The 71,375-nt window shown below is 40.6% G+C and overlaps 2 protein-coding genes across 3 annotated transcripts; both read left to right on the top strand.

Moving 5' to 3' along the window:
* Nucleotides 1–13,601: 13,601 nt before the first annotated feature.
* On the top strand, nucleotides 13,602–38,049 carry SMAD1 (SMAD family member 1; the record flags this gene model as incomplete). 2 transcript variants are annotated; one of them, XM_080343584.1, is made up of 6 exons in its annotated part: nucleotides 13,602–14,001; nucleotides 26,859–27,116; nucleotides 29,132–29,248; nucleotides 33,533–33,754; nucleotides 35,763–36,019; nucleotides 37,863–38,049. In XM_080343584.1, 6 exons carry the CDS (start codon nucleotides 13,602–13,604, stop codon nucleotides 38,004–38,006), a joined length of 1,398 nt encoding a protein of 465 aa, XP_080199710.1. In that variant the 3' UTR covers nucleotides 38,007–38,049. The 2 variants fall into 2 exon arrangements, with proteins under 2 accessions (XP_080199710.1, XP_080199711.1); XM_080343585.1 differs by lacking the exon at nucleotides 33,533–33,754.
* A 21,683-nt stretch (nucleotides 38,050–59,732) lies between these two features.
* Nucleotides 59,733–66,122, top strand: MMAA (metabolism of cobalamin associated A). The gene is made up of 7 exons (XM_080343436.1): nucleotides 59,733–60,010; nucleotides 60,707–61,182; nucleotides 62,253–62,375; nucleotides 62,884–63,054; nucleotides 63,384–63,469; nucleotides 64,088–64,237; nucleotides 65,759–66,122. The coding sequence occupies exons 2-7, from the start codon at nucleotides 60,762–60,764 to the stop codon at nucleotides 66,044–66,046; spliced, it is 1,239 nt and encodes a 412-aa protein (XP_080199562.1). The 5' UTR covers nucleotides 59,733–60,010; nucleotides 60,707–60,761; the 3' UTR covers nucleotides 66,047–66,122.
* The last annotated feature ends 5,253 nt before the right edge of the window (nucleotides 66,123–71,375 follow it).

A 71,375-nucleotide genomic window follows, 5' to 3' on the forward strand; every position in this document is an offset into this window, starting at 1 on the left:
CTAGTGTCAATGTTAAATGCTTCCACTTGGATGTAGTACCCAAAGGAAAAGTCTTTGTCTTTATTAACTGAAAAACTTAAGATAACGTAATTGTAGTTTCTGTAATGTGTGTGTGGTATTAGATTTCATCTGGAAAATATTTTATAAATACTACTGGCTTAAAATTCTGTAGTGTGTGGTATTTTTGGACAGATGGATATGAAATCACTCTTCTTTTTTTCCGGAGCTTGCTGTCCAGTTACCTAGAGCAGAATATGGTGGGAGTAGGAGGGAGTTTGAAGTACTTGCTGGAGCCTTTGGTTAACTCAGAACCAGCTGGGGCAGAGCTCATCGCTCTAGGGTTGAGACAAGGTTTTGCAAATCAGCTGTGCTCATGTCTAAGTATGAGCTAATCCTTCTCCTGGATGTCATTTAAAATTAGAGGGGTGGCAGCTCCCCAAAATGCAAAGAACTCTTAACAGTTTGAGTTTTTTTCAATCCCAGCTCCATTTCTTTGCATTACGCTGGCTGGGTGACTTGGGTGCTCATCCTGCTCTGAGCTGATCCAGCTGTTCTGCAGGATGTTGTTTTTGTTGTTGTTTTTGCTGGGTTAGGAAGGTGAATTGGCTGACAGACTCTAAGCAGAGGGGAAATTATGTTGGAGTACCAAAGCTGGCATGCGGGGAGTTAAGGGAAACCTTTTCTCTTTGGGTGAGAACAAGCTGTTAGAGCTGCTCATCTGCTTGTGGACCTGGGACCGTGCTGGCCCAAAGCAGCTGTTGGAGGTAGCCAGTTATAAATGAGAACTGTAGTACTCCCAGATGAAGACTTCCTTAATATGCTTACCAAGGAAAGGTCTAATTTACAGGATTTTTTTCCCAGGTACTTGTGTTGGTGATTTGCATAGTGAGGTTAGACTGCCAGCAGTTACGTCAGTGACAAAGCCCCAGTGTAGTTTTATTGGCAGCAGAATGACAATGATTAATGATACAGCGTATTTTATGGGGGGTGAGGGAGGATGGATGGGGAGGAACACTTAAACAAGCTTTTCTGGTCAAGTTCTCTTTTGCTAGTACAAGCTGCAAGCTACATTAGAAAAGATTTTCTAGCTTAATGCAGCCATATGAGCTGAGTGCATCAAGTGCATGTTCTTTGTGAGATAGGAGAAATATTTTTCTCATGGAGAACTTTAACTTCTTACTACTAGAAACTTTCTTTTCCTCTTTAGAGGATTAAATAACTTGAAAAAGCTGGCAGACCAGGTACTGTAAGCAACATTATCAAGGAACTAGAGACAAACTAAATATTAAATCCATTAAAAATCCTTCTGTAAAAGCGGGCTTGTGTTGCCAGAAACCTTTGCCACTGCACACAGTTAGAGCACCCGAAGTGATATGTGCTGTAAGCCAACAGACTGCTTGTAGCTTTCCTGCGTTCTGGAGCACTGCATAAGTCACTTTGAAATTTTTGTCTTTCAATCCACTTTTCTCAAAAGAAATTTAGAAAGCCACTCATTTTAATGGTATATGGTGTGTTTAAAAAAACCTAACTTTTTCTTGTTACTGCTAGCTATTTAACAACCTCAAACATTGTCTTTGTACTATATTTCTTAACTTCACGGCATTAGACTAAATATCTACAATTTCAAAATACAAACTTTAGGTATATTCCCTGGTGACATTGCGGGAGTGACGTTCTTTCTGAATTCCCTTGTAGCCTTTCCCCTCTAGCTCAGCTACAGGCTTCTTTGAAATTTTGTTCTACGCAGAAAGCATCACATAACATAACCGGTATAAACACTCAAGGGCTACTTCCTACAGTTTGCTGGATAACTAGTGGGGATAAGGGCAAAGGGAATAGTTATCAGCTACACCTCTTGCTCACAGTCAAACCCCGATGCACCTCCTGTGGCTTAAGAACTGGGAGCACTGGTGGCAGGCTGCTTTGGCTGAAGTCTTGTGTTTCTGAATACAGGCAGGTTTCCATCACACCTTTGACTAGTTTCTTGCCTCCCCTGACTTGAGACACAAGCACTCTCAATCTTCCAGGCCAGCTAGCAGTCAGGGTCATTTGAGCCTAAGGGCTTGTTATCTTGGAACTGAAGAACACTGATTTCAACCACAGAATTAAAGGCATCTAGATTGTCAGCTTAAGGGCAAGGAGTCTGAGATCTTTGTGTGCTCTTTTTGTGTGCTGGCTTTCAGCCTAGAAGTAAGTAGTCTTGGAAAACTGTAAGTCCTGGAAGTTTGTTCTGGCAGTCACAATTTGCAAGATGTTCAGGGCTTGGAGTCCTTCTCATTTGTACTAAGACAGCTATGACTGTTTGTTCAGTAGCAGGCAACAGTGGAAAATTTGGGAAGAATTACGCCTGTTCTAGCTCACCTGCTGCTGACTCTGGAGAGTGTGTGGTGTTTGGGAAATAGTGTGTTTTGTTGTCTTAGCTGTAAGATTGTAGTATTGCCACTTTGCAATACCTCAATTATGAAACTTTAAACTGGTCTTGGAAAATGATGGTGAAATGAATAATAAGTTGCCTTAACTCTGTATGTGGAATCATACAGGCTCTGTTACTTAAAAAAAAAAGCTCACAGATAAGGGAAAGGTACTGAGTAATTCTTTACGTGACTTGATTACTCTTCCAAACTCATAAAACGCTTACAGATAACCAAGGGATCAGATAGATAGATTACAGCCATTTTCTCCCGTTGTAAAACTTCCGTATTCCTGGTAAGCACTGTAGGAGGATATATCTCACTTCCTTTCAGGCTATGCGGTTGCCAAGTGCGGTATGAACTATCAGTTCCTATCTGTGGGTTGAAGTCTTTTTAAAAAATCCTCCAAACCCTTGATCTCGGGAAGAGGAGAAAACAGTTTGATGTGAGATTCTACAGATGTTCTGACGCAGGGCTGTACTGGCTGCTTTTGCTTCATCCCACGGTTTTTTGGATGACTCTGAATCCTGACACAACGAGTGCAGGAGCTGCTGGCCCGTGCCCAGGTCTCAGCACTGGTACCTTTGTTGCAATGGTCATTGATTCGTGCTCAGGACGATCTGCCTCTGGCCTGGTCACTTTGTGCCCTCTTCCTCCATGGCATGGGGGTGTTGCTTGGGGTAGTGGCATGTGCGCTCACGGAGCTGCCTTGGTGCCATCCTGCCAGCAAACGTCTTATACCAGTGGTCACCTCTCCAGCTTGCTTTGTCTAATACTTGCCTCTCGATCGGTAGCCTTCAAGAATTTTGTTCTCCACTTGTCTGCAGGAGAAGCTGAGGCTTGATGTGAGGAAGTGGCTTGCCTGAAGGAAATAGGAGCTGTGTGTCTGGAGCAGCAGCCCAGTGCTTTCTGTGGCAGTACTACTACTGCTGCTGACAAGGTTTTACAGGCTTAGGTATGGCAGGAACAAAATTGCACTTCCAGCAAGTTCAGTTGCAGGCGGTAGACTTTTTTCAATTAAAATGCTCCCAAAAATGGGGCTTTTAGACTTAATTGGTGAACCAACTGTCATCTGGGAGGTTGTTGGCCTCCAACCATGATAACATGCAATGTCCGTTTTGTTCCAAGAACTGTTGTCTTGATGAAAACATTGTGAAGGCAAGAGGCTATGTAAATGTCTTTGTAGTTGTACGTCAATAGCTTTATTCTTCCACAAGTATAGTTTTTAATATTAGTGAAGTTGTACCCTGCTCTGGAATTGACATGGGGGTATAGTTGAAGGCAGTTCAAGTTTTTAGCATGGGCAAGCTCAGGCTTGTACCCCACATGCCAGTAAAGGCCTTGATCAATCCAGATCTGTGTTTGCTGGCATATTTTCAATGTGAACCCAAAGTATCCTGACCTTATCTCAGGTGAATCCTTATAAATTTGTCAGTAAATCTTTAAGAGCCTCATTTTCTTCTATGTAAGCTGATAAGACATCTCCAAACACAGTGACCTTGACTCCTTACATTTATAAAGCTTTTGATATGTTTGGGTGGCTCAACAAATAGGAAGATACTGCCAGGGAGTATCTGCTGCAATGTGGGGGTGCAGCTACTGCTGCCTGTCTGGGGGACCAGGGGCAAGCTGGGTTTCATGTCATCTGAGTTCCAGTCCCGATTTTCAGAAGGCTGCTAATGGCATATCATAATTAAACTATGTTTCATTGGAAATCTGGCAAATCTGGATGTTTGTTTCTGGGTTGTATAAACTTGGCTTGGAAAGCTGTATCATCGTGAAACACTTTCTCTGTCCAGAATGGTAATTGCAAATTGCAGGACACTTCACAAAATTTAAGAGATCTTTTGCTCTGCCTCTTGGCATTTTAAAGACATGGTGAAGTTACAGTGTTTTAAGGGCCATCTAAAGGCAAAAAAACCCTCCTTAGATTTTGCAAATTAGGCAAGTAAAAAAAAAAAAAAAAGAGGAAAGCTAGAGGAGTCCTTTTAAAAAAAAGTAAAGCATGCATCTCATGAAATACGTTGAAATGCCTTCAATATTGGCCAACTGAAGAGGCTGTTCTTATTTCAATTGTATAAATGATGGGTGGGGAACTAATCTGTGGAAAGATTTATTTATTTATGTTAGTGACACTCATTTTTGGTTTAAATTTTGTCAATCTATTCTGCTTTGCTGAGGCTTGACCTAGTAATGTTTTTATTAGTGAATAAGTAATTTTTCCATCTCAGGTTTTGTTGTCTCTTGCTTTGGTGAAACATTCTGCTGGGGATTTTGAGCTGTAATTTAACGTCTTTACTTAATGTCTGATAAATGAGGTCTGGGTCACAGTCTTTAGAAGTGGTTTAATGCAGCTGATGTAACTGTATTGGTGCATGCTCTTGGTAAAATGAATAATCTGTAGGAGCAGTGCCTTGCCTAAGCTGAGCAAACTGAAGTGCATTTGGTGGGGTTTCCCTCCTTAAAAATACCCCGTTATAGCCCTATTCTAGCAGGGATTGTCAAACCCCTTTCTAAATCCATGAAGACAAAATACATCTTGAATTTTAAGAGCTCTATTCAAAAATTTTCATGCCTGAGTGTGATGGACATTTTTTTTTTCTTTCTTTTAAAGGTTTTCCTTTATGCTGCAAATGTGTGTTTTAACTATTTTTAAAAAAAAATCCCTGAAAGTGACATGTCAGTAAATTTTCCCCGTCTCACCTGTGAAGGAAGTTCCTCCCGCCCTGTGCTGATGAATTGGAGGGAAATGCTTTTTTCAGTTGATAAAAAGAAATAAAATTCCATGCCCTTCCCAAAGGAGGAGTTCAACAATTGGACAAGTGGCGTGGGACCATGTGTTGGTTTGTAAAAGGATATAGTTTGTAAAGATGTTTCCTTTGATGCCTGTGATGAATATGGATGTGTTTCCGTTAGAGAGGGTTTTGATTAAATTATGCAATTAGAGCTGACCAGACAGATCTAAATATAGGAAGAGGTTTCAGTTATCCTGCCTTTGTCTGTATTAACACACCCACGCAGATGTGTGTTTGTTATTGTTGTAAACAACACCTGCTTTATAAAGACAGTTCAAAAAGTCAGGAAAGGGCATGGTCTTTGTGGAAAAAGGGAGTTTTATGATGAAAGGGGGAAAAAAGAAACCTGTTTTCCCCAGGTTTTTGGCATTTTTGAGAAGGACTTCCAACTTAATAGCTGGCCAAGTCATGGCATCTTTGTAGATATCCCATATTTACAAAGGCATATCCAGTGCTCCAAACTGGTCTGTAGATTGTTCTGCATTTTTCAGGGCTTGGCCTGTGTCATCTAATGGTGTTGACTGAGCTCCTTGCCTGCTCCTGTGCTCCCGAGACCTCCTAGTGCCCCGTGGGACAATGTGTGGAGTTGAAATACCCCACAGCACAATTCACAGAATCACAGAATGTTAGGGATTGGAAGGGACCTCAAAAGATCATCCAGTCCAATCCCCCTGACAGAGCAGGAACACCTAGATGAGGTTACACAGGAATGTGTCCAGGTGGGTTTTGAATGTCTCCAGAGTAGGAGACTCCACACCCCCCCTGGGCAGCCTGTTCCAGTGTCTGTCACCCTTACTGAGAAGAAGTTTCGTCTCAAATTTAAGTGGAACCTCTTGTGTTCCAGCTTGATCCCATTACCCCTTGTCCTACCGTTGTCTCGGTTCTCACTGAGAAGAGCCTGGCTCCATCCTCGTGACACTCACCCTTTATATATTTGTAAACATTAATGAGGTCACCCCTCAGTCTCCTCTTCTCCAAACTAAAGAGACCCAGCTCCCTCAGCCTGCCCCAAAGATGCACAACAAAATACCCACTGTGATGGCTGATATTTCCACCTGTCTCTTGACAACTGTTTATTTGGTTAATCTTTTTTTAAAATGTTTTGTCTTTGTTTGAGGATTTCTTTAAGATGCCTTCAGCTTGGAGAGAGCGTGAAAAATGGTGAGTCTTCTCCATCATAGCATTTAGGAAAATAACCCCAAACCTCGTGGACACTATCCTGGCAAGTTCTGTGGTTCACAGCACTGTATTCGTTTTAGAAGTTATTTTAGTGTTCATAGTTCTGTAATCCCATCTGTGCCGGAGTTTTGACTGAATCATCAAATTACAGTTCCTTCCTGACTTCAGTTAAAATATTAAGTTGCAGTTGTAGAGATAATCTTTGATAACACATCTGATTTGGTCCAACTGCCTGCAGACACCAGAAGAGATTTGTCCACACTTGGGTGTACATTTTGATGAGTCCCACTTGTACCAGCTCTGGTGTGCATCAGCCTCATCCAGTTTCCTGACCAAGTAACCTGGTGAACCTGGCAAGTCAAAAGAACGTGGTGAGGAGACAAGCAGGCATTAATGGAAGAGCTGGCAGTTTGTGATGTCATGGAGTCTCATGTGCATCTGAACGCAGGAATGAGTAAAATTCAGCAATGCAAACTAGAAATTTTCCATTGTTTCTCAACTCTGGTTAAAACTGCCTGATTTGAGGATTTGATGATCATTTAAGAGGCTGTACTTGCTAGTGTTTCTTGTAAACAGGGAGGAACTGTGCTTTAATGAAGGTGTAGAAAACCATCTTGCAAGATGGGATGTTCCAGTTTGTTTTCAGGAGTACGATTTCTAATATGTCGAAACAGTTGCAAAGGAATTGGGAAGCAGTGTTGTTAATCAGAAAAAGGGCAGACTTAATTGTTGATGCATCTCTTAAAATTGGGAGAGCATCTTTCCTGTGTTCTTTAGCATTTCTCACAACTATGCATTTGCTTACAAAGACTTTTATGCCATTTTAGTTGGACTGTAACACAGGATTCAGTTTCTAATGTTTATGGAAACTGGGTATTTTCTCTAGAGAAGCACCAGCAAAGTTACGTAAGTCTTTAAAATCTAGTAACTTTGGTTTGAGAAGACAAGGTACAAATCCAGAAAACCTGTAAGAATTTGGTATTGTTTTACTCTTGTAATTGTGACAGTTGAGGATCAGTGCCTTGATGGCCAGAAGCTGGTGGGTAGAAGAGCACAGGGAAAGCTGCGGTTCAATGTAGAAACTGGCCAGACACCATGTACTTGGTTTGAACTCTGGTGAGCATTGGGAAGGAGCTGGCAAGTATTGATGGTATAAGGTTATTTCTTCATGCTCTGGAGTAACTGAGCAATGGGGGGTTTGGTTTTTTTGAGTCACTGTTGCCTGTGTCCCCTCTGGCAAAGTATACATTGGTCCTGCTGTCTCATTCTGAGCAAGTGGTGAATCTGCTCTTTGGTGCTCAGGTCATGCTCGGAACTCATCTACTTGATTTGGTTTATCAAATAAGTTGGAAGCTGTGCAAGTCCTTCTTCTGAAGGCGAATATTGTTGCCCTGTTGAGAACAGCTAGGTATTTCTTCCAAGAACCTGTGTGAGCTGCTGTTGGAGCTAGCTGGGGTGCAGTCAGCGCCTGCTCTTGCTCTCCTACCATCTGCTGCACTAATAGGTGCATGTTGGTATCTGAAAGGGTTTTCTCCATGGGCTGAACAACGATATATGGGAAGTTTTCTTGGAAGGGCAGTCCCTCTGCCAAATAGCATGAGCAGTGGTCCTAGAGGGGGTTTCTCAGGCCGGGTGCTTTGACCTGTCTCTCGGGATCCAAGGCAGAGGCTGCTGCAGAACAGGCTGGACGTGTCCTCCTTGCCCCTGTGGGGGCTAAGTAAGGGAGTCTAATGCAGCACTAGGAAAAAAGCCGGATATTCCTGTTACATATGTTGAAGTCTTTTCAGCACCAGTGTGCTCTTTTCTCAAACACTTGCCACATATATATGTATCACATATTGATAACCTATATCAAAATGATATGTAGCAGAAATTAACATGATCGCATTTTAAAGTATTTTTTAAAAATTCTTTCTACCATGCCAAGAAGGCATATAAAAGAGTTAACTATTTTTTACTTGGTTCTCCTTTTCCTTTTCGGAAATACAAGGGAAGCCAAGTCAGGTTCTGTGTAAACTCTCTAATGAGTTTTACAGTGCTTTGAAATGAAACTTGCTTTCTTTTTGCATGTGCATTGTAATGTCACTGAGGCTTCTATCAGGTTTCCATGCATGGTTCCAAGATGAGCAATATCTGACCTTCTACCATAAGAAAGTGCAAAAAAAAGAAACCCCTCTGATTAAAAACAGAGTTTTTCAGCATAAGACTCTGGACTTTTTGTTTTACAAGTCACATTGCTTGAAGAAAGAAATTGAAACTTTTTTTCTGCTTGCTCTAAGAATAGGGAGCTGGAGGAAGTTACTGCACAATCTGTTGTAACACATTCTAGCCTTACAGCTGCATGCTTTTTAGTAATACATGGAAATCATTCTTGCAGGAGTGAAGTGACAGCTCCCTGACTTCTATGCCAAAATCTGATTTTTTTTTTTTTTTTTAAGGGTCTAAATACTGTACTGACTACATGAGTTGCTGAAAAGATGTGTTTTTCAGAGAACGCAAGTTACTAAGTATTTTTAAAGAAGCAAATTAAAATCTCTCTGCTTGTTATTTCTTCATGTTGTCAATAAGTAATGGGCGCTGCAAAGAGGCATGTTGAATAAAATAAGATAAATTGAATTTTTAAAATGTAGTCAAAGAGTAGACAGTCTTCTTCATTAACAATTATGTAGATTCTCCTCTCTGTGGTTCTGCCCCTTTTTATGTCTTAACTGTGCTGAGCATGTATCAAAAACATGTAATAGGATCCTTTTTGCCTGCATCCCTGAGCCCGTAGTACAAATAATGAAATTAGTAGAAGAGTTAGAGCTGCTTCTTGTTTGCCTGAAATTTGGGCTAGTTGTTTCACTTCCCCTCTCCTAGGAGAGGATCCTCTAATTGTCCTAACCCTTTCTCCACCCACTAAAAACTGTGATTTATGCAAAGTGGGGACAGCTTCCTATGGGATCTCCTGTGGGAATTTGGAAACAGTCTCACTGAATATTTTACTCTCTGCTTAGTGTTGCTAACAGAGTAACTGTCTCTTCTCTGAAAGCTGGAAAAATAGAGCTTCACTCTGAGGCATTTTGCCTAAATACATTTGTTTAAATACAAGTCTGGCTAAACAGCTGTATATATAACACTCACCACTTTTTTTGTAGGCTTCTCACAAGCTGTGTGCAGGTTTGTACGTCAATCGGAAGGTTACACAAAATAGAGCAGCATTGAAGGGAGACAAATAAAGCAGCAGTGAGATTTTAAAGAAGTTTGTTGATTCCAACTCATCCATCAGCAGACAGAAGGCATAATAAAAAGTGCATGGGTTTTGATGTGTAAAGAGTGGCTGATAAGTGGGTAACAACTCAATTTCCTTTAAACTGATTCCAGGCTGCCTTTCTGAGGGTGCCCTGTTATTTGCCCTGTGAATAAACATACCCTTCAAGGGCTGCTGGTCACTCAGGTGTTGGAAATACGAGCTCCCCCTTTCCCAGAAGGGCACACGTATTTGGGGAAGAAAGACGTGGATTGTGTCATTTGCTGACTCATGCTTTAATCTTTATTTTTGCACTTCCAGCCGATAAGACCACTTTGTGCAAGAGTAATTCAGGAAGTGATGCACTGTGAAAGCCAAGAGTGGCAGAAAGGGAAACAGAATGTACCGGCAAGGGCTCAGCCCACAGACGCACACTCTGCTTCTTGGAAATGCAGAACTCCACCTACACTGCCTTTTATTTTTTTAAGCTTAATACTGGTGTTGGAGCTTGGTGTGAGTAGTATACAGCAACTTGTGGGTTTTCTTCCCCTTTGTCTTGTGTCTTGTTCAGGGTTTGGAGTGAGCATAGTCTTTATTCGGGCAGGCAGTGGTTCAGGAGGAGTCCCTGGGCTGGGGGCTGGTGTCCGAGCTGTGTGACTTCCAGGGATATCTACCACTACCATACCGTTCCCTGAAGGGAAGTTATAGCCAGGTGGGGATTGGTCTCTTCTCCCAGGCAGTCAGCAATAGGACAGTGGGGCTTAAACTCTGCCAGGGGAAATTTAGGCTGGATATTAGAAAGAAATTCTTTATGGAGAGAGTGATCAGGCATTGGAATGGCCTGCCCAGGGAGGTGGTGGACTCACTGTCCCTGGAGGTTTTTAAACTGAGAGTAGACATGGCACTTAGTGCCATGATCTAGTAAATGGACTGAAGTTGGACCAAGGGTTGGACTTGATGATCTCTGAGGTCTTTTCCAACCCAGTCGATTCTGTGATTCTGTAATGCTGTTCCTCCTGCTCCCAATGTATTTCTTGCCACCATTGCTACAGAGATACCAGCTGTTAAGAGAATACCTTTTATTGTGATGGTGAAATATGTGTTGGAGCATACAATTGTGGGAGTGGGGTGCATGTATGTTGCAGGATTTGACCCAAAAACTTCGGAAAAATCTGTTCCTGCAATCTGACTGCTTGGGCCTGCCTCTGAATGTCATCTTGGTCTTTGCAGAGCTTCTGTGCTAGCTCGTGTTAGGGTTGTATTTTCAGGCACTGGTATAAACATACAGTCTTAATAGATGGGACTTTGTTGTTGCTGTTTTAGTTTTTCACAGCAAGTAGGTTGGCCACTTGTTTTTCAAAGTAGCTTGGTGGAAAAGGGCCAAGCTGAGGTAAAGCTACATCTGCATCCATTATCAGTGTTGGCAGAAATTTGGACCGAGGTTTAGACTTTATACTTTCTTTTTTATTAGAACTTCAACTCAAGTCTTTTAAATATTTTTTGTTTAATTCAAATGGGTGTGGAATGGAAAGCTTGATTTGATTGCTTGATGATGTACCACTGGAAGTTGTAACTTTTGTGTGTGAACTTGTAACTTCCCTGTGTGGATCTTGTATCTTTTGTTTGAAAGATACAGAAAAAAATATTTAGAATATTGATTGAGATACAGATTATATATATGAGTTGAGAATAACTTTGTTACAAGCACATTTGAAGCACACATACTGGGGTTCTTAAATTAGGACAGCATTTTAATAGAGCACCTTACAATACATGTAAAGATAATGTACACCCAGGGTAGTGCAGTCAGTGACAATAATGGACTTTCAGTTCATGTAACAGTACAGCACATGCCCAGGGAACAAAATAAATTCCTAAATTTGCCCCAGGCTCATGCAAATCTTCCATTGCATTGACATTATTATTACAAATACAATTCTTAGCATTAAAGGAATAGAAAGTACCAGTACAAAGTGCAGGTAGACATGGTCTGTATCTTAGTCCCTAATCATTATTCCCATAAAGGTAGTTTATGCTTTGGGTCTAATAAAACTGAATCTTTGAAATTATTGTTTTGGAGACAAATTAATTTGAATCAAGTGGATGGTTTTCAGCTTAAAGTTCTCCAAGACTAGTGGTACGCTATGGAACCATGCCTAACAGTCAAGAAAGTAAGTGTGGCATAGCATTTACAGTGTGAGACCTGCAGTATTTTCTTAGTGTAACTGTGAAATTCTGTTTGATGCGAGTGTGCTGACACCTTCTATTCTGTGTGCCCATGTTGGTTGGGGTTTTTTGTGTCTTTCTGATGGCAACAAAAACATTCATATCCTTTTCCCCTTCCTCTGCAACCTGGTGGTGTCCACTCCAGGATATATTTCCTGTCTGTTCTCATGCTGTGTTTGAAAATCAGTGGCTTAGTGCTCTTTCTCTCATTTTTCCCTCCCTGCCCCTGCAGGGTCTCTCCTACTTCCCCAGCAGAGCCTTTTTCCCAGCCCAGGCAAGTATAAAACTTGCTGCTCGCAGCAGGAGCTTCTTCATATGTGGAGTTCCTCCTCCCCTTCACCCATTGCTACATCCCCGTTCCACATCTCCCAAGTTGAGGACCGCTGTGCCATCTAAAATCCTCTTATCCGGACTTCTTCCCTCTCACTCTTTCGTGTGTCCTTGAGTACATCGGGCAGGCATTGCAACAGGAAGGGTCGAATGTAATTAGTGAAGTAAGTTAATGATATTTTTTCCCTCACAGTCTCTCTATGAGCTGTGAGAGCTTCTTGACAGGGTGGGGAGATGGAGTTTTCTTTCTTGTGTGAGATGAGTGAGGGCAAGGATCTTTCTAGTTTCTTTTTTGGGTTGTTCCTCAAAGTAAGTCGGAAGTGAAGCTGAACTATTTTAGTTTCAGATTGTGGCATGCACAAGTCTAGTGCAGTGATTTTTCGAGCTGTATTGCTGGCAATTTGCAGAGGGCTGGGTAGCACAGTGCTGTTGTGGCATATTGCTTGCAGCTGCTTTAGAAAATAAAAATAAATAAAGTGCTAGTGATCTTGTATTGGTTCCTTGGGCTGTTTTGCTGGTTAAGGTTGCAATAGCTGATAGGCAGAGGGAAGCGCCTTTCACATTTAAAGGTGAATGATGTAATCTGAGGGGCTGTTTTTGGTGAGATCTAATGCAAACTAGATTTCTAATATAGAACCCTTGCCCTTTTTTGGACTGTGTGGGAATACAGCCATGACTTTTTGTGTTTTGGCTTTTTCTGTCAAGCTTCTCATGGTACTAACTGAGGCCATGCTTGGGCACCAAGCAGAAGTATTGTTTGAGGCTGGGAAATGCAGCTGATGTCCCGCTTGCTGTGTGGCATAAAAATCACTGAGGCCACACAGCAAGTTTGATGAGAGAACTGCACTGATGGGGAATTGTCCCACTACCAACCTCCTCCTCCTGCTAATCTCCCCTCCCCAAACCTCTTTTGGTTTATTCTGTGTCATTATTTTCAGGCGTGATCAGCTCAGTTGTTCAAGGCTGTTTGGGGGCAAGGGATATAGGATATATAGGATTTAGCAGCAGGTCCTTCTGCTTGAAAGTCTTGTTCAGATGTGCCTTGAGTCCAGTTCTGGAGGCTGTGAACATTTCATTGTGTTGGTGGTGGTTGGTTTTTGATCACACCACTCATGGAAGACACAGGAGATATTTTTAACTGCTGTATGTTAATTTAAAAGGTAAAATACCTTTTTTTTAATCTCCCTCTGATATTCTCCCACAGGTTCTCAGCCAGAAGGGTTTAGAATAAAGCGAAGGTCGTGTCTATTGAAGGGACATGTCAGCGCTGCCTTCCTGGGACTGGAGGACTGAAAAGGAGAAAGGACCAGAATTATTTGAGACAGGCCGCTTTTGATTACTGACACAATCTGCTGTACCCTGGTGCTGGTGGATGCACAGGACAGTCTCTGCAGCTTGATTCTGTGGTATCACCGCAGTGTCAGGGTCACCATGAATGTGACAAGTTTATTCTCCTTCACCAGCCCCGCAGTGAAGAGGCTGTTGGGATGGAAGCAGGGGGATGAAGAAGAGAAATGGGCAGAGAAAGCTGTTGATGCTTTGGTGAAAAAACTGAAGAAGAAAAAAGGTGCTATGGAGGAACTAGAAAAAGCGCTGAGCTGTCCTGGTCAGCCCAGCAACTGTGTCACGATCCCTCGTTCCTTGGACGGCAGGCTCCAGGTGTCACACCGGAAAGGGCTACCGCACGTAATTTACTGCAGAGTGTGGCGCTGGCCAGACTTGCAGAGCCATCACGAACTGAAACCGCTGGAATGCTGCGAGTTTCCCTTTGGTTCCAAACAGAAGGAGGTTTGCATCAATCCCTACCACTACAAGCGGGTAGAGAGTCCTGGTAGGTTCTTCCTTGTTTGTACCTTCACACCTTATCTGAACAATGCAAAGTATGGCAATTAATCATGTGATTCATCAGCTTAAATAAGCAAAAGTGGCTGTTTGCACATGTCAGATTCTTCCTCTGCAATTTATCTGGATGTAAGCGTTAATTAGCAGTTCTCCCTTTCACAGGGTGAATACTTCACTTGTGTAAATGTTTTATCACTGTACAGAGGCATAGTCTCAGTGTGTGCCTCAGGCTACTGGGCCTGATACCACCTGGTTTTGTTGGTGGCCACTACCCCTCACTTAATTTGTTTTTTACTCAATCGTGCAGATTGGTGAGTCTATTTGAAACATTGCAAGCTAATGTTAAAATATTACTGTGGTCTGTTCACGAAAACCATTCTAACATACTGTGGTAGTGGTATTATTTTTATTTCAAAATTATTATTTCACTTCTTATCACTTTGGTTTCTTCATCTCCCAGAAGATAATATTGTCTTTAGGATCTCCCACGATTTTGGCCTTTTCAAAAGACTGTGGTAGTAGACAGCAGAAGATAATCCCCGCAGTTTAAAGCTTTGATAGCAATGTTTTGTTGTATGTGAAGTTTTACTGTCAGCTGTTCTTTAAGTGCAGTTTGCTTACCTGTTACCTACTTTCCCACTTGTTATTTAGGGTGCAACCCATTCTCTCTGTCTCCTCTTCAAAGGCCAGACCTCTCTGTTATAAATCTCTGCTTTATTTTACTTGTGCAGGTTTATTATTGGGGGATGCTTCTAAGCACTATGATGAAATGCGCTTGAACACATCTACATTAATCTCCAGTTACTTGTGAGGTTTTACAGGGACATCTGCAGAAATGCACTGTAGGCGTGGGCGGACTTCCCTGGTTTAAATCTCAGAAGTCCATCTGTGTTAGGCATTTCATAAACTGTGAAGCTGCCTGTGCAGAGTGGCATGGGCAGCTTAAGAAACTACAGTGGAAATTAGACTGTTGCAAGGTTGTTTTTCTGTGGATGGAAATTGCGTTTGTCTTGGGTCTGCAACACATAGTACGTATCTAGATGATAAATATGTCCCTTTGGTGTGTTAGTATTAACTTGGAAGTCATGTGAATGGCAGAGGTAATACCCATAATGTGTATGTTTATGCAGCAGGGGCTTCAATAAAGGAATACTGCACTGGAAAAACAGTTCTTTAAAAATTTAAATTAAAAAAAGTTAAATTTCTTAACAATTCTATGTTAAGCTGAAGTGGGATAGTAAAATAAACAGTCATGTCCTTGTACTGCTAGGTGCCTGCATATGTCTGTGCTAGTTGCTTGCATTCAGTATTCCAAAATACTGACAAATAAGATTCCTGAAAGGCATCTGTTTTCATCAGGTTGAGCAACAGTCGAGCTCTTACTGTTATTGTAACATCAAATGACATGTTCTAACTTATTTTGCTTTAATCTTGGAAACAATTACTGAGTTTGAGAACATTCTCATTTGGACCGTTTATACCATATTAAAAAATACGTATTTGTAAATGTCATGTCACTTCAATGAGATATGCACGATAAAAATAGAATAGAACTCTTAAAAGATGTCTAACTAAAATGTGTGTTTTAGCTGAGTGCTGCTGAGTAATTTAAATAGTTCAAAAGCTGAGGTTTGGGTGTTAAGTCGTCTTATGAATTTTATATTTGGGAAAGGGAGCAAAAAGTTATTAATGGTAAACCTTGAATTCTGGATTACTATTTATTTTTTTTTTTAATGAGAGAAAAATACCTTCAGAATTTTTGCTGGGGAAAAAAAACCCAAAACAGTTAATTTAAACAAGTTGGAGATGGTAGAAATAAAATGCTACCCTTTTGTCCAGAGAATATCCTCGTGCTGAGGTGCTCTGTGAAGTCATGGTCGACATTATATACATGCCAAAGTCACCTCTCGAATTTCCAACAGCTTGCCAAGGTGTGACAGCGTAGCTGAAGCCCACTGTGGTTTTACTGAGGTCTCTGGCTGGGTATGTAAAGGAAGGTTTTATATTTAGTCGGCCACAAGCCTGCCGTTGTTTTGAGGGATATTGCGTGGAGATGAGTGGGAAAACGTGGCTTTTGGAAACAGGTGGTAGCTGAACTCCCGTTTGGCTGGGAGAGGTGTGCTTCATAACTTGTGACTTCTTTTTTCCTGTCCCTTCCTTGTTCTCACTGTCCTCCAAGCGTCATCTTTATCTCCATTTCCTGACAGTCACTCCCAAATTCTGCTAACCATTTTTTCCCATTTTTGCCAGGACATTAAACCACCATTATTGCTGCATAAGTGCTTATGTTTTAAGATTAATAGGTAGTGGGAATTCATGCATGAGTCACTGTTTCCAACTACAGATTTGAGCAGATATCAAAATTTGTCTTTCCAAGGCTATCATTGCAGCCAAAAGTGTTACAAATGTACTTACTCGTGACAAAACAAATTTGGAAACTCTGATTGTGTACTATGTGCGTTTTATGCACAAGGTAGGTTATGGAATTCTGGCTCTGCCTGCCAGCATAGTCTGTATTTAACTGCTTTGTGCAGATCCAGTTGCTGGAGAGCTGAAGCATACGGTATGTGCATGGGATTATAGATATATGTTCTGCTGGTTGTTGTGTGGTTTATTTGAGTGTTGTGTAAGTTTTGAAGAGCAGATTAGTGGTAAATCCTAAATACATGAAATCAGGTAGTGGTCCATGTTGGGAAATCAGTGTTATGGTTGTGTCTCAGTTGTCATGGTGCCAGAGGGATGCATGGATTTTCTACTTTGATACCTTATTCCATCCTTGCCGTTTAGCTTCAGAAGCTTGGAAGACGTTAGAATTGGCACGCTGTGGTGCATCTGCCAGCTACAAAGCTACACGTGCATCCAAACAACAGGTTTTTCTGTTAGTCAGGCTAGATAGGAGCCAGTTGTTAGCAGAGGAGAGGAGGCAGAAAGCCATCAGCAGTCTCAAACAGGACGGTGTGACACTTGATCAGCCTTGTATCTGCTCCCCAGGCCGTGGGACACGATCTGTGGCGAGGCCTCTGGCCAGGTCCTGCTTGCTGTGTTGTTCCAGCACAGCTGTTTGCGTGGCCTCCTGCTGAACCAGATCACAGTCCCTTTCCCCCTCCCCTGCTGTGTTATCTTCCAGGCTGATCGAAGCGGTGCCGGGGCTCGCTGTGCAGCTGTGGGAACATCTGTGCCAATGCAGCCCCACGGACGACACATGGGAAGGAGTGGAGGTGGTGGGAAGCAAAAGGAGAAAGTAGGAGCTGTTCTGTTGCTGAGGATGGGAATATGGCCTTGTACTTGACTGCGAGGAAAAAAATATCTCCTCAAGATGTGTTGCAGTAGCTCACTGCTGCTGTTTTATATGTTTGTTGTGTGCAGAATTATTTCTGACGCAGGGTAGTTAATGGCTGTTGAATTTCTCCCTTGGCAAGGCAAAGCAAAGCTTTTACTTAAGAAGGGCAGGATCTGAATTTGATGCCTTTTAAAAACTGGCATGTTCAGCTGAACTGGTGTGCTCACTTTGCCAAATCTGCTTTTTCTCCTCAGTTTTATTTTTTTAGGTTAGAGATATCTGGAAATCAAGCTTGCACCTGGTTTGAGACTATCCTTTAGTATGATCAAGACCTGAGAAATAACCAGGTGTAGAGCGTATGGAGAAGCTGTGAAGAAAAAGCAAACATGATGTTCCTCAGCTGTCTCTGAAAACGCTGCAAATGACCTCTCAGGTTTTGCTGGAGAATGTGTGAAATGACATGTGGAAGTCCCTCCTGAGATACTTCCCCCGCTTCTTTTATTCCTTTGGCTTCTGTAGAGATATAGCCTCTGTCCTCAGCTGTATAAATGGAATCAGGTGAAAGATGTTATCCAGAATTTAGGAAGAAAATAAATAAATAAACAAATATATATATTTTTTAAGCTTGGATCCTTTCTTCTCTTACGGTAAAACAAAAGGAATGGTATAGGGAGCAGGGAGGATGAGGAGGCACTTAAACTGACACTGCTATTAAAAATATAATATTAAATCACACCTTTTGTGTGTCATTAGGGGAGGAGGTTCAGTTCTTTTGCCTTAGCTAAAGGGAGGGAAGGAAGATGGAGAACCTGAGTATTTAATTTTCTTGAAGTACTAGTGAATGTGTGAAAGAGCTCTTGGTTCTACCTGATGCAGAATTGTGTTCATTTGCCTCTACTGAACATCCTTGCTGATCAACCTTCTAGGTTAAAGAGGATTTGAGTTTATAATATGTTACAAAGGAGGCAAAAGAATGAGTTAACTTTGCTTTTATGCTTTGTGTGTGTAAGTGGTTGAGAGTGTGACGTGTTTGTGTAAATGGTTACAGACACACACACCCATGCCCCCACCACAACTGAGTGCCAGTCTCCTGAGAGTGGCCAGAATCTGTTGATGCCTGCTTAGGCTTGGGAGAAACCTGCTTTTCATTGATCTGAGTGAGCTTAAACCTGCCTTGGGAAATGCAATTGTTAACTTTTCAATATTCATTTCTGGAGGTGCTTACAGATGCTCCACTGTGCTTGAAGCATGCAGTGCCAGGGGATGCTAAAACCGGTCGGTCCAGAAGCAGCCGAGCTGTCATCTGAAATATTCTGGTTGCGTGGATCAGCCCATCAGCACAACCACTTGGAGGCAGAGATAACTACACTGCTTCGGGTTTTCACAGTTACCAAGTAAAGCATAGATAAAAAGGGCTGGTTGATTTTTCCACTGTCAGGCTTCTCTTCTCTGGAGAGCTGGCTGCAGTCTGCTCTACATCAAGGGACCTTACGAAGCTGATGGTGCCCATGTCGCACCCAAACTGTGGGATGAACAGCAGTTGCTTTTTCGTGATGGGGACAAATAACCTGTTGACGGTTGAATTCAACCTAAAGATCATGACGTTTCTTTGCATTGTAACCATGAATGCAAAGTGGATGTCTGCTTCAGCAAGTTTGTCTTTGGCAAGAAGCATTTTGCCTAAGTGTACAGCTGCTTTTTGCCATAAGAATAGACAGCCCCCAGGCTCTGTGGAGAACGATAGCTGTGTTGTACTGTTTTTGCTCCCAGCATGAACTCCTTGCCTGTGAATTAACCTTATTGTTTTCATATTTGTCTTAGAGCAAACAGCAGAGGAGATCAAAGTGAATCTCTGCAAGGCTGCACACCTACTGCAGGCACCAGAGGTACAGAAAGAAACTTGAAATGATGGAAATCCTGGATAAGGCAGGTCTGGACTCATGTGGTCCTGGAAGTAAATGCTCCTTGAATGCTCCGTTGTGCAGTGCTGCAGCTCTGGTCCTCGGTGAAAGGAAAATAAAGCATGTTTGAAGGAGCTTTCTAATGCCGTTTGAAATCACACAGATGTTTGGTTATGCATATTTGTATGGTTGTGCCTGTGGTCACTCGTGCTTGTGCACTCTCTTTCTAGGTACTTTACAGAAAAATGAGTTGGTATGTTAGTCGTACTTGTCTCATCCCTCTGTACCCAACCAGACTAGAATCACTGGATGCAAGAGTAATATTCCTAAACTGTTTCTAGACAGGGTAAATTGAGAAGAGGAAAACCTGTCACTGTGTACTCCCCCTGCGCTTCCAACCTGCTGCAGCCTGTTGTGGCAGCTTGTCTGTCGAATTGCTGATGCAAGCCCTCGCTTTCGGCAAGCCACCGGGTTCACATGCACCTCCTGGGACCCTCAAATTGGCGGGTCGTCCCTGAGTCTGTCTAGATCAAATTTGGAGCCAGCAGAGAAAAGCTGGGAGTAAGCAGCCAGTCTCTTTGGGCCCATGAGCTTGCCGTGGCTGGGCTTTTTGGGGTCCTGGGGCTTGCTTGATGTCTCCTGCACCTCAGCACCTGGGAGAACTGGGATCAGTGTGGGAACCTTGGCCTCAGTTTCCGGCCAGATGGAGAAGCTTTGATGGTCCAGGCCAAGGGGAGCCCAGGGATGCAGCTGCTGGTGCGACTCCCACAGCACCAGGTCTGGGGGAAGGAAGGGGAGAGGGGCGGAGGAGCTAAGGAGAAATGGAAGCTGCTCCAGTGGACGTGACGGAGCAGAAAACTGCTGCGTCCCTTTGGGATTAACATGTAGAACCAGGTTAGAAAAATTGTTGTTGCTGCTCCATTTCCTTAACAGGCTTTCTGCACCTCTGCAGGTGGGGGGCAATGAAGCAGAGTGTCATTGCTGAGAAGTTTTGCCGTATTGCTGTGTAACGCTGCTGTGGTGTATGACTTTAAAAATAGTGTGCTGCAACAGGTGGACACAATTATAGGGTGGTTCCCCAAAATAGCCAGCATCTGTCAGTTTGCTTGGCGAGCAGTATAGGACTTTCTTCATTTCAGTTTTGTGGAATTTGGTTGTAAAATTCCCCACCAGAACCAACTAGGGGGAGAAGAATTGAAGTAGGGAGGCAGAATGGAGGGAATGGTCTCACAGCAGGGTTTTCCTTGTGTAAGCTCACTGTGTGTCAGAAAAACAAGCTGCAGTAAAGGGATATGAGTTGTCAAGAAGGATGTTTGTTTCCTTTTTTTTTTTTCCTTTAAAATTAACTAGATTCGGATGTTTCTTCTAACATAAAAGACAAGACTTCCAAGTTTTAACCTACTCAGTAGGATGGTGACTGTGGCTTTCCTACAGGTAATGTGAACTCTCTGCTCTGTGTAAATGTCTGAGCTAATATGCACTATCACACTCCAACTTCCTCCTGTGTCAGGACTGCTTCTTCGCCCAGATCTGCTTACAAGAACTCCTTTGCTAATGTGCATACAATTAATATTGTCTTATTGTAGTATTATTGGTGAATGTCAGTTTAATCAAAATGTTAGCTTATCGGAGCATCTGCAAATAAAAATCTGATGTGAGCTGAATATTTTAATGCAGGAAGCGTACTAATATTACTTGCCAAATGCATTTAGACGAGATATCTGATGTAAAAGTGAAGTCAGGAAACCAACAACTTGTTTGTCCTTTTTTTTTTTTCCTTCTTCTTTTTCTTTTTTCTCTCTTTATTGTTTGGTTTTTTTTGATACAGTCTTCATTTGTAACTATGTAAAATGGCAAGTCAAGCTGTGGGGTCTATTGAAACTGCAGGATAAAATTAAGAGTTGAGAAAACAAGACAGCTCTGAGCTTTCTCCTGGAATAGAAAGTCTGGCATGTTTGTCTGTCTGTCACCCAAAAGAGGCTGCTGAATAGCTGTTACTGAGCCTTTTCACTTGCAATTACAACAAACAGGTTTGTAGCAAAAGTCTAAAAGACTGTCATTTCTGCTTTTGAGAAAACAGGCAGCTAAAGCCATGCTACCACAGCCTGAAGCGCCGCCTTGCTCAAGCCAGGTGGTATTGGAACAACATAAAGTAGCTACATCCTCAGAGAGTTGCTTTTGCCACAACACTATTATTATTATTCTTTTTAATCATGGGGAAACTCTATCCTAAGTGTAGCCATGTAAGCGTCTTTGTATGTGGGAACTTGTCCTCTGGTCAAAGAATATTCAATTTTGCAAGGTCTTGTTTTAGTCAACGTGAGAAAACCTAATGACATTAAACCTCTTCCACTTGGTGTTTTATTGTTTACAAGCAAGATCTTGGCAGGCCCTGGCAGCCGGCACGCTTCAGCGACTCTTTAATGCTGCAGACAGCGAGCAAAGCCGAGCACGTTCAGGTCCCTGCTCTGCGCTCCATGTGGGACTGGGCTGCTCCCCAGGACACCACAGCCCACTGCAGCTGCCCCGGCCTCAGCGCCGTGAAATTCAGCCGGGAGCCTTAGGAAGGTTCAAATTTGTTAGTTTAGCACCACCGCTATGTTTGTTTGGGGTTTTCTGTTGTTGTTTTGTTTTTCTAACTTTTTATTACAACCTTGTATTTGCAGGGTTCTCTGTCTAGAGCGTAGAGTACAAGCCGCAAGTTCTTCCCCCTGCTCCAGTCTTTCTTACCTGTTTCCAGATAGCACAGACAAATGTGTGAGGATTTCCCTCCTTCACAGCCTATGGCTCTGTTCTTCCAGTAAAACATAAGTGGCTTTACATAAATTCGTATGAAAATACAGCCATATAGTGCTTGGAAATTAAAGTGCACTGGCTAATGATAGTGCTGCAGGTCTTCATTAGGGCTGAGGGCCCTGTTGTGGTATAAGCCTGTACAAACCCTTCTACAGAACATACGTCAGCCAGGTCATGATTTTTAGGAGCAGAATGGTTGAATGTGCAGCAGCAGTTGCTCATATTTTTTTTTATTTTTATTTTATAAAGCTCAGAGGAGAAGTAAAATCTACATTGGCAAGGAAAGATAATCGAAGTCTGCTTTCTTATATGTGACCCTTTGTTATATTTCATTACTTGGTCTTTCCGTTTCCAGGCATGGAAAGAGAGATACCTACTGAAATCTGTGTGTAAAATATGAAGGGGAAAAAAATGAGCCCTTGAGGGAAACTAGCTGTCATAGGGCTTGTGTAAGATAACTGAAATCTATCTGCATAGAAAATATGCTACTTTGAAAGTACAGCAGATCTTTTGGCTTGGATTAGGGTAGGGATTTTTTTAATAGAGAAACTAAAAAAAAAAAAGGTTGTAATAATAAATTGGAGACTTTCTGTGATTGCTAAAATAATTATCTCTAGAACATGAAAACAGAGCAAGGCAAAAAAATCAATAAAATATTTACTCTAGGACAGCACACCTGTTAGTTTCCTGAACAGGATGACATGCTGGAGATACAAAGAGTAGAGATCAGTAGTTTTCTTCAAAGGCCACTGTTGCATTTTCATAAAAGCATTTCTTTCTTGGTGTGGTTAGTTAAAACATTATCTGAACAGCCCAGTTGTCTTTGGTCTGTCCTCTATTTTTTTTGCATTCTTGGCTCTTAGATGAAATAGCCTTGTGGGTGAAATTGCCCTGTAGATGTAATTTCTTTAATACAGCTCCACTTGTTCAGTGCAGGCATACTCTGGGTATTATTTGCATGGTAAAAACAAGCTACCCAGTTCCCAGGCTTTCTTGACAGATAGAGGATCTTTTCTTAGCCGCAGTTCCCCAAACATACCCAGTCTGGCTTCCAGGTGGTCTGTCGTCTTCTTCAGCCATTACTAGTAGCATTACTGCTGCTAGTTGTGTATTAGCTCTAAACCCCAGGTCCACATTGACCCAAAACCCTGGAGCAAAACTTACCCATGGTTTAGCCCATAAAACCTTTTAATCTGGTCTTTTGGAAAGTACAGAAATCAAGCTGTCAGATGACTTGTGGTTCCTTTCCATTAACTGGTTTTAACCATTTAATGAGGTTCAATTCTCCAATCTGTTGCAGTAGCTTTTTAAGAAGAAAACAGTGTGTTTAATAGTACATTTTCTTTGGATATATGCATCCCCAGTGAATGAAAACAATTATAACTTTTTAATAATTTTTTTTTTTTTAATACCTTCTTCAGCAGAGGGGAATGCAAAGAGGAAGGGGGAAATTCTGTCTGCAAACTGTCAGAGCAGCATCCTGCAGAGATCCACCCAACAAAGATGTGCGTGCCTTGGTTATTTTCTAGCAACAGGTGTGCTGGCTTAGCACAGAATAACTCTCTCATGCTTTCTCCCCTTCGGTTATACCTCTTCCTGGGGCTGGCAGCTGCAACTGAGATCAGCCTCCTCCCCTGCTGTACTCAGCCTCGGTGATTTGTTATTCCATATGGCTGAGGTCTGCAATGGGAGCAGGGGCTCAGTGCTGTACGCAGGGCAAGGGGAGCAGGAGGGCTGTGTCTCCCCCTCTTCCCGTTTTGAACGCCTGGCATCCTTCCATGCTTGACAAGGGTCTGGTCGCTTCTCACATCTTCACTGCTGAGTGAGCAGCCTTCAGATTGACTCCTCTGTGACTCTGGTGGGAGCAGCTAGCCTGCAAAAAAGCCCGTGAACTGCAGAAAGATCAGGTTATGGCAGTGAGAGGATGTCTTGGAGTTGGGCTAATTGGAGCTTTGTAGACACTGTGTCACCTAATGTGGCTTTTGGGGCTTTTCCTCCTCATTGAAGGTTGTCTGTGTGAATTACAGGCAGTGCTCAAAGTAAGTTCTGCAATGATATTTGTGAGACTATTTGTGCTGTATCAGTACCCATTGTATTCTCCTTCCCCTTCCCCCCCATTGCCATGTGTATTTTGAAGAATTTGGCATTTAATTATTTGAGGTGAAGCAGTAGTTGGACAAAAAGGATAGATTTGCATGAGGAATTGGATATGGAAAAGGATATGTGTTCTTATATTGAGGCCTTCTAAACTCCACCAGTTCTGCCCAACGGGAGCAAGCATGCAGATATATATATACACATACCTTGGGAAAAATCTGGCACTACTTTATTTTAATTACAGAAAACATACAGAAGACATCCTGTTCTGCTATTTTAAAATGCTATAAATTGTGTAGCTTCCTGTGGTGTCATGTGTGTCATTGTTTAATGTGAGGTAGAGGATGGGAAAGGTAAGTGATGTACTTTCTGCACAAATTAACTTCAGAAGAGTTAATGGTTTGACCTTCGTCCGTAGGAAAGGAAGAGATAGGAAAGCTGTGTTTTTAGTACTCAGAAAAGTAAGGAAGAGTCATAAAGACAGGAAAGGGAAAATACTTTTTAACACATTATCTCATTGTTACTTTTTTCAGTGGTAATTTATTGTCCCAGCAGATGTTGACTATGACAGTTAGATATTGCTTGACCTCAAAAGAGCTGCAAGGTTTAACAGAGCAAGCTTATTTTTGCGGGATGCTAATAATCAAAGAGATTTGGTTTGACATTTTCAGTGTTGTGAGTGAGGGGATTTGTGATGTCCACCTGAATGTTGAGTAACTTTTAATGGCTTTTTCCAGTGACTTGGTAGAATAGTTGTATTAGAGGCAAGGGACAGTTTGCACAGATGAGGGAAATAAAGCTTCTCCTGGGTTGTTTTGCAACAGAGAACTTCCTCAGAATGGCAGGTGGATGTGTTTTATTTCAGAAAATGCCTTAACTAGGAAATTTGTATGTTACTTGTGAAGTTCAGTCAGTTAAAATTTTCACATCCAAACAAATCTACTTAGGAGTGACACCTGTCTCCAATATTTGAGATCTGTTGGAATCACGGTGAGGCTTCTCTAAGAAACTAAGACATCAGATTAAGTCTTTCAAACCTATTTCTTACTAAGGGGCAGCCTTAATTTCAGTAGTGAAGGGATTTTTTTTTTAGTGTGTGTTCAAAGAAGCTTTCTGGATTAAACTTTTTGTGCATTCATGTCAATAGCAGGCAAAAAATCTCATGGCTTAATTTTTATCTCTTATTCGTATACCAAAAAAGAGAGAGAGGAGACCTGCTTTCTTTTCCCACCCCACCCAGTAAATCTGTGGCTTGTTCTAGGAATAGGGAGTGAGTTTTGTGTGTGGCATCCTTTTGTATCCATTTTAAACATGGACCTAGACCTCAGGCCTGGTCTATGCGTTGAGCGGTGTCCTTGCACTCTCAGGCTCCAGGATGCCCACGTATGTATCTAAATGCTTCTGTAGAAGCCAAGTGCTGGGAGAGTGAAGGTGCCTCAGTGTCTTGGAAGAACCTGTTTGTCTTGGCAATAATATGTGGGGGTTTTTTTATTTTTTTGCAATTAGTTTGTGATTCGGCCTTTTGGTGAAGCAGCTGTGTCCAAAACACCTTTCTTAATCTGAGTGATAGAGTTAAGTCTAGATAGCATTGTCATGTGTACACACTTCTGTTTCTATCCTGTGTGCTCACCAGATTTTAGGGACAGGGCAGGAGTCTTGGGGAGAGGGGATGATAGCCTGGCTTGCTAACACCATTCTTTGTGCTTTTTGCACCCTCCCAGGGTGCAGGCTGTCTCCAGGGGGGTTCCTCCAGTCATGCTTGGCCATGGAGCTGGGAAATAGAGGTGCTGGAGGGGGCCAGATGTAGAGGGGAATCACTTTATTTCCCTTCCACTTCTTTGTGTATGGATCTCTCTCTCCCTGCTCTTGCCTCACCTCTTCACCCCATCACACAGAAATGTCGATCTATAACATAAGTAGCTTTTAATCCTTTGAGTACCTTGGATTTTAGTAAAAGATAGAAACAGAGGCCCTGGAAAAAAAACAGTTAATTCTTGTATCTTACTATGTTTACTATAACATTCATATCCCCAGTTAAAAAGAGACCTTCTTTTTCCCCCTGGTGAGGCAGCCTTGGGAGTGTAGTGAGACTGGTAGATTCTGATGTGTGTTTCTCTGATCCCATAGTAGCATATGGTTGGAGCTCAATTGCTGCTCATTTGTTTTTATTTGAACTACGTTGCACATTTTGTAAATTGGCTTGAAGAGTTAGTAACAGTTTTAATACTACCTTGTAAGAACATAGTCCAGGATAAAAATAAAATTACAGCTGTTAGGACCAGGTTGAGTTCAAGACTTGTGTAGTATTAGTACTATCTTCAGAGAAAAAAAAATAACAACTGTCCTTATTAGCAAGGTTTTGGGTTGCTTGTGATTAGCAGGATCACAAGTGTAGCAAAATGAACTGTATGTCAGCATTGTAATGCACCTACTTCCCAGCATTTCTTTGTGCAAATAAAACTAAAATGCAGAATTGTGGTTTGTTCTTGGCTCTTCTTCCCCCACCCTGTGAAAACAAGCTTCCATCTGGCAAACCAGATAGCTACCACGAGGGCTGTGAATTCAGGCTATGCAGTAAGCAGAGACAAGGAGAAGAGTTCTTGCTTAGGCATGCACTCTGAGATTTGACTGCCTTGTTTGTAAGACAGATGTGAATTTGCCCTAGAGGAGGAAGAATATGGTTTTTTTGATTTGTTTTTTCCCCTGTGTAGTCTGGTCCTTCAGAACTGAGTCTCTAACGCTGTGGCTTTTTCCCTCTTTGTCCCTTTCCAGTCCTTCCTCCGGTGCTGGTTCCCAGGCACAGCGAATACAACCCTCAGCACAGCCTGTTGGCCCAGTTCCGCAACCTGGGACAGAACGAGCCCCACATGCCGCACAACGCAACTTTCCCGGACTCTTTTCAGCAACCCAATAGTCACCCGTTCCCCCACTCCCCCAACAGCAGCTACCCAAACTCGCCTGGAAGCAGCAGCAGCACCTACCCGCATTCTCCCGCCAGCTCAGACCCGGGAAGTCCTTTCCAGATGCCAGGTAGGCTCAACTTCTGTTCGACATATCACAATTTGTTTGCTTATCAATACCAAATTATCCGCCAACACGTGTTCAGTAGCGAGCTGAGAGACGTAAGGTCATAAAGCCTGTGTAATTGCTTTGTCTAGTAACAAAATTGAGGGGTTTAATATTTTGCCGCTTTCAAACACAGTTGAAAACATTAGTGTAAAACTCTCCTGGGGTGGAGGGAGGGATTCAAAATGGTTTAGGGACTGGTTCAGCGGTTTAGCCCACAAAGCATAATGGTTGATGCGTGAGAAGTGTAATGCTACAGATCATCCTTGCTTAGGAAAGAGATCATCACAAATTCAACACAAGGCTTTACTTCTGCAGAAGGATGTTTCTCAAGGGGATCATGCTACTGCTACTTGATAAAATTTCTTCACATAATGATGTCATTTCAAGAAACAAACATATTTCAACAGAAAAATAGTTCCTTAAGGCCCTGAAAAGAAATCCTAAGGCCGTTTTGCTTCCTAAAGTCCAAGAAGTAACAGCATTTCTTTGTTGACTACTGTCTGTAGAAAATTCTGTGACGCTGTCTTGTTTGGGGTTTTTTTTTTTAGTCTGTACAGACAGGTGGATAAATATACCACAGAAACAGTCTGGCAGATTTCTTGATCTAAATGCTAGAAGGACTCCATCCAAATGCTCACTGATGTTCTGTTTGCATGTTTTCTTCAGGGGCTGAGTGGGATGGTGTGTGTAAACAGTGTGGCAGCCTTGTGAGAATGTATTTCCTGTTACATGGAATTAACATCCACAGATTGCTGCTGCTGATGGTTGTTTCTCTTGAAAATTTTTCTCTTGCAAGTGAAGACTGCTGCATTTGCAGAGGAAAGAAAGTTTGTATTGGCTTTTCTAAAAAAATGTGAGAAGTTGCCACAAAACCAGCTGCCTTTCCTTCAGTGGTGTGGCATTTTTTTAGTTGTGTTTTTGTTTGTTGGGTTGGGTTAGGTAGGTTTTTTGGTTGTTTTTTCATTTAAATATTGTCAGTGTGGTTGGGGCTGTTCCAACAGAGATAAAAGCTTCTCTGACGAGGTCTTCCTGCACACTGCCTTGTGCAAGTTCACTTGATCTTTGAGGGGTCTGTTCTGTCTGCATGCCTGTAAAGACAAGTCAGCAGCTGCAGTGAAGAAATTGAATTAGCAGAGAGGTCAGGATACTGATATCCTTGATGCTTAGCCCTGGACAGTTGTCTGTGTGTCACTAATGGGGAAGGAGGCTGACTTTTGGAAAATACAAAAAAAAAAAAAAAGGAGTAAGGCAGTTATCTGGAGATCTTGAAAACTTTCTAGATATTGGCTAATTTGTTGCCTGTGGGTTTACAATTTTGTTTTGTTATCTGTGCATCACTAACATCATGTTTGCACACAGACTAACATTTAAGGCTTAGCAAAGTATGAGACTTAACCTCCTGCGCAGGCTGTTAAGCTTTTAATGCAGTCCTCTTGTCGTCTCTGTCTTTCTCTGCTGCTCTCGCCCACAACTGAGGTATCTAAGTACGGGAATTAGCAATGTACTTCACAAGGGCAATAATAAAGTCCTGAATATATCCGGGATGTTTGTGTACTGATAGAATCATGTTGGAAACAGCAAAATTTGAACCAAAAGTTTTCGGCTCCAGCTCCTGTCCCCATTTACCATGTCCAATATTTACTTCTGGCTTGGTCCCGAGAACTCTTTGTGCCTTTAGTGTCCATATGGCACTTCAAGCCTGCAAAAAAAATGGGCTATAAGCGTCGCTGAGCGTTTTTGTGGCTTGATGGTGAGGGAAGTGCCTTGGTTTTATTGCAGTTGTGCTTAATATGCACAGTAATTCTTTGCTTTCCTGATTCGAGATCTGTGATTGCTTTCTCAGATTTCTGGTGGGTGGACGTTAGTAGCTTAGTCAGGCTGGTAGCATTTCCAGGCTAAAACTGTTTATGTTGGGTATGTATATATACTTTGAAGAGAGGAAAGGACTCGTGTATCTCTGCCTTTTCTATATTTAGCTGATACACCCCCTCCTGCATACCTGCCTCCAGAAGATCCGATGACACACGATACCTCCCAGCCGATGGATACCAACATGATGGCACCCACCATTCCCCCTGACATACACAGAGGAGGTAAAAAACACTTCCTTCTTCTGCTTCACTTCTTAAGAGTAAAGAACTTTCAGAACTGGCTTTTATTAATTGAGTTTTAATATTGGATGTATGTTGTTTATGGAGATTTTTAGCTGCAGAAAAGAAAAAAAAAAACAGCTGTGTAATTTTTTTCTGTTGTTGTAAAGGACGAAACAGTAAATCTGGAGATAAAAAAATATAAATGTAAATATTTATTTATGACAAGAAGCTGTCACATGACTCTCTTAAAATGTAAAATATATGGGGTTTTTTACTTTTTTACTCACAACCAAAGTCATTTAATGTTTTGTATCTGGAACTTCCTCTAATCACTGAACAGAGAGAATTCCTATGAAACTGCACATTGCTGCATGTGATGCTGAAATTACACGTGTGCATGGAGAGGAACTCTTTCTCATTTATGTTTACATTGATTTATTGGAACTGTGCGGTTAACGTTATATAAAGGCTACTGAATGGTGGATGACAGGCTTGGTTGGAGGACGGATGCTAATACTGTCAGTTATGTAAATGCGCAGAGACATTTTACACAGGCAGCTGGAATATCTGTATTTTTTTCCTCTGAGATGGTACATTTCATAAAACTATCTTTTGTCATTATGTTTTTTCTCCTGAATTCTAAGATTCAGCTTTTAGAGAGTATGCTCAGTTTTTGATAGTTTACTCTTCTCCTGGTGATAAGGGCATTTGGGGTTTTTTTGTATTTTGTGTTGTCCCGCCCTCTCTCCCCATGTTCATTTCATCTTTGAGTCGTGCAGCGATAGTATTTGGTTCAGAATTCAGATCTGTCTGCCAGAGCTGTGGAATTGCTACAGACTTTAAAAATCTGTATTTAAAAAAAAACCAACAACCCATTGCTTTATGTCCTGTGACAGAGACATCTTTTTACACATTGCTTTTTCAAGTCTTTGCAGCCAGCCGTGACTGCTGAGTAAAGGATTTAGTGCATTCATCACATTGTGAGAAATAGCCCCTTTAGAGAGCACATCAGCTTACACAGTTGTGGCTCTTGCCAAGAAAGAGCAGCAAGCTGGATGCTGTGCCACAGTGATTATCAAGATCACAAGCATATGAACAATTTAACCATTGTTTGGGGTTTGTACTTGTTTTGTTGCTAAGCTTAATGTCTGGTTTCAGGAAGTATATTTGCCCTCTTAGAACAATTTGGATAGCCTGTGTGCTATTTACTATCTACGTGGAATGAGTTTTGCATGCGATAAGCGCCATCTGTGGCATTTCCACTTTTCGCTGATCCAATACACTCATTGTGTGTGTATGGTCCTTACTGGCCCAAAGTACATTTATTAATGTTCATGCCTAGCTGCAGATCTTTGCCTGTTTGTCCCTCTCACAAAATACATGAGTACTGTAGAATTCTTCTGTTACGTGACAGTTGATAAAATGTCTTACATATTTTTTCTTGCTTTTTAATAGTCAATCTTTTAAAAATAAAAATTGTGTCTATTAGTATTTTTCCTTCCTAGTGGTTTAGTACAATGGATTTTCATCTCTGTCCCTTCATTTAAAAAACAAACAGTTCTGTGTGCCTTCATGTGTTTGTAATTCATATATTTATGCAGTAAGTGTACTAAAAAAAAAAATCTGCTGCAGGTTGTAAAATAAGTGTTTTTACTGTGAACTTACTGCGGCATTTTTGTGAACTTTTTAGGAGCGTGTTCTTCACGGTGATTTGTTAGTCTTAAGAGATTTGGTTTAACAAGCTGCATCCTGTCAATGAAGTTGGGTAATTTCCATTGTTGGCCCATGCTGGGAATAGAGAGACTAAACGCACCTGCTCTGCATGACTTAAAGCAAATGTAAGGAAGTTCGTATGAGATCTGTGCGAGGGAGATATGATTCATTCTGTAAGAATGGCCAGCTGGCAAGATTTCTTCCTGACTTTGAGAACTGGGGCAAAGCTGCAGCTTTGATAATTGCTGGCATCTTCATGGGAATGTAAAATGTAGTAACCTCTTAGTAATAATTAATGACTGATTTTTATTTTTATATATATATATGTGTGTGTGTATATATATATTTTTTTTTTAATTTTTTTTTTTTACAGTGACATGAAAGGATAGAACATGCTAGGGTATGAGGAAAGATCAGCTCCTTTTTACCAGTGTTTAAAGCAAGTTATCGGTCAGCAGTAGACATGTTTGGATGTTTTCCCCAGTGAAAAAGGATTTTTTTATCCTGCTTTTCATTATTTGCCACCCTTTGTATCTGCTATGTGCTGCTGGTCAGCGGGGAACTTTTCATTTTTCATTTTGCACATGTCAGAAAACTCATAGGAATATGATCTGTGAAAAAAGGTAAATATGAACACTGGTCTTAGTTGGCTGATTTCAGTAAAGATTTGGGGCTGGGAGAAGGAAACCTCTGGCCAGAGAAACAAGTTTTCCTGTAATATCAGTGTGATTTTCATTGTAGCACTTTGGCCTGTAGTTGGAGCTTAAATCTGCAAAGCTGGTATCTTAGCAGCAGGTCTAACTGTGCTAGGCTTAGCAGTGAAAGAGCCTCCTTCATTTAAAAGAAACCCCATGAAGCAACCACATCCCTTTGCTAGCCTCCTTTTATTTGCAGGCAGTTTAAAAATTTGTAGCTGTATTTGGAACTTGAAAGAATACACACGGGGTGGAGACATCTGAAGAAGCCTGTACGGTTGTTGAACACCCACTGGGAAACTCTCTTTGGTGAAGACCTCTGGCGTCATCTGGAAAAACTGTGCCCCGCGTAGAGTCACAAGTGTTACGGCAGAACTTCTGTGTGTTTCTAGAGCTTGATGGGTAGAAGTGTTCAACCAGGAATTGCCTGTTGACGTTCTGCACAATTCCCAGCTCCAGTCAGGAGCTGCTGCAGAGAAGCTGCTTGTTACCAGAGTCTGGAAAACCATGTTCTGAGAAATCTTTGCTATTACTCAACATGTAATTCTGTTAGTGATGAACAGTTTCAGATTTTGCATTTGGTAGTACTTGATAAATAAAACGCTCTCATTTAAATAATATCTTCCTCCTTATCTGCTCTTCAGTCCAGTATAATTCTTAGGGTCCTGCATGTCATCCCTTTGTTCAGCCTCCGATCCCAAGCAGTATATTCACACTGAAGATGCGCCTCATGTATGTTCTGCAGACAAGTGTCACCTTCTCTTAGTTTTTGAAGTCTCCTGCTCTTCCCCCACAAAGCCCAGGAGAAAGATCAGTGGATGCTGTGAATGCTGAAAGATTGATGTGTTGACTGTATATTTAAGTTACCTTGCTGTGCTTCTTGGTACCCAAAGTTATAAATGGTCTCTTGTGTGACTGAGTGATGTTGTTTTTCCCTGTCACTACACAACTTTGCAGTCAGCACAGAGGTGACTTGTAGTTTGGTTGCTGGGTAAAGTGAACTGAAGTAGAAGTTCATTGGTTAAATTGGAAGGAAGGCTGAGCTGTGTAACTGCAGTGTTTCCCTGCTGTCAGGGCCCATGCCATAGTGTGGTGTAGAACATGGGGCAGGGATACTGGGGTGCTGCTTGGTGTGTGCCGGGGGGCTTCCTGCACTTCTCTGTGGATATCTAGTCTTAAACTTGTGTCTCTTGTGAGTCTTGTGCAAGTGAAGTTGAGGTGAAATTATTCTGTCCTATGTCTACGGCTGTGAAAAGTTGAAAAATAACTGGAGACAGAAGAGCCATCGTTTAACTGCAGTTGCTTTTGCGGCTCATCTTCCAGTGATCTTCAGCCAAAATGTGCAGGTTTATGAATCACAGAATCATTTTGTTTGGAAGAGACTCTCAGGGTCATAAGAGTCCAACCATAACCTGACCTAACTCTAGGACTCGACCATGTCCTTAAGAACCTCATCTGTACACCTTTTAAAACACCTCCAGGGATGGTGACTCCTCTACTTCCCTGGGCAGCCTGTTCCAATGTCTGACAACTCTTTCTGTGAATATTTTTTTCCTAATATCCAATCTAAACGTCCCCTGGCACAACTTGAGGCCATTTTCTCTTGTCCTATCACTTGCTGCTTGGGAGAAGAGACCAACATCCTCCATGCTACAACCTCCTTTCAGGTAGTTGTAGACAGTGATAAGGTCTCCCCTCAGCCTCCTCTTCTCCAGGCTGAACAGTCCCAGTTCCCTCAACCGCTCCTCATCAGACTTGTGCTGCAGGCCTCTCACCAGCTTTGTCACCTCCTCTGCACTGTCTCTAGTACCTCAGTCTTTACACGCGAAGCCTCTGTTCTGGTGCCGATTGTAACGTTCCCACTGTTGCTTTACAGATGTTCAGGCAGTTGCTTATGAAGAGCCAAAGCACTGGTGCTCCATTGTCTACTACGAGCTGAACAACCGCGTCGGGGAGGCGTTCCACGCTTCTTCCACCAGCATCCTGGTGGATGGCTTCACGGATCCTTCAAACAACAAGAACAGGTTTTGCCTAGGGCTACTCTCGAACGTGAACCGGAACTCCACCATTGAGAACACCAGGCGGCATATTGGCAAAGGTGAGTTCAGGATCTTTGCATCTGTTTTTTGTGGGGGAGTTTCCCCTAGATGTGACAACCTGGGCCACTTGCCTCGAGAGCAGACTGGTCATCCCAAGTACACAGGATAAGTGCTTGTATTGGTAAATATATAATTTTCTGGCCAGGTCTTGTAAGCAAATTATTGTTTTTACCTGGTGCATAATTACAGGAAGCTTTTACCCTTAATCAGTTTTTAATTGCTGAAGGCTATCATAATCTTAATTAGAATGAGAGGTTAAGGCAATTTGTCTAATCAAATGTCTTGATTTATCCTGATTATTGATGTATATGGAAATCCAAATCATAGTCTTTGCACCTAATTTTTAGCTAGCCTTAGTTCCAACATAAATTAGCTATCCTAACATGTATTTAGAGAGGGAACATGCCAAAACACTTTTTCAAATCTATTTTTCACAGGCTGGTGATCCTTTCAGTGGGAAATTTGTGCTTCTTGTCTATGGGTGTGACAATGTCCTGCAATAGAGAAAAGCTTCTGTTTTATGTCTGACTTTTTCTGAGAACTTGCCTGTAATGCAGATGGCAGGAAAAACTGACATTGCTCCCTGCAGCGGGACATTCCTGCCAGACACATTTTTTAGGTGTTCACGTTATTAGTGAATTCTAAATTTTCTGTCACAGTTGAGGGTTCAGCATGCCCAAGCATGTGGGGTGTATGTTGTAAGTAAGTGTCAATTAATGAAGTATCTTCCTCCTCCTTAAAGGAGGAAAGAATCAAAACAGAAGAGAACTGTCAGGCCTTCAAGTTTGAGCCTTCTGGAGAGCTTTTCTCTATGTGCAGCTCTCAGCAGTACACAACACCTGTGCTGTGCCACTCAAGTCCTAATACTTCTTCCTTCTTTTCCTCCCCATCCATCTTACCAAGTATCAGGATATTTATTTAACGCCTCATTCATTTTCCTGTTAAAAGGAACCCAGCTGCAAGCAGACTTCTGCCGAAGCACTTAACTGCGTGTGTACCAAAACAGAGTGAGAGAGACAAGGATGGTCTTTAATAACTGTGTGCAGTTTGTGTTGATGTAGAACTATTAGCCGTTGAGGAAGGAGGGGTAAACCCCAAAGTTGGAGGTGTAGTCATAAATGGTTTTGCACACCATGTGGGGTATATGTGTGCCCACACAGGTACATACATAGTCAGCACCAAAATCCTACGTGACTGGGCACGGTGAAAGCTTTCTGACTGAACTTCAGTTTAGTTTTTAGATTCTGTGTGTTCACTTCTCTGGCTCATGATATTGTGGGGAAGTGTTAGTATTAAACAGAAACTAATCAATTTTTAAACACAAATGGCAAATTTTCTTGCTTTCTCAAAGCCTTTGGAATTGAATTCTACTGGTAGAAAATCTCCACAAAGGTTCACTCTTTTGGGGCTTGCTGCCATCAGTGGCAGGTGAGGGAGCAGGCAGTAGAAGGGGAAAGGACTGTAAAAATTTGTGTGTATTCTCATTTGATAGATACATCTGAGGAATATAAAGGCCATTTTCTTTTTCCAGCTCTCTGGAATTAAAGCAAACTGAAAGACTCATGCTACCCAAAATAGCATTCAGGACTTTTCCAGAGAATCCAGCTTCGGGCTGCTTTAGTATCTACAACTCATGCAGTAGGTTTCTGCTCTCTACTCTTCTGTTCCCAGTTATTGTTTTACATAAATATAATGAGAAGAAAGTTCAGATGGTCAAGCCGTCCAATGTACTGCATCTAAATTACTGCAGTGCTTGCTAGTTTATTGTTGTTGAATTTGCGACAATTACCAGTTTCCCTTCTGTATACAAACATGCACACCTTCCTTTCAAATCACCTGCTGATGAAACCAAAAAGTAAAAATCAAGTATGAAAACAGACACATGATGGTCTGGCATGCAATTAGTGTTTATCTCTTTAAGCAGAAACATCTCTCTGGAGACAGAGCATGAACAACAGATACACAGTATGAATTCATCTAATGTCTTTGTCAACCTTCTCCTCACAGGTGTTCATCTCTATTATGTTGGTGGGGAAGTGTATGCGGAATGTCTTAGCGACAGCAGTATTTTTGTGCAAAGTCGGAACTGCAACTACCATCATGGGTTCCATCCCACCACAGTCTGCAAAATACCCAGTGGCTGCAGTTTGAAGATTTTCAATAATCAAGAGTTTGCTCAGCTTTTGGCTCAGTCAGTGAACCATGGATTTGAGACAGTGTATGAGCTTACTAAGATGTGTACTCTCCGGATGAGTTTTGTAAAGGTATGTGAAAATTTGCTTGAGATTATTTTGTAAGCAATTCCTTTTTAATATGATGATTTTGAATCGTCCATTGTCTCCCTCTCTTGACCTATAAATAGCTGTTGAATTTAGGAAATAGTGTTCAGTAAGTGTAAAACAGATCTTAATGAAACAAAGTTGCCTTTGTGGAGAAAAATTCAACTGATGCACATACTTTGAAAACGTGAGGTGACTTGCAGAAGGTGTTTCTTCACATAAGTTTCTAGTCACTTGCGAAGCATTTCCGTCATGTCTATTAACGAGTCTAATTTGATTGAATTGCCTCTTGTAAATTTAGTGTTTCAGTTCAATTCTTGTATATAATCTGTGTATAGATTGTGTGTTTGTATCTATAATTATTTGCATAATTACTTGTATAATGGGCAAGATACAGTACAAGCAAGTTTTGACAAGAATTGAGTTGTGAATTACTTGACCTAAAAGTGAAAAAGCCACCAATTCATTACGTAGCATCAGCTTTTGCCCTTTTTTTTTGCCCATTGTTATGGTCCATCCCATCTCCTGCTCTGTAAGAGGCCCAGCTGAACTTCATGTTTCTGTTCCTGATGGCATTTTTGGAAAGGTGAGCTGGGGCTGCAGTGGAAGTCATTATAGTGGCTGTGAGAGTGTAGATAGCACGACCCTCTAAATCTGTCTTGACCAGCAGCTCCCAAATTAGGAACTGCGGTAATCATTTGGAATGATAGACATACCTTTCTATTTTAGGGGTGCACGCTAGGTCAAGATTTGTGACGTGGCTATGAGTATCAACATATGTACTGGTATAAAAGGGCTGGTCACATATATGAAAGCAGTCCAATGAAGATGGTAACATGCTGAAGTGCTCTTTTTTATAGAAAGATAGAAACTCCTAGATGTGTTAGGACAGGGGTTCCTAAAATGGAATAGGTTGTTTATAGCTCTGCATCCTATAGAGTTGTACAGCAGTGTTGTCTGAGGGGTTGCATGGGACCTCTTGCATATTGGATGTTGTACTACATAGTGTTTGGAGCTGCTGCCACCTGTACTGGGAGCTGGGCAATCCCTTCATTAGGGGTTAATATAGACCAGAGCAAACTGTACCTGCAGCTGCCTTAGTCTTGTCTCCAAAACCTACCCAGAAGTGGCTCATGTACAAAAGGATTTTGAATGCCATTTAAATGTCTGCTTATATCTTTGGTAGTTACTGTAACTGAATTGGGTACGGGCTCAAACAAAGGCAATCTTGTCTTAATTTGAGAAGCAGCCTGCTGGGGGATGACCGTGGCCTCTTTCTCCAAAGAGGAATGGTTCTCATTTACTGCTCGGTTTATTGTACCCGTCCTGCAAATGATGCTTTGGTTCTTGTCAGACAGATGCCTCACCCTCACTTCCATAATGTCAGTCTGTGAGCTCATTTTTTTAAATTTGCTGATCTGTTTGGCAGCATTTTGCCCAGTTTATTCTATTTTTGGTCTTGGCAGAGAAGACTTTATTATCCCCCCTTTCAGAGGCTTTACTGTGACATCATGCAGCTGATAGTGAGGTATGGGGAAATTTAGCACTTCCACAAGTTATGTCTTTGAGGATTTAAAGACTTCTGTTCCAGGAGATCTCAAAATGATGCTTCCTCCAAATTATTTTGTCTTACTTCAGATTTGTTTGTTTAAATGTGCTAATAGTTGGTGCATCAAGGGTGTCATTACCCTGCTGATAAGCACTGTTGAAAGCTGGATTATTTTGCTAAGATGATTGAAGTATGCTTCTCACTTAATTGATGTTATAAAATAAAGTGATTTTTTTTGTTGTTTTTTCTTTCTTTTCCCACTCATGATTCTGTTTCCAGGGATGGGGAGCTGAATATCATCGCCAAGATGTAACGAGCACTCCGTGCTGGATAGAGATACATCTTCATGGTCCCCTTCAGTGGCTGGATAAAGTACTTACTCAGATGGGCTCTCCTCATAATCCTATTTCTTCAGTGTCTTAAAAGGTCCCAAGCTCCTGCATTTTGGAAACAATTGAGCCTTGCATGTACTTGAAGGACGTATGAGTCAGACACACGCTTTTATTTTCCCCCCTGAACTGGCAACAGCTGAATAAGAGCCATGAAAATACTTGACTTCTGTGACCAACTGTTGGATTCAGAAAAAAACAAACCAAACCGCAAAACCCCTTTGACATACTGTTGATATCCAGAATTTTAGTTTACATTGTAATGTACTATTGTGAAGTTGATTTGCAGGGCCTGATGCAACGAGGACAACCGAGCCAAAACCACAACCTGTCAGCCCGACTTCCCGAAGGATCTTCGTGCCGCTGGCAGGAAGCTCGTTCAGCACTCACTGTTTTCCCCCGTGTCCTCTGCGGCTAAGAGCCGATGTTGGTGAAGCCTGCTTTCTTTGCAGGCTCTCTTCAGTACGTTTTAGAACCGTTTGTCTGCGTTGATGGTTGCTGTTCTCTTTAAAAGAAAAAAACCAGTCATATGGTTTAATCTCAATAACTGTGTAATAATCTTTGAAATCGTGTCCTGACCATACTGCTGTAAGAATGTTAGGTATGTTTTTTGCTAAATGTATGTACGGTGTATTTGAAAGTTTAGAAATTAGATTTAGACCATAAATGAACTAGGAATATTTGAATGGGGGGAGGTGGGAGTGGGAAGGGAAAATGACAACTGAAATGTAGAATATATTGTAAACATAGCTTGGTAGTTTAAACTGAGGTCTGAGTTTTGCTGTGCATTTCATTTTTATAGTGGCTTCATCTTGTTAATTCTGACTAGTTTTGCCTCTTCCTTTTCCCCAAAAACAATTGTGCAGCTGGTTAATTCTTTTACCTGTGAAGAGGACAAAATGATTAAGTGCTGCAGTTTGAAGGCTGCAGCTCTATGTATTTCAAGACAAAATTGTACAGAGTGCTCTTTAATGATTGAACAGTTTTATACAGTTTATGTAACAGAAGTAGGCTTTTAATTTTGTAAGAGAATCTTGTTTTGCCAAACTAGTAACTGTTGTTTCGAGGACTTCAAAATCCCTGTGTGGGTCTATTTCAAACTTTTAGAAAGAAAAATATATATTTTTATTAATTTTTTTTTTTTTACTGCTTGGTTTATTTTCCTCTCTTTGATCTTTTATATTCACGTAAGCTGTAGTGCTTTAAGTACCTTTATTCCAAAACTAGTGGGTCCTCTTTACTGGAAGATTTGAATAAAACATGTTGTTACTGCTTACATTTGATTAAAACTTTGTCTTGTTCACTTCTTAGTAGACTTGTAACAAACCAGATAAAGATACAGTCTTGGAAGAGGAGCAATTAGAAATGAAGATACGCTGAGCTTAGACATTTATGATTAGTGCAGGTTTGTAACCCTACTAAACTCAGTCTAGGAGGTACGTGAGTACTCTAGAGAGAGAGATTTCTTAACCAAGCAAGATTAGAATGGATGCAGTAATGCTGAAGTATGCCAGCCACTTAGTAAAGTTTCTGTGAGATTTCAACATCCATTAGCTGTAGGAGGAAAGAGCTGCTCTGCCGTTTACTGGAACATCCAGTGGGCTGCGGAGCTGTCTGGAGGTAAATGCCAGGTGAGCGCAATTGCAGGCGGCACCGAGTTCTGGGAGGTTTTGCTGAGAGATGTTCATGGCACGGGAGGAACTCGAATGCGATGTGGCCTCATGTGCCTGCTGCTTTCTTTCTGTTTGTAAAATAAAGAGGTGAGTCTGGACTCCTTCCGTGGAAAAGTTTAGACGTCTCTCTCAAAATGAATACCTCCCTGCCTTGTAGTATTTTTTCCATCAGAAGGGAATTGTTTGAATGTCGGTATTCCGTTAAGAGTATTTCACTGCTGATTCTGTGCATCAGCCCTTTGTGTAGTCTTTTGGCTGCTTGGCTTTGGTTGGGTTACCTGCTGGAAAGTGTTCCAGCCATTTTGCTGAGGTTGCACTGTCAGCAGGTTCTCCCTGCTCTGCACCATGGTCATGGTGAAGAGCCGCCCTGCTCCTTTCCCTGCAGCTCTGCCTTTGCTCTGGGGAGAGGTGAGCGAAGGACAGTTCCTTTGCAGCTGCCAAGTGTCTGTCAAGTGCTGGATGGTAGAGTTTGAGAGACTGGGGGCTGACTGGAGACCCAGTGCCTGTGCCTGCCTGGCTGTGATGGACCACACAGCACCAAGAGCAGCAAGAGGGCAAGCTGAGCAACAGACACAGATGTGTGTTCAGCCAGATGTCTGCATGTGTGTGTCACCACGATGGGTAATAGCCCTTTTTGGAGGATGAGTCAATCCTTTTTTTTGTTTGTTTTTTTCTTTTAGAATAAAGTTAATTCTATTGCTTAGTTCAGGATATGTTTTTAAAACTAACCCTCCTCCTCTGCTAAGGGGTAAAAAAACCCCATAATATTGAAGTCTCATGTTAAGAAGATCTTGGTTAGCAGCTTTTTTGTATTTGTAAGTTCCAAGAACATATTTTTTTTTTTTAAATCCAGTTTAACAACTATTTTTCATAAGGAAGCAGTCATAGCACAAATGTAAGTCTTAAAAATAATTAAAACTTAAAGATGATAAACAAAGAGAAAGAATGCTGTTTGCTGTTCAGCCACTGTCTGTTTTTTCCATCTTCGGCCTCTGCTACGTTAACTCCCAGCTGTTCCCAACCAGTTTCCTTCCTTCTGTTGGAATACAGCACTGAGGTAGTAACTTTTTTTAATCAGTGCTGTAACCATCAATCATGCAAGTCTTAACAGTGTTTCGATTTGGATGTTTTTATACGTGGATGATCCTGTGCAAGTTTTGGTAAACTTAGAAATAGCTTTGGAGTAAGAAAAGATTCGTCATGACTGTTTTTGAATGTTAGTCTCTTGTATGTTTTGGGTTGTAATTCTTCTCTGTTTTTCCCTAAACAGGGATTAAACTCAGAAAACACTATTTCTATAGTGTCGTAGGAACTTTGAATGGTAATACTTCTGCAGGGTCCCATTTTTTGTAAATTCCTTCCTGTTGTGCATTTTTCTATGTTGTTGATACTATTGAAGTGCGGTGTACATAGGATTTTCTTTATCTATTATCCAGCTTTTTTTGTGGTGAGGAGACATTATGTGTAAGGAAAAAGTGTACCTTCATGTGATGGCACTGAGTATCCCAGCTGCACTTATTTAGTTAAGCTGACTGGATTGGAGTAACACCTGACATTAATAGCCAGAAAAATAGGAGGTAGGACAGAGGCTAGTTGCTTGGGGGGAGGCAGCTGCTAGCCTGAGGCTCTTGTGAAGACTTTTTGGAGCATTTTGGAGAACTTTTCTTACTAATTTGCCCCATTCTGGATAGCTGGAGTCAGAATGCTGGAAATGGCGCAGGACAAGACAACAGGAAAAGAAGTTCTTGCTGATTTCTTACAAAACAGAGCTAAACTCAGAGCCTACAGTGCCAACTCTGCACCCAGGTGAGTCCCTGATGGAGTGAAAACCAAACCCTTTCTGGTTTTGTTTCCCCAGAGTTTCCTGGGTCTAATCGTCAGAACAACAGAGTTAACCTTGAAGTTGTGTCTTCTGTGTTTAAAAGCCAAGATGGGCTGTGTTAAGAGAAACCAGTAAGATATGGATAACTGTTTTAGAAAAAGAACTGAGGAAAAGCAGTAAACAGCAGAAAATGTGGAGACAAATGCTTCTGTGGAGCTGAATGTGTTTTGGCTTTTAAGTGCTGGAAAGAAAATAATTCTCAGGTGAAGATGACTTTTTGACCACTTAAAAATCTCTGATACACCTTTACAAGACTCGATGAAAGCTAAGAGAGGTAGTCATGGCTACTTGTGTGGTTTTACAAAGGGACAGAGAGTAATAATTAATGTTTTAATATATCCTGTATCAGAGACACGTGGATCTGACCTTCTAATGCTCACTAAGCTGATATTGCTGTCTTGTTAGATAAAGTAATTGCCTTACTAAATCACTTATCTTTCTACTGTAGCTGTGTTTTCACAACTAGGGTTGGCTTTTCTAGCCTAAAAGAATGCAATTCTGTAGCTATCATCATTTGAAAACAATAAATCAATGCAGAGATGTCTGAAATTTATATACCATTTCTTTGGTGTGCCTGTCGTCTTGATTTTTTTTCCTTTGCCTTGCCACACTTTAAGCCTTTGATTGACATCTTGGAAGTTAGCTGTGTTTTGATGGTCTCTTTTATTAATTGCTGCTGGTTTGTTCTGTTCAGCACACTGTAGCCTCTTATTCTGCTCTTGAGATTCATGATTCATAATCATGAACTGGCAGTCACTTTTTTTGGATGCATGCCTAAATATACACCATAACTCTACCATCACCAGTCATGGTAGAGCAATATATTTTTTTGTGCACATCATCTCACAGTTCATTTTCTTCAAATACATTTGTAATTCTGTGCAAGGGAGAAGTGAAAATGGCTCTTATTTTACTCTGTCCCCTTCTGTCCTTGACTTAAACAGTTCAATGAGGAGAGACACCCTTGTGTTATCCTTTTAGGGGGCACTCTCTCTTCTTTGTTCCCTAAGCCCCCTCCCTGACTTCTATATTTTTAATGTCTTTCCTTATTTTTTCCAACTCTTTGCAAATAGCTTTCTTTCTGATTTTTTTTTTTTTCATACCTGTTGGACAGTGTTTGTTTCAGTCAGACAAAAACCTGCTGCAGTGTGCTTGTCAAAGGCAGCTAAAAAATTATGGGTTGCTTTAGGTGCTGGAAGCAACCCGTAGAGATATACATGCTTCACAAGTACCACTTTTTCAACCCCTGCAGTCTCAAGTGCTTTTTGGAGGAGGACAGTGAAGTGAGACAGAATGATGCTATTGGATTTTACTTTCTCTTGAGATGATTGTTTCAAAGTTTTTTACAGTTGTTAAGATTGCCTTCTCTCTATGTTAGTTTAACTGTCACTTAGCTTGCATCTGACTGAAACTATAGAAATTGTGAGCCAGGGTGCTCAGGCTTTGTATTTAGTGGTTGTGTTCCCTGACTGCTGCCTTCAGCTTCACAAACAAGCCTTGTGCTTGTTCTCATAATCTCTTTCTCTCCCATAAGGCTCCAGAATAAATAAATTGTGTGTTTGTAGAGCAAAGCTCCCATACTCCCTGCTCGCCTTGGTGACTTGCTCAGAGGGGGAACCTCTGCAGGACAAATTAAGCTGCTGTGTAGGTGGGACCTGGCTCTCATTCACAGAGGCTGCTGATATGTGTGGTCTGGCTGAAGTGGTCCTTGTTCCCAAGGTCTGTTATCCTTGTGAGGTGCCATGCCTGTTCCTGTGCCACCTCAGGTCACACATCTGTGTGGTGCAGCAAAGTGCCACCGTTTTGGCCACGTGTATTCATGTGCTGTGAACTGCTGAGGCAGAGGGCTCAAATTTCCCACTTTTGTTTGGTTTGGTTGGAGTGGCTGACAAGGTGGCTCCTGTGTCATTCATCCCAGCTGTGGGAGGTGATGATCTCTACAGCTGCAGCATCTGACAGGGTGTGTGGTGAACTGGTTTTCAATAAGGAATTGCAATGGAGAGGTGGCCTCCTGGTTAAGCCTGTTACACAAAAGTAACTCCAGTAAGATTATTATGTAGGCTTGATGTGAGTACAAAGATGAGCAGGTCCATTGCAGTGAATGAACAAGATGGGTATAGTTTTCACTTGGTATGAGTTGAAAAAATCTATGTCATCTCTTTGTGATCCTGCCAGCTCATCCGAGACTTAAAATCGGTAAAGCTCAGAGGAGGCCACTGTAGGTCAGTTTTGTAGAAGTGAGCACCCTCATGTTCTTCAGATTTTAAACAGGACTTGGGGTCTCTCATAGTAGTGATAAAACCCTGCCACTTACAACTCTGTATTGTAGTAAATGTAAAATGAGCTATGATTGTATTACAGTGGGCACACTGCACATGCCAAACAAGCTTTCGTTGATCAAAGAGTTTGTTTCTTTTAGTTTAGAGTCAAACTTAGTACTACAAACAGGAGAACAAGACCTGATGTGTATAGTGCTGCAGTTAAGACTTACAAAGTTTTGTCCCAGAGCACTTGGTTCTTGGCAGGAGGGCGAGGTCTGTCTCATCTCTCAGCCCTTCACTTCTGCCTTCTATTGATGGTTTTGGAATTGGTAATTCTGAGCATTTTCAGATGCATATGTGGAGACTGGAAGGTGGCTGCTGTCCCATCAGATATTTCTTCTAGCTTGTGGACCAGTCTCCTTAAATCAAAATCACCATAGGCCATAGTGCTGGCAACAGCACTGTTTAAAAACTGGATCCAAGCTTGGCTTCATTTGGAACATGAGTCGACAATGGTTTGACTTACAAACAAGCTTTACAAACCCCTCAAACATGGCTTGATCCCTGTGTTGGATTTGGTCCATGCTGTTTGTTAAAGAAACACAGAAAGCATCTACTGTGTGCTCTGAAGACTTAAGGTTCCAGGAGTTGGATTTTTATCTTGTGCCAGGAGAGTGGCTTTGTAAATACTCTTTCATGGGGTAGCTGTTAGTTTAGGTCTGGGGTTTCTTCATGCCTCTAGTGGTAACAATTGATTTGGCATTAATTTAGAATGCATTCTGGGCATTGCAGCCAGTCTGTTTTCTGACACACTGTATTGCTCTTGGTCTTTCAGGGATCATGTAATTGTCCGAAGTGTTCCTGTGATTTCCACAAGTCACAGGAGCAAATTTGAACAAATACAGCAGTAGGACTTAATTTGAAGAGGTCGCATTGATAGAAAGCAGCTGTTTGCATTCTTATAATCAAAATATTAAAACAGGAATCTTAAAAACATTCCCTAGAGAGGCAGTGGGATGTCTCAATGTTGACGTGGGTATGTGTGGCAATTTCAGTAGTTACCTTGAGCTAGGAGCCTCATGTTTGAGGAGCCCAATTCTGCAGAGCATACCTTCAGTAAGGGGCCACCTGTTCTGGCTCATGGGATCTGTTAGCACCAAACAAGCACCAGATTAGCCCATATTGTGAGTAATCAACAGAGACAAAACAAAAAAGGTGTGCATATAGTGGTAAGGGAGGGTTCATTGAACCTGGCAAACTTTTTTTTTTTTAATTGGTGCAGGCTGGGCTGTTAGGATTAGGGCTACAAAATAGCAATTGATTTCCTGATCTTCTTTCTTTCAGAGGTAAATTTAGTGTAGTGGCCTGACATTTCCCTCCCAGAATCCCTCCTGCCCCCCTCAATTGGACATGTTGGTCAGACTTGGAACTTCGCAGCAGGACATGCATGGAGGCATCATGTTTGACTGGAGTTGGGGGAAAGGATCCCCTGACCACAGTATGAGTGATCTCATTATGTGTGGTGTTTATTTTCAATGTTGTTTCAGAGCTGTCTGGGTGCTCTTGTGCTGTTTTTCCTTCAGTAGTTAGGTGGATGAAAGCGTATGTGGAGTACGTGGCCTTCCCTTGGTTTTTCTCCGTGCTCTGGTCAGCTCTTTTGTTTCCCTTGCATTGGAAACACAATTGGCCTCACACAGGTGGTGTATACAAGAAGCCCAGTCAAACTCCATTATTTCTACAACTGTGTATGGCGTGCCTGAAAAATGTGACATGCCTGTCATGTAAATAGGAAACAGCCCTTGTAGGGAACAGAGTGTAGCTGAAGGCCTAATCCAAATAATTCTGTTAGTCATTTCCATATAGCAACCTTTCAGTGCCACACAAGTTTAGAAAACATGATTGTAACTGCCTTCCACATGCTGGATGAATGCATAGATACCACATGTTGCCTTACACATTTAAGTCTTTCTAAAACTGATCTGAGACACAAATGCATTACATAGAGCAGTTGTGGGTGAAAGCCTGCAAGTGCAAAGGTTTGTATTTACACAGGAACTGGGCTGGGCCTGCAGCACTAGAAGCAGTTTGAGGTTTCTTTGATCATCTGAAGTTTCTGATGACAATAAAGCAGCAAAAAACAGTGAGGTGGTATACTTGGGCTGTATTTGATGGTATGTTGTCATTATTAAAGACGTGGTTGTCAGGGATGGAATAGTTGTAAGTGCTGGCTAGTATGTCAGTAAAAGCTGGCTTAATTTCCTGAAAAAGAATACCGTGTAATGTAACAATAAACTGGTGATGTCCTCTTTAGACATATATAATAATTAGGCACGCTCAATTTCTGTATTTTCACATGTATTAATGTGAATTATAATTTGTGTCTGGTTTTGGTTTTTTCAGAGGTGGAACCAGAACACTCCTTGTGAAGTTCCTGCCTCTCATTCCTTGCAGCCTGTTCCCTCTTTCCAAGACCTTTTTTCTTCTGAGCTCTTACAGAGTTTTTGAAAACATAGGAGAAGGGCTGGCCGATGAATGAAACTAAGGTATGAGTTACGTCTGATAGCATGAGAAAGGTATTTAATGTATACCTGGAAAAAAACAAACACTTCAGGGTTTGGGGGGGTGGTGGTGTTTGTTTGTTTGGGTTTGGTGGTGGGTTTAGTTTGTTGTTGGGTGTTTTTCTTGTTTTTTAGTATTCCGTTTATTGTTTGTGGGTTGTTAGGGGTGTAGCTTGCAGACTGCAAGTCTGACATGGCTAACTTGACATTGCTAGTTCACTATTAAAGTATGAATTCTGCAATTGGAGTTAAATTTTTAAATCCCTGCATTTAGAGAAGCCCAATTCTGTAAGACCCTGTTTTTCAAGGCACAAGTGGGAATAGAAAACAGTGATTTACTTTGCTCAATGTGAGTTTGTCGTGTGCGGCAGTTGCACCCTTTAGTCGCTTTTCAAAGCAGCACAGGTTTGAGGATAACAGCCAAACAAATGGGTCTGCGATGTTTGTAGGAGCTGACTGTGCCTGGCACTGTGTTCTGGCACTGTGTTCTGGCAGCATCTGTTGTGAGCGGTCTGTTTTTGCTGTTTTACTGTACCTGAAAAATGGAGCTTGGTCCCATTTTTATAGTATCAATACCTAGTAAGTTAGCTACTAACTGGCCCAGCAGAGGGACAGATGTGGACAGAGGCCACATCTTCATGTGCTGGAGTTCTTTTGCTTCACAGGTGCTTATACTCTTTAGATACACCATAGCACCTCTCAAAGTGATAATGGAGTAAGTGCTGAGAAAATGAAGTTGAGAGACTGTGGTGTCTGAAAAAATGAACCATGCACAGTGTGTAGAATCATACCCAGGCTAGATTGGAAGTAATATTCATGTGGTACAACAGTTTGGAAATACACAATATTAATGACAGGACCCAGCTTGGGGTGCATCACTTTATTTTGTCTTACCAAATGTGCTTAAAAGATTGTCTCTTATGGTTTTGTTGTGTTTTTTTGGTGGCACGTGTTTTGTGTGGGTTTTTTGTGTTGTGTTGTGGGTTTGGGTTTGGTTTTGTTTTGGAAAGCTGGATGAAGAAGTGTGAAATTATAGTCCTGATTTTTGGGGAGGGGGGAAAATTTGGAGGGACTTGATCAGTGTGGTTTTCTTCTGGCTAAATCTGACCCAGCAACAGGAGGAGATCTCATAGTGGAACAGATGCTGTGTTCTTCAGAGGAAATAAGAATTTCTGCCTCTTAAAAGATCAGTGTGAAAGTCTGAGGGCTATGAGGGAAGGAAAAACACTTTAAAAACAAAAAACACCAAAAAAACCTTAAACAAAACAGCACTTCAGGTGCAAAAAGATTTGAGAGAAATTATTTTAGGAATGCTGCATCTGAAGTATATTTGAGCCCCCTGCATGTCATGCATGTGCAGAAGTGTAATAAAACCCTGTCAGGTAGCAGGCGGGCTTTCAGCTGGTATGTGGTATGGGCAGAAGGGTTCTGTGTAGGAATTAGGGAAAATTCAAGTAGAGAAGGTGTTTCGCACTCTCCCTGTGTACCCTGTTCCACTTCCTAATAATCTTTGTAGTGAAAAAGTTTCTTCTATGATTTGGTTTAGATTTGCCTTTCTACAAATTCAAGTGGTTACTTTTTAGTCTGCTTTTGATGGTGATGCAGCAAATCGTTCCCTGGCATCTTCATAATGCCTCATGCCTGTGAAGAAAGGTGTGTTCCCACTCCTTCTCCTACTTTTCCAGTTCTCGTCAAAAGCCTCATTTTTTAAAGTCTTTACTTTTCTTCACTTTTAAATGTACTTGATGAAGTGTTCCTCTCGGTTTCAGTTTGCTTACGTCTCTTTTAGTCAGGTGCCTGAAACCAAGTGCTGTGATCTGTCTAATTGGGGCCTCACCAGCACTTAGAAGCTGTTGAGTGGAATGCTGAGGAAGGTGCAATGATGAATTCATTTTGTTCCTGTAACAATTCTCTTAATGCAGCACAGAATTGCACTTTGCAACAGCATTTCCAGCCTGTGGTTTCCAAGCCCTTTTAGTAGGGTGAGCACCTAGCCATAGTCAGGTTGTGGGGTTTTTTCTTGGTTTTGTTTGTTTGTTTTTTGTAGTTATGTATGCATTTATTTATTTTATACAAAGTATTGTCTCACACTTGCATTTAGTGAACGTCACCCTGCTAGAAATACAGCAAAGTTCCATCCTGTTAAAATGGGAATCCTCATGCGTTAATCATCTTGTGATGCTTTCGTAAGGCTCTTGTGAGAATGAGCAACAAGAGGAGGAAAAACTGGGCCTAATTCCAGGGCCCTTACACTCATAATTGATCCAAAATATTAAATTTGTATTCCCTGGAAATTGGTTGTGGGGAATGTCCAAATTAGTCTTCAGGAAAGATTAATTAAGCTAATCGGTAAAGATTATTCCCTTGGATGAAACTTTTTTGTGCTTGCTTTTTTGACTCACTTTCTCTGATAACTTTTTAAACTAAAACTGTTTAGAAATGGGGGGGACACACAAGTATTTTCTGTTCTTTTTAAAATAAGTGTTGAAATACTTATCCAACAAACATCTGAGAGTCACTTTTTGGTTTTTAAAGGGGAGGGGAGCCCTTCAACTGTTGCATTAAAGTGAAGAAGGCAGGCAAAATTTCTCTTCCCCCAGCCCTCCCCTTTTTCAACAGAAAAATGAATGTGCTGTCAACTTTTCAATCACTAGAAACAAAAGGACTTTTCTCTTACAGGTCAGACTTTGATATGTGGTCTTCACTATTTAGAATGTAAGAATTAAGAAAGAATGGGATTAGATAACTAGCATTATGTTTGTACTTGTAGTCTTCTTCCAGAAAGGCCAACCATAAGCTTTTCAGTAATAACCTCCACTAAAATACTTGCTGCCCTGTTGTCTGGGCTTCTGAGATGCTGCAGTCATCATTAAGTCATCTAGGAGTGTTTGTGCGCATGGTGGGAGAATCAATTGAGGAAAGTGCCTATCAGAGTTCACTATGCTCACTGTGTTACTAAAATTATTTGTGAAAAGTTTTGTTCTAAAATATAATGGTAAATAAATATGATTTAAAATTAACTGAAAAGGTCAGAGGAATGAATTTGTGACATGTAAAAGAAGTTTGATGGGCTCTGGTTTTGGTTCTATGTCCTCCTCCTCCCCCCTCCAGATACAGTTCTGCCCTGCTTGTTAAACAATATCAGATCAGGGCTGTACTTACTTAGTTGGAAGTGTTTGAAGGTTCTGGTCAGTGGCCTCTGTCTCTGCTCTTAACTGAAGAGATCGGGGATTTTGTATTTTATGGTTAAGGACTTTATTCCACCACTTGTCTTGGCATGTAATGCTATGTTAACAAAACCAAACCAGATTTAACTGTTTAAACGTTCCGTTATCTTTTTGGTCTGCCCTGTTAATTTTATATAGACTGCTGGAATGTCCTTGTCCTGTGAAATAAGAGCTTTTGCTAGTGAACTTTTGCAGTTTCTGTGATCTGAAGATGATAAAATACACGCCACACAGATTTATTGGAAAAAAAATCTGGACAATTTCTAATGTTAAAAGCAAGTAGAAATTTGGGGAAAGGGAGAAGGGAGAATAGCTTGGTGGATTTTTTGGGGGTTGGTTGGTTGGTTTGGGGTTGGTTTTGGTTTTTTTTTGGTGTGGGTTTTTTTTGTGAGGGGCGTTATTTTGTTGTTGTTGGGGGTTTTTATTTGTAGCAAAGACCAGAAAAGTGAGAAATAAAGGAGGCCAGCTTTCATTTTGTTTGCATTGGGTAACAATAGGGACAAATGTGATATCCTATACTGCAAAGAGAATAAACAACTGTGTGAATTATAGGGACTAGATGGGAAATAGCATGCCTAGTGGTTCTAGTTGGCCTATATGTCTTGTACTCACATTTTTGCGATAAACCTGGAGGTCTTGAAACATGCATAGAAAGCTACTCTGAGGAGGAAGAGTTCAATCCCTTTTCACTGCTTCATGAAGGACAGGACAAGAAATAGCAGGCTTAAATTGCAGAGAATAAAATGTAGTTTAATAGCGAGGGTGAAGGGCAGAACCTGTGAGTAAAGGTAGTAAAATACTGTAACAAGTTACCTGGAAAGGCTTTGGAGACTTAGTCATTGGAGATTGTCAATGACAGGTTAGAAAAATGCATGTTGGGAATAGCACAGGTGTTCTTGATGCTTTCTTGGATGCTTTCCTGCTCTGTGCTACGACTGAGTGTTTAGGGCCTTGTCTAAACATTTCAGAACTGAATTCTGTCAGAGACGCTGATGTTGAGGATTCCTTTGTCACTTGACTATATTTTCCTGCCTATCAAGACATACATATTTAATATAAACCAGGCAAGAATATTTTTCCCCTCTTCTCTTTGTTCCATATGCCTATGTAGTTGAAGTGAAGTTGAGTTACAGCTAAAAAAAATAGCCATTTGCACAGGTATCCTAGTGACAAACCTCACCTTCTCCTGGAGAGGGTGTTCTGCTAACAGCATTTAACCTTCATGGAGAATGGCAGGAGTACAAATGCCTAATGTGAGAACATCTGGAAAAGAGCTTTTCTTGAGGCTTATCAATATTCCGAAGAAGAATCTACCCAGAGTCTTCACTCAGGGCAGCAAGGCTGGAGAAGTGGTGACAGCTACAATGGCAGAGCACTAATGACTTGGAGAAATGTTACTGTTGTAATCGGAAATGATACAAACGGTGTCATTGAAACAGATTGTTGATGCCACTTTTATTCTTGTCAGAGGCTCAGTTATAAGTATGGGTTCACTCTAAGGAGATGACATCAGAATTTTTGTGCTTTCCACAATTAGATGGACAGATCATGAGCCTTTAACTCATTAAATGCTGTTTTTCTGGAATATCACCTAAAATAAATAAGGATTTGAATGACTGCTTGCTTTTCATTCAGTTGAAGAGTACCACAGGAAAGCTGAAATGTGAATGATGTGTCATTCTGAAATTTGGCTTAAGAGCTGAGAGCTCTAATTTGAACTCTGATTTTCTTTCTTCTCTTTCTTCTTTTTTTGTTGAAGATGTTGCAGTTCAACAAAAAGATCTCTATAGCCCGCCCAGCATTTGGTATAGAATGATAGAAGCTTGTTTAAAGACAAAATCAAGATCCTTTCCCCTCAAGAAACTTCTCATTCCCCAAGTAACTCTGCTGTTCTAATCCTTTGAGTCTCCACTCATTCCCTCTTCTTTTAGGATAAGTAGGTACAAAAAGTGAACAGCAGAAAGGGATGGTGGTGGGGAAGAGACACTTAACAAAGGAGGCCTTCTTGAATACTTTTAATGCAGTACTATCAATTTTTGCTTATCTCATAATTTTAGGTAATTTTTGAGATGTAAGGCCTTCTGTCAGATCTCCACTATTAGAGACCAAAATCCTCACTGCAGGACTTGGCATCTGCTTATCAGGTTCTCTTATCAGTCTTGTTACATGAGAAGGACATAGCACTAGGGATATATTATCCTGGAACAAGCAGCAAACAAAGACAAGGAATGTTCTATATATATATGTATGTAACACAACCTTTTATTTGAGTGTTCCTCTCTTCATTTTTGCGTGTTTCATCCACTGAAGATTTTAATTGCCTTCTTCCACTGAGCAGAGAGTTGAAAACTGGAGCACTCTTAGAAGCTGGTATGGCTGCTAGCCTTTCTAAAATGGGCAGAAAGTCTGAGTTTAGGCCAGATTAGGGACACGTAAACAGATACAAGACTAGAAAGTTTGGAAAGAACTAGATACAGCTTTTGCACTCTGACTGTTGGTGTTTCTTCTCACAGCACTGTGAGAAAGGCTATCTAACGGGGCTGATCGATTAGCTTTAATCAGATAAACAGCCAGTTGTTTAATGCTAAGGAGCAGAAATAGATCAGAAGATCAGTTGATCAGAAAGAAAATTCTTGGTTATTCAGTCTGTCTCCTTCTATACTAAAACTGCAAAACATCAAATAAGCACAGCTGAATCTGGTCTGAAAAAGGATGAAGGGTGCTGATGACTGTGAGTTGTCTGAGGTGAATACTGCAGATCTCTCCTCCTCATTCTCAACAATAAAATATAATGCCCTTCAACATTGATTTATGCTACAAGGCAACTCTTCATACCTTTCATATGAAGTTTTTGGTTTGTTCCCCACACTGATACTCTGAATAGGTGTCTTAACATGGAAATAGAACTACTGGTTAAAATTTATGCTCTGTATTTTGTTTCTGGTTTATATGGAAAACATGATGTTCCTACATAACCTCAATGTTAAATGGAGATTGTTGACTTATTGCAGTAACTGTAGAGAGCGCAACAGCAAAATTCTGCTGGAGAGTCAGAAACTCACTGTAAAAGGACCATAAGCTCACTGTAAAGAACTCCTAAAGAGGGTTACAGCCACTTGCTGCTGCTCTTCTGTAACTCTCCAAAACAAAACTGAGATGGAATTCATGCTAGCAGAGGTGTGACTTTTATATTTTACATTCTGAAGCCTGTTAAATGGACTTTGAATAAACGTGTTTAAGTTCCTCAGGTCATTAAAAGTCTGGTGTGGATGAACAGGGTAGATTTATGATTGTGATGATGAAGTAATACTGAATTCCTTTGTGTTCAGAGTACATCCAAGCTGCATGGCAAAAATGCATAGTACTAGCTTCCCCTTCTGGCCAAAAGAAGTAAATGATCCTGAAGGTGAGAGTCACACCAATTCTTTCTCAATTTTATTTCTATGTGCTAAACACTAGTTTTCAGAGAACAAATTAATGCTTAACTGCCACTGAGCAGGGGGGAAGAAATGCTTCTTGCAACGTAATATAATGGTGTATTGAGATGGGGTTACTGTTGGAACATAACATTATTTTCTAACCATGGACCTCATTTGGAAAGCAATTAGATAAAAATACAAACTTCTGGACAGAAAGATTCCTAATGTCCTTTCTAGACACTTATTAGGTGGTGCTAGAAACCAATATTGTTCTGCTTTCCGTATTCTGTATGCCAGTTTTCCCCATGCAGCTGCATCATTTATGATTGTAACTTTGTTTGTTTATTTGGAGTTTAAGGGGGTTTTTTGCTTGCTTTTTGTCTAATTTTAAAGATTCCTCTTTCACTTTAATTCTATAGCACAATATTTTGTAGCATTAGCACAAGCTTTGTAAGTGTAGGGTATACTAGCATAAAGGTGTTTATTTTGTGGCAGAAAGCAACAAAACACAGTGTGATCTAACATGCTTTTTAACAAGCTCTTTCTAACTTAGTTTCAGCCTTTTACAACATTGTATTACTACCCTTCTGGATGGATTGATCACATAGCATTTGAATCTCAGCAGAATCTTTCAGTTTTCACTCCTATCTGCTACAGCTGCTTGGTAAAACGGGACATTTAAATCACTAAACAATTTTGCATTATAAGAAGACCAAAGTCTTGCTTTTGTGGGCACGTTGGCAACTAAGTATGTGAACACAGCATGTGTGCACATATGTACATACTAGAGAAACGGCAACTTCCTGCATGATACAATAAGTGATAGCCTCATGTTGAAGATGCTTAGGTAAACTGCAGGCAACAGGCTTCCCTGTTCATAGCACAGGTTTGGTCCAAATTGGAAACACTTAGGTTTTCCTATATCTCAGTCTTAAATCTGATTATCAGATTTATCATGGGCTTGGTCTTCCTTTTCATCTTGGCTGCAAGTGTCATCCTGGAACCAAAAACGTGTCTCTTGTGTTTTGCTGCAATGTTATGTTCCTATGGACAATTCTACCCACTATCTCGCTTCCGCCAATTGTGCTTTTCACCTGCTTGTGAAGCACTCAGCACATGGATGTTGAGCCAAAGACCTCGGAGCACTGATGCTGTTTGGGATGCAGGGAAAAACACTTGATTGCATGAAGGATTATGTCTTTACCCTTAATGCTGAAGTTATGGTAAACTGAGTTATGCATTCATCATTCAGCCCTTGCCCTGATGTATGCTTTACCTTGTTAACTAAAGTATTCACTTTTTAGTGTATAAGATTGTGCTAATTTCATATCAACCTAATAAATTTTTAGCATGCTGAGGTGGGAAGGAGGGAGGATTGTATTTAATCATTTGGAAGTGCTAGTCCTTTGCTCTTGTCTTTGTTGACTCCTACAGGACTCAGAAAAGGCAATGAAGCCTTTACTTAAGCAACAAGTACCTGGGAATGAGGGCGCCTTGTCAAAGTCCAGAGTCAGGCTGTAGTATACTTCTTGTGTTTACTAATATACTTGCTATGGTTTCATTGCTGTTCTGGAAATAATCAGGAGGAGGCAACTAATGATTTCCTTTTCAGCTGTGTGTTAATGAACTACAGGAAAAAATATTTTGATATCATGAGTCATTGGTGGCCATGGAGAAAAAAACATTCTCTTCAAGCCAAGCTTTTACATACTTTTTTTAATTGGAAGAAAAAAATTAGTATTTTACTGGCAAGTGACTTGCCTTTCCAGGTTTATAATTTTAACAATGAATCAGTATTGGAGAATATTGTTTAACTTTCTTTTACAACCAGTAGGTTATATGAATAATGTTTGGGAACTTTTGCCTATATAGTAAATTTAGTTTTGTTTTCTAAGAAATGTGAACATTTACAGAAAATCTAATAGCTTGTACAAGAAAATTTTTATCTGTCCCCTTTATACGTTAATTTACATCAGGCAGGTCATAATGAACAATTAAAAACTTGTGCATAAGCAGTAGAAAACTTTCCTGTGATGGCTGATGTCATTTCTCACTAGTCTACAATCACAGCTCAGTTCATATCAACAAGAAAATGTTGAAGTCATTGCTATAAAGTTTTGTGAAGAAACTTCAGCTCCCTTGTTTATAAAAATGTTACACAAACATAAACAGTAATTGTTCAATATGATTTTTTTTCCTCTTCTTTCTTCAGATACTCTCTTGTACATATCAGCCAAACCTCAAAGAACATATTTCTTTTTCCAGGTTCCTCGGGCAGGTCTAACAGCTCTGACAATGTTACGGCTCCTCACCAGCACAAGTACAGTGAATCTGCTCAGCTGTTGGACTCGTCCCTTCTTTGCAGGTTGCTGAACCTGGAAGGCTGTGGTAAGGCTTTTATCTCCAGACCTAATCAGGGAACTGATGTGCTGCTCTGTCCTGGCTGTTACAGTAAAACCTTGGAGTGCCCCAATGCAGCAAACACTTGTTTGTGTAGCTGGTAGCGAGCCTTTGGGGAGATCTGCTGTGTTTATGCTCTTTCCTTGTCTGAATCGTGAATGCAAAACCTGAAGCTCATGATACATTTAAACAGGCAAACTTTCAGCTGCAAATACGCTTCTATTGTTTTTATTTCAGGTGTCCAGTTATCTTTAAGACAAGGCAGAGGGAACATTTTGTCTGAAGTGCCGAGACTGTTATTTTTAAAACGCTAGTGCTCTTCACTGAAAATAAGGCTGTAATCAGCAGTTACCTTGCTTAGTGTTACGCTGCAAAGAGGAGATTGGTTCAGTCTTCTCTGCTGGTGTGAGAACTGAAATGAACTGAGAGGTGTCCTCTGAAGCAAAGAACAAGTGGTCACTCAGTCACCACTGTAATTTCAGTTCGTACTATGGCAGGAGTTGTAGTTATTCTGTAACTTGGCTAAACCTGATGTGCAGGTAGGATTTAATCCTTACTACAAATGGACGCGCTTGTTGCTTCTAAGCAGCTGTTGTACGTTGCAGCAGAGGAGACCCCTCATTTTCCTTGTGGGTTGGCAGGCAGTTGGTCTGGTTCCACAGCAACAAAAGGGGAAGTGCTGCGATGCCGGTTCCTTGGAGCTGGGGAACAGACTGGCGTTCGCAGGACGGACCTTGATGGGGTTTGGATGCTGAACTTGGATCTTTGTTATGTCAGCTGATTTTCCTAATGTTGTTTAAGGAATATGTTGGGTGGTGGGGTTTTTTGTGTGGGTTTTTTTTTTGTTGTTTTTTTGTTTTGTTTTGTTTTTCTTGGACTGCTTATAATAGCAATAATATCACTAGTCTAGTTGGAATCATACTAGCCAAAAATATGCATTTGCAAGTGAGCATGTTGGAGGACTTGAGAGAGTGAGAAAGACCAGGTCCTACACTGCAAGTGCAATGTGAGGGGTCACCATAGGAATTGCTGCTGAGTTTATATTGCTGAATGAGAAGTTCATTTCCCAGTAAGGCATAGTGGAGAAAGGGATTTGGGAACATGGCAGAGTCATCTTAAACCCTTCCCATTTTCACAGGGGAAGAGGGAAGCAGAGGGAGGAAGAGAGTGGTGAAATAAAATCTCATCTCTAAGAAACCATCATTTCTTCTTGTAAGTGATGCAGATTTCATAATTCCATAACCAGTAGTGACTGTAGGCATGTCAGACCTTTTAGCATGCAGAGGGAGGGACCAACAGGGAGAGTTCCTAGCAGAAGTACATCTTTATATATTCAGGGAAAAGCCCGTGAGTTTCAAGCTGATGCTGTTTATTTAATTTCATAAATTATTTGTCCTGTTGCAATTTCCTTTTAATATTTTAATATTTTTCATTTAGATCATAGAGATTGTTAGTTTTTTACTTGCCTTTGCAGCACATTGCTTATAGCTACATCTATGAACTTATTAAATATCATAGTGATAACAATGTGCACAAAGATCACTTTCAAACTTCTTAAAGAGGAAGTGAACAGAGCAGGGAAATCAGAGTGCTGCCAGAGAAAGGAAGAAAAAACTAATCCAACTAAAACTACAAGGGGAAGCCAGTTAGACAGAATGTAAATTTGCATGGTGGAATTTGGCAAAGATGCCAACAGTAATACTGTTTCTGCTGTGAGAAGTTAAAAAAGGCTCTTTTTCTATTATAAAGATTGGGATTCCGTTGCACATTTTGCGTAGAGATCTGTGCCTCCGTGCACCCTTATCCCATGCCACAATACTGTAAGGCAGCTTACAGGATGTTTGATTTTGCATTGCCTCAGAAGGAAGACTGCCATTTCATGAGTAATCGTCAGTACCATTTTCTGTAACATCTAGGGTAGACTTGCAGCAAGGAGTTTAAAACCACTAGAACATTCTCCTTAAATCTTGGACAAGTTTGAAGGCTGGGACAGAATAACTACAGGATACACATTTTTATTCTGACACGCCTGGTGAAAAGAAGCAGAGAGGACACAAAAGGGGACCTAATTTTGACATTAGAAAACCCCAAAGGAAAAAAAAAAACAAAAACAACAAACAAAAACCCCAAACAAACAAAAAAAAAACCACTAAAAAAAAAAAAAAGGAAAATAAGAGAGAATCAAACAGGAGACTGATGTGGAAAGTACCATCCTGAATATATCTCAGCTAGGATGTTAAGTGAATTAACAATAACTGGATAAAGGAACACATGAGCCAAGAGAACTCCATATGTTGAAGGTCAGAACGCACAAAGCGAGTCTGACCAAAATTCATAGGGCTGAGCATAATAAAGACCAAAAAATTAATTTGGTCACATACATTAAAAGACCATAGGGGAAACATGAGAGCACTGTGTAATATGACAGAACATAGATAAAGGAAACTCTAGCTATGGTCCAGCTTTTAAAGAAATATTTTGCCTGTTTTAGAAGAGATTAGAGTAATATAGAATTGGAGATAGTAGAAGAGTGCACAGTTCTAGGAAACCTGTATAATGGTTATTCCAGAATATTGAAAGAAGGGCTGTATAACTGATGTTATGATGGGAAGTCTTCCTGTCATGTCTGACATCCAGGGACTGTAGTCTCTGACTGGAGAAAAGCAAACTTGTTTATGAACAGAGTTGAAGGGAGGGGAAAAAAGATGTGACAATTTGGATTGCTAAACCTCACCAGTGTGCAAGGTCTTGAAACAGTTCTCGTAGGAAGACTACTGTAAAACACATACACACTTGTTCACGGTCACATCAGACTGGCAGTGCAAGTGATGGACTGTATGAAATAATAAAGTTTTGTTCATAACTGCTGAATGCACAGTTCAATCTCATTCCTATTATTCTGGTCCACAAGATTATCATAGACAGAATTTGAACAATCCATTCCCCTCTTCAGTGCTGGCAAAACTTGTAATTTTGTGTAACCATTCATCTAGTTCTTGCAACAAGTTCAACGACAAAAGCATTCAAGATGAAAGCACACGAAGTGGAATAAAATGTAGGATCAATGATCTGTGATGAAACCATAGCAGAATGGCTTTTTTGCTGTTCCTGCTGTAACTAAAATAATAGCAGGGATGTGTTTAAGCACAGCACTTGAAACAGAGAGTCTTAGAATCCTCATTTAAGGAAGAGATGATGTGGATTCATGTAAACTCTGATGAATAAAGATCTGACTAAAGCGAAAGGCTACACAAGGCTATATTGAAATGGGGATTCTTTTCTCTTTCTGCTGTGGTTTCAGCACATACTGATAGGGTCATAACATTGCCTGTTTTCTCAGTTCCGAAGAGTGGATTTTTCAGTTCTCTGTGTATGATCAGCTTGTGGACTTGAATAATAGGAATAAGATTAAATTGTGCATTCAACAGTTAAGAACAAAACTTTTGTTATTTTGTATGGTCCATCACTTGCACTGCCAGTCTGATAGGACTGTGAACAAGTCTGATGCATTCTAGGAAAGTGCTACTATCATTGTAAGCCATTAGTAGCAGCTCAGCTAGTGGATTGTGTGCATTTCTGCTTATTGGAAAAAAATGCATGTACTTTAACATGAAGAGGTGCAGGAAAGGGCTGGTGAGATAACTAGAAAAATAATAATAATTAAATAATAATTAAAAAAATGTGCACACACAACAGGAAAAAAAAACAAAACCAAACCAACAGCACTACCACCACACACACACACACGCAAAACCAAGTAACCAAACAAAATGCAACCGACCAAAAAACCAACATTTGATGAGATGAAATTCTAAAAGCCTGCTTTAACTCAGCAAGATGAAGACTGAAAAGAAATATGATTTAATAAACATGTTTTGGGGTTTAAGCATTTCTTCTCCCTTTGTGCTACCTGAAATGAAATCAGGGAATAGTAAACCATTGTGCACAAATTCAAACTAGAATTTTGTTTAGATTTCAGCACAGGAGAGAAATGATGATATGCAACATCCTTCTTTACAAAGGACAGGGCTGAGAAACTGTTATGTCAAGATGGAAGTATACGTACTCATAGACTGGAGACTCATGTTAGATCCTTGCATCTCCAAAGGGATCTGTTTGTCGCTGTTGTGTAGCTATAGCTATTTCATTAATCTTTAACATTCCTTCAGAAAAAGTTTATTTTTGCCCAGACTATGTCCACTACTTGGCTTCTGAGTTCTTGTCACCAGGCTGGGTTAGAGTTTATGGTCATGCTGTGAGACTAGGAAGAGGGTTCCATTGAGTTCGATGGGGAAGGACGCTGGTCGTAGGTGGTGGGTCTCTCGGAATGCCTGGTGAAAGGCAAGGCCTCTATGGCAGCCACCGCCACCCTCCTGGGCCGCGCCCCTGGCCCTGCCAACGGCCACGCTTTCCGTTAAGGGCTTCGACGATGCCCCGCGAGCGGCTGGGCGGGGCCTGCCGGCGCATGCGCGCCGCTGCCTCGGCGTAGACCTTCGGGTGGGCTGTGGCCGGGAAGCCCGGGGCGGGGTGGGACCCGTGCCCCCGTGTCCGGACAGCTTCCGGCTCAGCGTGAGGGCGTCACTTCCCTGCGGCGGGGCGAGGAGGCGGGGTAGCGCCGGTAGGTGCCGGGGCGGCTGGCGGGGAATGGCGGCCGCGGGCCATCCCTAGGAGGCCGGCGCGCGACGGCCCCTTCAACGGCCGCGGGTGGCCGTTGGCCCTGTCCCGGCTCTCTGATTGGCTGGGCGGCGCGAGCCCCCTCAGCCGCTCGCCTCGCCGAGTCTGGGTCCGGGCTGAGGAGAGCGGTCGGGTGCGGGGCCGGGTCTGTCCGGGGGGTTTGGGTGTGCACCCCGCAGATCGGCGGCGGTGAGGTCCGCCCTGGCTCCCCGGAGCACGTCGGGGGAGCCTGGCTGAGCCCTGCCCGGGAGGTTTCGGAAAGCAGCTGCGACGGCGGCTTTTGGGAAGAAGCAGCATATGGGATGCTCTGGGGGCCTGGATTTTTAGGGTTCTGTGCGTGCTCTTAAACGCTGTCTTATTTTAAAGTACTCTTTATTTATCTGCTTACTTGTAAAAATAATACCTTAATTGTTTAAGCATGATAATAAAGAGATGCTATGCTATTGAAGATTCTATAGTTTCTTTTTGTTTTGTTTTGGTTTTTTGTTTGTTTTCAATGGGGTTAAAGAATGACTTTTTTTGTTGTTTAAAACAGTAGGTATGGATAAAATAAAAGCTGATGCTTGTCTGTGTACATATATTTTATTTGAGCCCTTGTAAGTGCTTTGAAGGAAGTAAAAATGTTTTGCTTTCTCCTTAGGGTGTCTGCAAACAGAAGGCAACTGGTGCCTCTGGTACTTCTAATTCCAAACAAGATGAAGATGTCCTTTTTATTGCTGAGGTTCCCTCATTATTATTTCTCTAGAAGAACTTATTTCAAGACCTGTCACTTCACATCCAGAGGAAATTTCCTGTGTGTCAGATCTCTTATGCCAGTGCACCTCGATTGTACAAAATGGATGTGTTCATCAGATGTTTTGAGGAGAGAGCTGTGTCAACAAGTGGCCTCTGACCAACAAACAGAGAGACTGTCTGACAGAGAACAGAGGCTCTTAGACAGACTGTACACTGGACTCATCCAAGGTCACAGAGCTTGTTTAGCAGAAGCCATTACGCTTGTAGAATCAACTCAGAGTAGGAAGAAGAAAATAGCGCAGGTGCTTCTTCAGAAGGTATTATCCTACCACAGGGAACAAGAAAAGTTAAATCAAGGAAAGCCACTTGCCTTTAGAGTGGGTTAGTCCTTTTATGTCTGTCCAGTAATTGCTTTGACAGAATTACAGTAGTCACTATTGTTCTTTAAGCATCATGGTCTATAGTCATGGATCGTTTATTTCTTGTGGTTTCTCTTGTCTGGTAGAAGCATGACTTGAGCTGGAAAATGCTTTTGAAAAAACTCTACAAATAATTGTTGTTTCTAGGGGGGGAGGCAGTTATTTAAAGTTTGTTTAATAACTATTATAAGCCAAAATGTTAGGTAGTTTACAGCTAGGTAGACACAGCTGTTATCTATGCTTAGAGAAGGGTATAGTTAAGCACATCTGTTATTTTCCCAAAGAAGGTGTTTTCTTGAATACTTCCTGAATCCCTTCATCAGTCGACAAAAGGAAGAATATGTACCTTCCCTTTTTTATGGCCTTACTATAAAGCAGCCTACTTTGCAGCTGAGGAGACTTGAACCTGATTCTCTTGGAAACTGTAAAATATTTTTCCCTTATGAAGAGATGGACTACTAAAGTACATCATGTCCAACTGTCATCTCTTGTGTGTGTACAAAGGTAGTAAGAACAAGAACTTGGGCATAGGATTGAGAAATACCTGATGGAGGTTAACCAGCTTATCATAGTTTGCATGCTTTGACATGTAAGTAAATCACCTGATTTTTTTAAAGTAACAGCTTTTCAATGTAACAGCTTTTGCTTTTGAGTGTGTCTCTTATAAATAGCTAGTAAATCTGAAAAATACAGATTTAGCATTTTACGCTTTTAAAGTTATGAAGTATAAGTCAGTATAGATAAATTTATCTGGCCTCATTCCCTCTACTCCAAACAAACCTAATGTTTTGTTGGTATGGGTAGAATGAAGGGTGCTCAAGTCAGTGCCGCTGTGTTGGGTGGACCCAGCTAGCATATTTGAAGTCAATTACAAATGCTTAGTTGAGCCTGTCAGTTGTGGCATAGCCTTTCATTTGTCTTTGTTGTGATACTGTGCTAAAGTATGAATTGTTATCAACTTAGGTGTTGATGGTGTTCATGTGATGTTTTTGATTCACAAAATGTTTTTTGTTTCCTAATATGATTATATAGGGTTGTCTGGTCCTCCTGGTGCTGGGAAATCGACTTTCATAGAATGCTTAGGGAAAATGCTTACAGAAAGAAAACACAAAGTGTCTGTGTTGGCTGTAGACCCTTCCTCTAGTACAAGTGGTGGTAAGTATGAATTAAAGTTTGAGTCACATTTCTAATAATTTGTCAACTATAGGAGTATCTCTTTGAGGCAAATGGAGGAAAATTCAGGGACCTCTAAGAGTAAAATATTAAAAATAAATGTAGCAAGTTTTCCTGTTTTTCCCACATGATATGAAATTGGAAAAATCTATATCAGTGTCCGAATTTTGTGAGGTTTCCTATTTTCCAATGTACGAACATTGATTTACAACTTTTTGGTCTGAAACTTTACGTAGCTGTGGTTTTGTTTGTCTTTTTATTTCCCTGTGAATTAAGAAGTAGAAAGGCATTCATTTTTGCTTAAATTTCAACAGTGGTAATGCACATGCTAATTTTAAAATATTTAGTTGATGCTACAACGACTATTGGGATATTCTTATGTGACTGACTTTGTCCAAGAGATCTGTCTTTTTTCACTCATTTATTGGAGTTTGGGAGGAGAGTTTTGTTGTTTTGTGCTTTTGAAGTAATTTAATATTAAATATTTAAGGTTCACTATTGGGTGATAAAACACGGATGACTGAGTTGTCAAGAGACACAAACGCATACATCAGACCATCTCCAACCAGAGGGACACTGGGAGGTGTAACAAGGACTACAAATGAAGCCATTCTGCTGTGTGAAGGAGGAGGCTATGATGTTGTTCTTGTGGAAACAGTAGGTATGTGCTCTGTTTTTCGTGTAGTTATCCTCTTGTGATCTCTAAATAAGGTATGTTACTAAATTGGTACTTTCTGTTTTCTTTCATCCTTGATCTTTCTCATGCTTTCATACATGGTCATTGGGTGAAAACGAATGCCTGTTCTGTCAGTTTTCTAGTCCTACACATTTTGTAAAAAACACTGTTTTGTAAAAACTGCTATGTTTTGTGTTCTCTTTGTTTATTAGTGGGTTTTATTCACGGTGCAATACTGGGATCTGTCATAATTACTGTCATTAGCGTGACTGAAACTTTGCAATAAATGGTGAACTCTGGATTTAATTTTTTAGGTGTGGGACAGTCAGAATTTGCTGTGGCTGATATGGTTGATATGTTTGTGTTACTGCTACCACCTGCGGGTGGAGATGAATTACAGGTATTTTTTGCTTTCTATTGTTAAGTACTACATAGGACTAGGAAGAGAAACTTAAATCCAAGATGTAGTATCTGACTCTGCAGAAATTACATATCAAGAGCATCTTGTAAATTAAACTGCTACCATTGAAGTCTTTTCAGTGTCTTACCAATTTGTTGCACATTCAGGATCTGAATTCCCACCTACTCCTGCACCTCAGTTTTGGAAGTATTAGGATGTAAGATTTTGATACTGTCTGACTTACTCTGACCTATTTACTAGTTAGACGTGATTTTAGGAAGTGGTTTCGCATTATAGGAAAACTGAAATCAATATAATTAAGTTTGCAAAACTCAGTCATGTTGTGTTTAAAGTTAAGTCTCTATACGTGAAATATGTCATCTTGTAAACTGTGATATTCATATTTATTAGCGTTCTTGTGTCAAAGTAGAGTAATAGCTAGTGATGACTGAGGCCATTGGTGATACTCTTGCATGACTAACACATACACCCATATGCACGCACAAAAAATTCAGCAGGAGTCACCAGAAACTAACAAAACTTTTTGCCCTGATTTCTGTGATAAAGCAGCCTGTCACAGTCCTTAGTATTCATGATTTCTCTCCATGTTCCATTTAGGGTATTAAACGGGGTATAATTGAGATGGCAGATCTAGTTGCTATAAATAAAGCTGATGGTGATTTAGTTGTGCCTGCACGGAGAATACAAGCTGAATATAGTAGTGCTATGAAGCTGCTTCGCAAGCGTTCAAAGGTTTGGAGACCGAAGGTTTGTGTACTTCGCTGTGGTTTCTGGGGCTTTTGGGCTGTGGGTTTTCTTTGTTTTGTTTTATATTTGGTTTTTTGGGGTTTGTTGGATGCTTGGTTGGTTTTTTGTTGTTGTTGATGTGTTGAGGGGTGGGGGTTTGTGTATTGGAGGATTTTTTTGTTGTTGTTGGTTGATTGGTTGTTTTTCTCCTGCAGAAAAAGCACTGGATGAGTTAGGATTGTTATCATCTCACCTAGCTATAGCAGCCTTCTGGGTTTCTTTTATAAAACTTTCAGTTCTGTTGTTTAGTTTTGCACTGTGCTAGAGAGTTGATTGCTGATGTTTCTAGTTCAACTCTGATCTCAAAGTGTGACACACGAAACACTGCAAAGCCACAGTCCTGCATCCCACCATTTCAGTCCTGAGGTACAATCCCAACACTAGCAGACCTGTTGCTTACATTAGTGGAAGTGCAAAATTGTCTTGCTTTTTGTAAACTACATGTATTTTAAATTGTCCCATTAGCTATTTCTCTCCTTTTTATAACTCTGAAGCCTGTGATTATGTTTGTTCTTTTACTGGTTTGTGTGTTTCCTTTATTGCTTTGGTATTTTTTTAACTTCTCATGATAAAAGTTCTTGGGCAAGAACCTGATCTTCCTGTGTGTGCAGTGTCTAGATTATTGGAATTCTTATCCTGTGAGCCTTTAGTATTAATCCAGTATTCCAGCTATTAAAAGGTTATGGTGAATTAAGCACACATATGCACACCCTCACCCTCATGTGTATTTACGTACACATGTATGTAAAGGAGATTTGCTCTACCCTGTTACTAAAATTGACCCATTGCATTAAGTTTCTACCAGTTGGGTTGCCTGAGGCTTAGCCATCATTTTGTAATTTTTGTTTCTAGATCTGATGAGAGGTCACATCTGGTAAATGTGACCCAAAGGAAGGAAAATATTGATGTGTAGGGACACTGTCCTATCCATTACATTCGAGAAAGAGACACCTTTTTTTTAAAAAATTTTTCAAAGTTCCATTTAAAAGATCATGATGGGTGCCTGAAATATTTTTGGCAAAATTAATTCCTTGCCTGGAAAGCAAACACAAAATAGCCAAAATACTTCCTTTCTGGAATATTCTAAGTGCAAATGGGTAGCTACAAGTATATCTACCAGAATATGTAATTAACTCTACATTTAAGTAAAATAGCAACACTGTATCTTTAGCTAAAGGACTCATTTAAAATAATTCTCACTTGTTATACAAGCAGTTGGACAAAGTCTGTTTATCCCAAGTGCTAGGGCCTACTTAGAGCTGGTAGAATTCCAATTTTTAAAAAAATCCAATATTTAAAAAAAAAAAAAAAAAAAAAGAAACAACAAAATTTAAAAAAAAGCAGGCAAAAAATTGCTTAGAGCTTTGTTAAGTGAGTGTACTGAAGCCAGTTTGCTGTACACGTTTCTTAATTTTCATGCAAGTAATTGAACCCTTAAGCCCAGTAGTTACTCATCTTTAAAAATTCTTCTGAATCCAACAGGTAATGCGCATCTCTGCCAAAACTGGAGAAGGTATCTCAGATATGTGGGATAAAATGACAGAATTTCGTGACCTCATGCTCACAAGTGGTGAGTTGATTGCCAAACGACGGAAACAGCAGAAAGTGTGGATGTGGAACCTCATCCAAGAAAATATGTTGGAGCATTTCCGGAGTCACTTGGCAGTTAAGGATAAAATTCCACTTCTAGAAGAAAAAGTCCTTCGTGGTGTCTTGTCTCCTGGGCTGGCAGCTGACCTGCTACTGAAAGCGTTCAAAGATGGTCTCTAAGCATTATATTCTACTCTGTTCTTGTTAAGTGCTTTATGTAAACATGAACATTAAATACATTTTTTCTATGTGTGGATTCAAATGTTTTATTACAGTGGACATTCATACCTATCCAGTACTCTGCAAAGAATACTGGGCAAATAATTTGGGCAAAACCAAAAATACTATAGGATTCTGTACATGTTATAATCATGACAAATCCAAGCACTCACTCTGAGATTACTGCAAGACTATACTGGAAAAAAGTAAATTTTCAAGTGTTCTGTTTGTATAGGCCATAGATGTGTTGGTCTAAAATGTATGCCCATGTTGAAGTGTGACTGGTTTTGGGAGGGTGAGAGAGAAAGGTGGTGTTGCAGAGTTTTATTTGTGGAACCACCTTAGAGCAGTTGTCACTGCAGCTTTCCATTCTAATATGACATCAGCTGTTGCCAGTGTGGATTGCTTTTTCCTGTCTCACCTTGAATGACAGCAAGAATGTTGGACTCCCTGGCAGCCCTTGACCACAGTCTTAGTTTTAAATAAATTGTGTGCATATAAATAGAATACAGTGGTGTTTGGTCCCTGTTTGGAGGCTATAGTTAGTTATTATACGCTAGAAGAGGGGAATTTTAACCATCCCTCTTTGTAAATAGATGTTTTGACACAAAAGTGAAATTTAATCAGACTTTAAAGTGCAGACATCAAATGGAAAAAATGTCACCCATGATGTTTTAATAGAAAATGTCTTTTTAGTGGAATTGATCTCTAGGAATAATGGTTTGAGGTTTTCTGATCTCACTAAACCAAGTTCTTAATGTTCAAACAAAGTGCCTAGTCGTGTTTGGGATTTTTGTTCCTGTGTGGTTTTTGTTTTGTTGTATTGGTTGGTGTAGGTTGTTTTTGGTTTTTTTCATTTCCCTTAAGAACTAAGCTGGAGGAAGCTTTTTCTAATCTATATCTATAAAGCAGAGCTCACCTGGTAGCTACTAAATTTGAAGAGTAGTGTGGAACAGTGCAGATTTTTAGGAACGTGACAAAAAAGCAGCAAAATAGGAGATTTGTGTCTAGTCTTGCTTACATGAATCGACCTTTTTGGGGGAAAAAAAAAAAAAAGTTGGAAGCAATGACTTTTATAGTCTTGAATTTCTGGACACATACTAAATGGGATGGTTGTTTCAGTTTTACTTTAGCTTGGTTTTAGCTGTTTGGCTTCCTGAGATGTATGTCTTTGAGAGAGCATTTGAGTTCTAGCAACCTGAGTCTGGATTTTTGAGACAAGTACCAGTAAATTGGTTTATTTAGATGCTCTTTTTTTTTTTTTTTTTTTTCTTCTGAGTAATATTTTATTTTCCTTTCCCCATTCCTATCGTTATATTGTGTTCCTAGCTAAGTTTATTCCTTCTTGCTCAACCTCTGTGCTTCAGAATTTTCATTCCAACCTAGATAGAATTTGGCAATTTAAGTGTTGAAAGTGCTAAGGATTTTGTATGCTCTGGTTTGTGAAAGTGGTGGATATTAAACAATGCAGAAGAACCCTCCATCCTCAGTGCTAGCATTTCAGTTATTATTCTATTGTATGATGGTTTCCTCTTTTATTGTCCATATATCTTTACACCAGAAGTGTGACCAGAAAGTAAAAAGCAAACAGCAACATAAAATAAAAAATAATTTGTAATTAAAAACAAGGATCCCCAGGTATATTTGGAGTGAAGTTCTAACAAAGAGCATCGTGGTGTTTGTTGGACAGGGAGCTAGGGCATTTGTTAAGAAATTTTGGGCCACTGTAGCTGGTATTAGTGGTTTCCACCACTTACATTGTCAGAACTTCGGTGCTGTGACCCCTTATTCCTATTTCTTAAACTGTGAATCCCAAATGAGTAACTCAGGATTGCTGCTATCAGTTACACAGAACTAACTGAAGGGGTGGAAGAAGCACAGGAACTTTGTTACATGCTGAGTTGTTGTTAAAAAAAAAAAAAAAAGGAGCACTTAGAGGTTTTTTCGTTTAAAAACAGTTTAGGTCTCTATTGAATATAACAGAAAGTGCCCCAAACCAAAACCAATGTCTAAATGTCTACTTCCTTTCAGCTTTAAAAATTAACTGTATTTTGATGGTACCTAGTAGAAGAAATGACAGCCTGGTGGAAAATGAATTAATGAGAGCAGCAGCATCCTAACTGGTGAGTTCTCAAGTTTTTGATAGTCCATTTGTTTCAGGTGACAGTTTTTAAGGTGTCCTTATTTGTGCTTATCTGTTAGATCAAACCCTTATTATTTTATTTTTCTATGAAAGACTGCTGTTTTCCATGTCTCTTGCACATGAGCTAGAACCTGTGGCTTTGTTAAATGACGGCTGCTCAAGCAGAATATGTTTTACCATTTCTTCAGGTTGTGTTTTCTGGACACAGATCTGTCAATCCGCTGAAGCCATAGGCTTTTCTCGTTTTATTGCTTCTTTTGAAGTATCTTTAATTTACTAATGAACTCTTAGGAGAAGACAGTGTAGTGGCTTAAGCAAGTTCTACTTTTCATTCAACTGCATTTTCCTCTTGAAGTAGAGTGTTAAGTGAAAATTAGATTTGCCTTCATTATATGTTCATTTATGCCTCCCATTTCAGGAGGCAGAGAAGCCGCTTTATACTGAAAAGGTGCTTCGGAAATGGTGCAATACGGAAGGGTCCTTGCTTTGTTTTTCAGTGATTCCCCTAGCAAATTGAAAAGCCATACTGAGCAAATTATAAACTGAGCCTCACATCTGAGAATCAAATTGTTCGTTTTATAGCTTGCAAAATTTTGCTGTGACATGTTTTGGAGTCAACTGTTGTTCAGTTAATTATGCAGTTTTCTTTATGTCCTCACAGGCTGGGGAAATGCATTGTCTTCAGAAATACTGCATAGCTTTGGCTGGTAGGCTGCAATTTACTAAACAATTCAGTATTTCCTAAGAAGGGGAAGAGCATTTCCAGCTCATAATTTCTAGTTCTGTGGGATTAAATGGGGTAAAATGCATTAAAACGTTGTCATTCAAGTAAACAGGTTTCTGAAAAACATAGTAAACAAATCTGTTGAGTGGGATGTTCACATATTCTTAGTTGCTGGAGTTGTTAAGTTGCTCTCACGGTAACATTTAAACCACAGCTTCTGCCGAACAGTGTGAGAAATTACTATAGCTTTATGAGAAAATACTAGCAAGCTTAAGTTTATAGCTAGAGGTGTGACAAATTGTTAGACAAATTGATATGGGAGGTAAGGAACGAACTTTTCACATACAGAAACTTTGGTGTCCTACAAAGCCTTGCAGTTGTATATAAGTATGAAAATTTTCCCCAGGTCCCTGTATAATAGATGTTTATATTGCTATTTCACAGCTGGAAAATCAAGTGTGTTGAGATCAAGTGATTTACCCAGGACTCAAACAGGTCAGTAGAGCATAAGGGTTACAGTTCAGTAGTCTTTACTCCAAGCCCTATGTATATTTACGGCAATGTTACTTAAGGCTGAAAAAATGCTCTTAGCAAGTTCATGCTCCCAGTGTGACTTATTCCTTTCATATCTAATCTCTCTGTTTCCATTGACAGGACCCCGTGACCCCTTCTTGACTACAGTTCTGTCATAATGTCCTGCTTTAAGTAGTAGAAAACTTTTCCTTGATATCTAATCTGCCCTCGCCTTTTGTAAATGCATTACTTCCTGTTAGCATGCTTGTTTGGTCTTTATGTTCTCCTCACATACTGTTGTTTCTTTATGTGTGAAATCTGCAGTGTGTTTGCTGTCTTTTTGTGAGTTTTGAGATTTTTGGAGGTGGGGATTGAGCAAAGCTAAAGAATACAAATGAACTTTATTATTTTTTTAAATCCCATGCAGTTCCATTCCTAAAATTTTCTTTCTTAAAGTAATGTGGCAAGACTCAATTATTGACTTGCTCTGTGCTGGTGTAAACATCCTTCTTTCCCTTTTACTTTTACTTGCTCAGAGTGCTCTATTGCTCCCACCTTAGATACACAGTTGAGAAGTAATGTTATCTGTGACTTAATATGAGAAACATTTTTACAGAGCTTAATGCTTCAGTAACTATTCCTGCTGGACTATTCTAAAACACATAGTATTTGAAAAATTATTGAACAGAGGTAGATAAAACATGTATTTAAAGAGAAACCAGTGTGTTTTCCTAGAACTTATGATTTGGACAAACTACAGTGCAGCGGTTAGCTAACAACAGGGTTCCTCTTCCAAAAAAAACACTGTCTCACATACTCCATGGTCACATTCCTTACAGTTTATTTAAAAATAGCCCACACAACCCATATTAGAACATTAACAAAAATTGTGGGTTGAGAATAAAAATTTCAAAAGGAAAAACTCATAAGCAATTCTGTTCACTGCTGCCATACCAGGGTATGCTTCAGCTGGTGAACAAATAAAGAAGAGAGGAGCTGACATTCATGGTAGTCTATGGAGAAGATATGGCAACAAGAAGAGCATGTACTCTATTTTTCTCTTTTTTTTCTCTCATTCTCTAAGAATTACCTTAGACAATTCACTGGCAAGCCTCACAAGCTGATGTGATCCACAGTGTTTGCTGTGTGAGATTTACAATAATGATAAATTCAGTACCTTTTTTTTTGTCTTTTGGATTTGTGTATTGAGGGGGACCAGTCTAATGCAGACACTTGTCCTTTGGAACTAGGTGATCTTTGTTTGTAATTGCGCTCTAAGTGGGGAAAAGCTAGAAGCCCTTGTAGTTTGAGTAAATGATTGTTCACTTCTAACAATCAGAATGTGTGATGAGATTCCTGTATTTTTCCTTAAAATACTATGGCAAAATGACTTCCTGCTGTATATTAGTTACTTTCTATGCCTTCATTTTTTCTCATGTTTAGATGTTATCCAGTATTAGTATAAAAAGGCTTTAATTCAGTTATGCACTTTTTAAAATTACTCAAATATTCATAAAGTTAATCAGGGATTAACATTATTTTTGTTTTGTTCCTTCAATTGAAAGTGACTGTTATAACCTAAAGATTATAACCTATTATAACCTCAGATGACTGAGCTGACCTGCACTGTGGCAGACTGCTATGGCTGAGGATGCATAATGAACATACAATCTTAGAATCGTTTTGGTTGGAAAAGACCTTTAAGATCATTGAGTCCAACTGTTAACCTAGTACTGCCAAGTATGCCACTAAACCATGTCCCTAAGAACCACATCTATGTGTCTTTTAGATATGTCCAGGGATGGTGACTCAGCCACTTCCCTGGGCAGCCTGTTCCTCTCATTGAGTTGTGACTTGCAGGATTACCAAGTTGTACTCCTAAAGGTTTCTCTCAGCCCTGAATCTATGAC

The sequence above is a fragment of the Nesoenas mayeri genome, assembly GCF_963082525.1.
Source record: "Nesoenas mayeri genome assembly, chromosome: 4".
NCBI classification, from domain to species: domain Eukaryota; kingdom Metazoa; phylum Chordata; class Aves; order Columbiformes; family Columbidae; genus Nesoenas; species Nesoenas mayeri.

Coding starts and splice junctions, on each gene's coding strand:
- MMAA (XM_080343436.1), top strand. CDS start 60,762: ATGAAGATGTCCTTTTTATTGCTGAGGTTCCCTCATTATTATTTCTCT. Junction 61,183..62,252: donor GCCACTTGCCTTTAGAGTGG/GTTAGTCCTTTT, acceptor ATGATTATATAG/GGTTGTCTGGTCCTCCTGGT. Junction 64,238..65,758: donor CAAAGGTTTGGAGACCGAAG/GTTTGTGTACTT, acceptor TGAATCCAACAG/GTAATGCGCATCTCTGCCAA.